Raw genomic sequence first — 62,735 nt, 5'->3', positions numbered from 1 at the left:
TAACCTTAAGAAGAAGAACTGCACTCTACAAAAGCAAATGCAAATAGATATTTTGTTCATTTGACTACAACGATCTTAAAGTCGAAAACAATGTCTGCAGCTTTTAATAAAAGTTAACAAAAAGGCTTTTGTGAAAAAGTTTGCAATCTAAATTAACAAAAGCCTCCCTTAATTTATGTTTTATTGTTTGACCATAAGAATATCGGTACATAATCATTAAGGAACTTGTTGGAATTCTTTACCTTATTTCCATGCATATCTTACACATACACCTACCCCTATATGTCGTATGTATATCATGACACTGTCGTTGAGCGGATATAAACTATGAGTTTAGAGACACTCTTCTCTATGCTATTTTCAAACCTATGATGTGACCAGGTGCGGACCCAGGATTGAATATTAGTGGGGTCAAAAAACTATAATGCATGATTGCTGGGCATCGAACCCCAGTTTCTGTGGGTTCAATAACAGTATTTTACCAACTCTCCTACTCATTTTTTAGCAATTTTGTATATAAAATAAAGATTTATTCTTATTTTTGTGGTGTCAAGTGACCCCGCACCTTTACAAGTAGATCCGCCTCTGGATGTGACTAAATAATCAAACCATATTTATTACAGCGTGAACTGAAAAGCGTGATACATAAAAATAGAGTTTGAGTGTATTATCCATGACGTAGAGATTGTGGACATCTCGATCTACTACACATGACTTGATCTCTTGTAAGAATCACATTCCCTCTTCTTAATCTTACAAATCTTTTCTCTTCCTTTCATTTCCACTAAGCTCGTACATAGCTCCTTCCTTGAGGAGGTGTTCAAATGTGTAAAGGATATGCACGGTTCCGAAACCTTAGATGAGCAGTGTTTGATCGAAGGAAGATGAATCAAGAGAAGTGTGAAGTTATAATAAGTTGCCGTTATAACAACTGAAAAATAGTAGCGACGGATGATAACTACAACTGCATTTACATCAACTATCAAGACAACATCTGCCATGCTTGGAAGCATAAAGCAGGAGAAAGGGGTTACCATTGTTTGGGATTCCGTTGCAGTGATGCTGTTAATCACAGAGAAGGAAAACATTTACAGAGGCATTGGTCGGAGGTTTGGAGATCCCAAGAGTCAAGGCGATTGAACCCACCAGTTGTGTTAACGATGATAAACCTAAATCCCAAGGCCCAGTTTGATAAGAGAATAATAGCCTAGTTAAAAAGCTCATCGTTTCAAAATCGAAAAAAGTAAAAGACACTGGGGATGGGGATGATTGGTTGAACTGTAGATGTAGGAATGTACTGTAGAATTTAGGCTGTAATTTTTATTGTTGTAGTTTTATATTTTTTGCCGTAAAAAAATACTACAGTTCCTAAACCACTTTAAGAGTTGCTTTAATAAAAAAAAAAGTAAAACATGAACCAAAAAAAGGTTGTAGATGCTGTAGTAAGGCTTTAACTTTAAAATTAAAGCTACATCATGATTGGTTAGGATTAGTGCTTTAAAATAAATAAAGCTAAAGTCTTAAGTTAAAACCCAACCAATCATCACTATTATCCCGTGGCGGTTTTTGCCCTATGGGTTTGACGCTGAGAAGAGAGTTAATTCTTTTATTATTATAGATATTTACCATAATAATTTGACAACATTTTTCTTACGTGTTAACCAAAATAATTTTACAAGTTTAAATAAAATTCATTCATTCATGACAAGAATTCAACAGGTTAATAATTTTTTTTATTTGTTTACAAAATCAGTTAGACGTGGACAACAAAATACCCGTTTGGGTACGTTTTTTTGGTTTAAAATTAAACTTTGTTCGGATATTATAAACTTTTGGATGGGATTCGGACTCGGATCCTTCCGGGTCCGGATAGATTTGTATGAACTTAAAAATATCCAAATAACTTATGTGTTTAGAAATTTTATTAAACAATTGATAAAAACGAGAAGATTAACACCCGCACGAGCATGCGGATTAAGCTAAAGTTAGTGTTAAAGCTAAAGTTATATATGCTCAGAAGTTAGGAAGTCTAATTTTCCTTTCTTAGTAGTTACTTATGCTCAAAAGAAAAGAACAAAGACGAGCGAGGAATAAAGAAAAGAAAAAAAGGAGAAAGATATTATATTTGATTATAAGCAAGGAATAACAAACCTGTAGTATAACATTATCGACACTTGGTGGTCTTTCTATGTCAAGACCACATATACTTGAAAAAAAAAAACTGTGGAAGAACGTTCACTAGCCTAGAACTGTCCCGTGTGAATTAAACTAGTTTCGGTTCACGTGAATCTCTGCGTCAACTGAAGGAGACAAGATGGGTGATATGTTTCCACCACGTTTGAAGAAGTTTTGGGACAAATGGAACATTCGTGGAGTCATAATGCTCAGTCTATTCCTCCAAACAATCCTTATCTTCTTTGCACCGAGCCGAAAACGCACAGCAAAGAAGCTCTTCCTCGTGCTCATATGGTCAGCTTATCTTCTTGCTGATTGGGCGGCCGATTACGCAGTGGGACAAATCTCAGACAGTCAAGAAGAAGCTGCTGACAAACGTGACAAGACCCGTGAGCTGTTAGCTTTTTGGTCACCTTTCCTTCTCTTGCACCTTGGAGGTCCAGACACCATTACAGCACTTGCCCTGGAGGATAATGAGCTTTGGAACAGACACTTGTTCAGCCTTGTCTGCCAAGCGGTCGCTACAGTCTACGTGATATTGTTGTCCACACCGAACAGGCTTCTGATTCCGACGGTTATCATGCTTTTCGGCGGAGTGATCAAGTATGTCGAGAGAACATCAGCCTTGTTCTCAGCGAGTCTTGACAAGTTCAAGGACTCTATGCTCGAGGATCCTGATCCTGGTGCTAACTACGCGAAGCTCATGGAGGAATATGCTAATAAAAGGGATATGAATATGCCAACCGAGGTCATTGTCGTGGAGGATCCAGAGAAAGGGCGTGAAGGCAATACACCCGCTAGACCCATCGCTGATCTCACCAACCTTCAAGTCGTTCAGTATGCTTTCAAGTACTTTAAAATCTTCAAAGGTCTTATTGTTGATCTTATCTTCACTAACAAGCAACGCGACGAGAGCAGGAAGTTCTTCGACTCTCTGAAGGCAGTAGATGCTCTAAAAATCATCGAAGTCGAGCTCAGCCTCATCTACGAAAGCCTCTTCACAAAAGCAGAGATTCTTCATAACAGGACCGGAGCTGTGTTCCGGGTTATAGCTCTAGCGTGCCTTGTCTCCTCCCTCTGTCTCTTCAGTCTTAAAAACGAAGCTCAGTACGAAGGATTCGATGTTGCTCTTACTTACGCGCTGCTCATATGTGGAATAGCTCTTGATTCCATCGCTCTTCTCATGTTCTGTGTCTCTGACTGGAGCATCGCTAGACTGAGGAATCTCAAGGAAGACCTGGACGAGAAAGACCCTTGGGCTTGGGTAGACACAGTTCTCAACTGGATCCTCGGTTTCAGGACGCTGAGGTGGAAAAGATCCATATGTTTCATGGATGGACATGAAGTTCTCGACAGGAACTTTATGTTTCGCAGATGGTCTGAGTATGTTCATGCTTACAACTTGATTGGTTACTGCTTGAAGATACGTCCCAAGAGAATCCATCCTACCAAGGGTATGATACACAGTTTCATTCAATCTTCCGGAACTCGCCAGTTTTGTAATTATTGGATTCACCGTACTTTAAGCAACTTGAGCAAGTGTAACTGCATCCTCCTTCCATTAAGCAACTTGAGCAAGTGTAACTGCATCCTCCTTCCAGTGTCTTTACTTCGTCACCAGCTTGCACGTTTGATCACCAAAGTCCTAGATTTTTTCGGTCTTACCGAGTTGGTTGAGGAGATAAGATTCACAACCAGTGATCGACTCACGAGAGAGCTGTGGGAGTTCATATTCAATCAGGTGCAACACAAACATCGTTTTGCTGAAGATACAGAGAGTGCCAAGAGTATATCTTCAGCTAGAGGAGACTGGACTTTAGTTGAAACATCAAGCAAAACGACAGAAGGAGGACCAGACCATGCGAAGCTTCTGAAATATGTGACTGAAAAGGATTATGATCAGAGCATCCTCATGTGGCACATCGCTACAGAACTCTTGTACCAACGCCCCGAAGAAGAAGAAGTCACAAACAAGGCAGAATACACTAACCGAGAGTTCAGCAAAATCCTTTCTGACTACATGATGTACCTCCTTATCATGCAGCCTGCACTCATGTCATCTGTGTCCGGAATCGCAAAGATACGTTTCCTTGACACATGCGCAGAGGCAAACGAGTTTTTCGAGAGGAGGCATATCAATAAAATAAGGCATAAGAAAGAGAACCTGGTGAAAGAAGCTAGCCGAGCTATTCTCTCTGTCAAAACATTTGTTGAGCCTATGGATGTGAAAGGAGACCGAAGCAAATCTGTGCTGTTTGATGGAAGCGTGCTTGCACAGGAGCTGATGAAGTTACAAAACGGAAGAGAGAGCATGTGGGAGGTAGTGAGCAAAGTGTGGGTTGAGTTGCTTTGCTTTGCAGCAACTCATTGTGACTCTCAAGAACATGCCTCTCAGCTCAGCAAAGGTGGTGAGCTTATTAACTTCGTCTGGTTGTTAATGGCTCATTTTGGACTCGGAGACCAGTTCCAAATCAACAGGGATGATGCTAGAGCCAAACTGATCGTGGCCAAGTGATTAGTCCAAAAAAGAAACTACACAAAAATCATCAATAAACTAGTTTCTTTGTGTGTGCGTGTGTGTTTTTTTTTTAATTTTCACTTCCTTGAATAATCTGCACTTGTAGTGTAGTCAACTTATTCGATGTTTATTGAATATGAAAATCATCTCTTTTGTTAGTTTATTATTACCATTGATAATGAACTTGCCATTTTTCGCGTGTGGTTTCTGAGGTCTATCTGTTTTCATATTAATATTTAGTGTATTTGAGATATGTATCATGCTGTTAGATATATTTTTACTAAATATTTTGAAATGGTAAGAAAAATAGAAATAAACTTTATTGTGAATATAAAACTAATAATACAGTGGTTTGTTGATACTTATATAAACACTATATATATTATTAATTTATTATTCTACTGGGGCGATATATTGAAAGAGAATTTTCTAAAAATATTATTTAATATTAGCAGAAAATTAGAAAATTAGCGTTTTTAGGAAAAGAAGATGATCCTCCTAGAGAAAATTGCTTCATTCAGTATTAATGCTATCTATTATAAATCCACAAGAATTATTGATGTTTTATATTTTTTATAATTTTTTTTAAAAAATATAAAGACTATTATAATTTAAAAATTAATTTATATATTTCAAATTAAAACTAAGACAATTCTTTTAAATATGCATTTTTAAGTTTTTGTTACCAAAATAGCTCCAAAATGATCGAGATAGTCCTTTGTATTTTAAAATTTTAATATTTATTTTTTAAAATTTAAAACTTCATCCTTTCACTTTACTAAATCTAGATTAGTTAAGCCTATATATAAATGTATAATTACTTTTTAATAAAACATTTTTTGGTTATTTTTCTTTAGAGATATATTTGCTATCAAAATCATTTGTATACGTGAAATTGTTCACAAGTGGCCAAAAAGTCGGTACTATTATTAGTCTTGTTATTATTAATTATTTCAGTGGTTACTTTCTATCACAGTACTAATATATTTTTATTTTATTCTTATTAGATTATTTCTGATTTTGTTTTAAGAATTTTTTTCACTTCGCTCGTAAAAGCTAAGCCAAAACTACGCGGTGGTGGGCTAGTGGTTTTGAGGGAGCAACAGCCCAATATGGACCCGACTTCGAAATCCCGTGTGGCCATCCGAGCTAGCGTTAAATCGCAAGAATACGTGGAGTGACCTCGTGGGACTAGTCGGTTGACCTCGGTCGCCGAATCCCACGGTTACCAAAAAAAAAGTTAAGTTGTTAGAGCATCTATAATGTATGTCTCTATATTTTCTTCTAAAATAAAGATCTGTATTATAAAAGTGGATTTGCTCAAATGTGTAACTTTATAATAGAGTTTCTCTATTTTATAGGAAAATATAGAGAAATGTTATTTTTTACCTGTATATGTAAAAGTAAAAAATAACATTTTTATATTTTTCTTTATAAATAGAAGAATTTTATTATAGAGATATATATTATGGCAAATCTACCTTTATAATAGAGATTCTCTATTTCAGAGAAAAATATAGAGCAGAAAATAGAAGTCCTTTGGAAATGGTGTTAGACTATGGTGTTAGACAGAAAAAAATTCCTGCACCATTATAAGTAACGTGTGTGCGAGACTAAAGTGTAAATTTCTTGATTTTATTATCAACAAGGAAAGAATATTTTATTCTGACACAAAAAAACAATGATTAAAGTTAGCGTGGAATATAAGAAAGGAATGCAAAAAGGGTGAAAATAATTCACGTGGTATTGAATAGCTTCATTTAAAATCTACAGTCAAATATTTAAATATTTACTAACAATTATTCTAATCCTCTAGTATAAATTATGTACCCTGAGTGAGAAACATGGAACTTAAATTTGATACTTAACGAGCTCAAGTATTTTCAGACAACAAAAAAAAGAAGTAAGAGCAGTATGCGAGTGATACCACCAGCAGTCAAAGAGATCTTAGACAAATGGAACATCAGGGGACTTGTAATATTGTCTCTGGTGTTCCAAACGTCTCTTATCTTCCTTGCACCGCTGCGAAAACGTACATCGAAGAAGCTGCTCGCTATGATTCTATGGACAGCGTATCTTTTAGCGGATTGGACAGCTAATTATGCAGTGGCTCAGATCACGAAGAACCAAGGAAAGGAACCAAAACCCGATGATCCTCCGAAGAACAAGAAGCTACTTGCTCTGTGGGCACCGTTCTTGTTGTTGCACCTTGGTGGTCCGGACACGATAACTGCGTTGGCCCTAGAGGATAATGCCTTATGGGCACGTCACTTGTTTGGTCTCGTATCTCAAGCACTTGCTGGTAAGTATGGTTGGATACGATTTGAATATCTGAATATGAAATTGTATATGTCCATTGCATATTGTATAACAGTAGTTACCAAGTAGACAACTAACAAATCACAAATGCAAAATAGGCGTACACAAATTTTTTTTTTTTATAATGCGTTACAGTTACATTAGTTATATATTCATGTAATAAATAGTGTAAGTATTGTGAGATTACACTTTTTAACTGATACCACTATGTAGAATCGTGATTTAGGTAAATTGATTAAGAAAATAAATAATATCACAAATCTGTAGTTAGTTTTTTAATGGAATCTTAAAGCATTATTATTCATAAGAACATCATTGGTAGTGTTTCCATTTTAAATGGTGACGCAGAAATGGTGACGCAAATAAAAAAATGCAGATCAAACATATCAAATGCAAATTAAACCGGTAATGCATATTAACTAAATTATACAAAACATATATTTATCAAATAAATTGACTAAATTATCATATTTGATAGAATGTTATAAAAAATAAAATAATTAAAATTAAAATCTAAACTAAAGTTACAAGTTCTTAAGTATAAATAAAAAATATAAATTACCAAATAACATAGGTGAATTTATTAAAATACGTTATATAATATATTTTGAAATAAAAAAAATAAATTAATTTATTTTTAGATTATATTACTTATTATAAAAAAAATTATAACATATTTGTTTCTCTATCAGTGTAAGTGTTATATATGATTTTGAGTGATGCAAAAATATATATTAGTTGATACAAAAAATAACATGTTTAATATATATAATTTTATGTATATAATATAGCCAAAAGTATATAAACTTATGGATATGTTAAATTTATATAATTTTATGTAAATTTATCTGAATATGAAATTGTATATGTCCATTGCATACTGTATAACAGTAGTTACCAAGTAGATATGTAACAAATCACAAATGCAAAATAGGCGTAGACAGATTTTTTTTTTAATGCGTTACAGTTACATTAGTTATACATTCATGTAATAGTTTAGGTATTGTGAGATTTCACTTTTTAACTGATACTATTCTGTAGAAACGTGATTTAGGTAAATTAATTAAGAAAATAAATAATATCACAAATCTGTACTTAGTTTTTTAGTGGAATCTTACAGCATTATTATTCATAAGAACATCATTAGTAGGGTAGTGTTTCCATTTTAAATGGTGACGCATAAATGGTGACGCAAATAAAAAAATGAAAATTAAACATATCAAATGCAAATCAAACCGATAATGCATATTAATTAAATTATACAAAACATATATTTATCAAATACATTGACTAAATTATCATATTTGATAGAATATTAAAAAAAAAATACTTAAAATTAAAATCTAAACTAAAGTTACATGTTCATAAGTATAAATAAAAATATAAATTACCAAATAACATAGGTGAATTTATTAAAATAAGTTATATAATATATTTTGAAAGTAAAAAAAATAAATTTATTTATTTTTAGATTATATTACTTATTATAAAAAAATTATAACATATTTGCTTCTCTATCAATGTAAATGTTATATATGATTTTGAGTGTCGCAAAAATATTAGATGATACAAAAATAACATGTTAAATATATATAAATTTATGTATATAATATAGCAAAAAGTATATAAAATTATGGATATGTTAAATTTATATAATTTTATGTAAATTTATATAATTTTATGTAAATTTATCTGAATATGAAATTTTATATGTCCATTGCATATTGTATAAGTAGTTATCAAGTAGACAAGTAACAAATCACAAATGCAAAATAGGCATACACAGATATTTATTTTAATGCGTTACAATTACATTAGTTATATATTCATGTAATAGTATATGTATTGTGAGATTTCACTTTTTAACTGATACTATTCTGTAGAATTGTGATTTAGGTAAATTGATTAAGAAAATAAATGATATCACAAATCTATAGTTAGTTTTTTAATGGAATCTTAAAGCATTCTTATTCATAAGAACACCGTTAGTAGGGTAGTGTTTCCATTTTAAATGGTGACGCAGAAATGGTGACGCAAATAAAAAAATGCAGATCAAACATATCAAATGCAAATCAAACCGATAATGCATATTAACTAAATTATACAAAACATATATTTATCAAATAAATTGACTAAATTATCATATTTGATAGAATGTTAGAAAAAATAAAATAATTAAAATTAAAATCTAAACTAAAGTTACAAATTTTTAAGTATAAATAAAATATAAATTATCAAATAACATATGTGAATTTATTAAAATAAATTATATAATATATTTTGAAATAAAAAATACATTAATTTTTTTTATATTATATTACTTATTATAAAAAAACTATAACATATTTGTTTCTCTATTAGTGTAAGTGTTATATATGATTTTGAGTGACACAAAAATATTAGGTGATACAAAAATAACATGTTAAATATATATAATATTATGTATATAATATAGCAAAAAGTATATAAAATTATGTATATGTTAAATTTATATAATTTTATGTAAATTTATCTGAATATGAAATTGTATATGTCCATTGCATATTATATAACAGTAGTTACCAAGTAGACAAGTAACAAATCACAAATGCAAAATAGGCGTACACAGATATTTACTTTAATGCGATATAATTACATTAGTTATATATTCATGTAATAGTGTAGGTATTGTGAGATTTCACTTTTTAACTGATACTATTCTGTAGAAACGTGATTTAGGTAGATTGATTAAGAAAATAAATGATATCACAAATCTGTAGTTAATTTTTTAATGGAATCTTAAAGCGTTATTATTCATAAGAACATCGTTAGTAGGGTAGTATTTCCATTTTAAATGGTGACCGTTAGTAGGGTAGTGTTTCCATTTTAAACGGTGACACAGAAATGGTGACGCAAATAAAAAAAATGAAGATCAAACATATCAAATGCAAATCAAACCGATAATGCATATTAACTAAATTATAGAGAATTTCCAACTAAATATTATATAATTGATTAGAGCGTTTGGTGATAAACTTTTTCACAAGAGATATTTTTTTCCTTTTTACCCTCTTTCACTTACTTTTTATTTTTAAATGTTTTCTTTAGAAGAGTAACTCATCTAGCCATCTAGGTATCTATACTATTAAAACAGAATCCTATTGTCCTTTTTACCTTAGTCTGCCCTTTTTTTACTAACATTGCATGTTTCATTAAGGGCAATCAAGTAATATTAATAACACATCTATATTGGGCATTTTTTCGGATCCAGCCCACTGTCCACATCAGATCTCTCTTGGGCCATTTGGGCCGATTAAGAAATCAGATCCAATTCTCACATTTTTTTCCCTTTGGGCCATTGAGTCCAAGTTCAAATAATTTTTTTCAACCATTCTTAATTATTATTTTTTTCTTTTCTTAATATAATTTAAGCATTCATAAAAAATGAATTTTTTCATTGAAAAGTATAAATATTTATTAAAAGTATATAATTTTTTTTATTAAAAATATTAATCACATAATAAAATTAATTTATCAGAGTTATATCAACTTAATTCATTAAAAAAATAAAGTTTAATTTTTTTAATATAAATAGTCATTTAAAATGAAACACGATAAAGAAAGATAAAAAGTTTAAGTCTTTTATAAAATAAAACACAAATATATGAAATATGAAATTTACTAAATATTTGTCAATTGAAAAAAAAAATAATAATAAATCCGCGCTTTGAAAGCGCGGGTCAAAATCTAGTTACTATTAATGCGGATGGCTTTAATTTCAAATGTAGAGCTCATTAGTCTTTAGAATTAGTAGTACTTTTGAGTACAAACAAATTTTAAATTTTATTTTAATTTGTGTTTTTTTTTAAACTAGCACTAAAATCCAATTGTTGAAAATACTGCAAATTTGTGGTTAATAAATGATTTGCATTAAATGACAAAAAAAAACAAATGAGTTGCATTAAATTATTATTATTATTATTATTATTATTATTGTTATTATTAGTAGTAGTATTATTATTCTAGTACAAAACTAAATTTATGTTCTATCGGTGAATTTTCAGTTTTTAATTATTTACCAAGAAAATTTTAATTGATTTCTGTACTCATATTTGAGAGATTTTATAATCCTTAAAATTATATATTAATATAATTTTGGATTGAGAGATAATTGGTGTTCTAAACTAAACTTAATAACTATATATGCAATAGTTATGAACGGTTACTAGATTTTTATTAGGACTTCTCTTACACGTTTGTGCAATTATTTGAGACATTTCAAAAAGATATTATTGTGGTATTTTGGTACTAAATTGACAAAATGATCCAAAGCTCGAGATTAATGGTGAGACATGTCACATGCAAGTTGCATGATGCAACTTCTATCTGAATTACTCACGTGGAAGCATCAGATAGTAATAAATTATCAAAACTCATGATAAAAATATGGATGATACTAAACAAACAATTGCTAAGCTATGTCTTATATATAAGTTTTCTTATTAATTATGTTTTATGATTTCATAGGTGCTTATGCGGTGGTGCAATCAATGGATAACCCTTTATGGCCACCAATAGCGCTACTATTCATCACCGCAGTGATAAAATACACGGAGAGGACACGTGCACTATACACAGCGAGTTTAGACAAGTTCAAAGACCAAATGCGTAAACCAGCAGACACTGGTCCTAACTACGCTAAGCTCATGGAAGAATACGATTCAAGAAAAGACTCCAACCTCCCAACGGACATCGTCCTCATCGACGAACCAGACAAGCACGATAGACCCCCGACACTTAAACCGGGACCAGATCCCTTAAACCATCTCAAAATCGTTCAGTACGGTTTCAGATTCTTCAACACTTTTAAAGGACTCGTTGTTGACCTAATTTTCAGCTTCCGTGAGCGAGACGAAAGCAGAGACTTCTTCAAAGAGTTGGCTCCCGAGGACGCTCTTAGGATAATTGAATCCGAGCTAGGGTTTCTATACGACTCCATGTATACCAAAACGGCGATTCTTCATACGCATAAGGGTACTGTGTTTCGCGTTATTGCGTTTGGATCGCTCCTTGCTTCCTTCCTTGTCTTCCATTTCAGACCTGAAAAATCAGTGGATTTCCATGGAGCGGACGTTGTGATTACTTACACTTTGTTCATCGTCGGTATCGCTCTTGAACTCTCCTCGCTTGCCATGTTCTTGCTCTCTGATTGGATGTTCGCGGTATCGAGCAAGCTTAATGATGATCAAGTGAAAGACGAGAGTTTTATCGACTCTTTTCTCAACCGTTTGCTCGCGTTTAGGAAGCCGCGTTGGACGCCGATGGATTCACGCAAGACGATGCATGCATGCAAAGGAAACCGTACGCGCGAGGTGCTTACGACGCCGTTTTTGTTGCGGAGATGGTCAGGTGTGATCTACGGTTTCAACTTCATCGGATATTGTCTGAAAGCTAAAGTCTCAAAAATCAACCGGAGGAGCGAGTTTGTGTCGGAGTTTGTGGTGTCCATGTTCGATTACGTAATCAGAATATTCCAGAGCTTGTCTGGATGGATCAAGGATCTTGAGAGTTCAGTCAGAACCTTCATCAGGAGATGGTCAAAGAAGAACCATATGATTTATTGCACTGTTTATCCGTTGTACCTCGTGTTCTTCTCGGTGATTCCTTGGGTGTTCAGAAAGCTTTGGGGTTACGTTGATCGAATCTTCAGTGTTAAATCTCATATAGACCAGATCAGATTCGTATCGAGCGAACCATTGACGAGGAATCAATGGGAGTTTATATTCAGTGAGCTGAAACGTAAGTCCGAGTTCGCGGAAACGCCTGAACGTGCAAAGAAAGTGTCTTCGGCGAGAGGAGAATGGGTTTTACAGGATAGCAAGTTGGAGGAAGTTGAGAGATTGATGCGTTATGTAGCGAATGTTGATTACGATCAAAGTCTTCTCCTTTGGCATATTGCTACTGAGCTATGTTTTCAAGAAGAAGAAGATAAGGAGGTGGAGAATGGGAGTGGAAAGAGTTGCGATGACCGCGAGTTCAGCAAGATTATTTCGGATTACATGATGTATCTGTTGATAATGCAACCTAAGTTGATGTCGGAAGTTGCGGGAATCGGGACTATAAGATTTAGAGACACTTTAGATGAAGCTAAGAGGTTTTTCAAAGGAAGACATTTCAAGAACCTGAGAGATATGAAACGAGGGAGCAAGATGGTTTTAGAGGTTAGTAACGATATTGAGCCGATGCATGTGAAGGGAGACCGAAGTAAATCGGTTCTTTTCGATGCGAGTATGTTGGCAAAAGAGCTTAAGAGACTGGACGGGAGTAGTAGTAGTGCTAGTCATGGAGATGGGAAATGGAGGGTGTTGAGCAAAGTGTGGGTTGAGTTGCTATCTTACGCAGCAAGTCACTGTAAAGCTACAGAGCAGGTGGCGCAACTTAGCAGAGGTGGAGAGCTTCTTAACTTTGTTTGGTTGTTGATGGCTCACTTCGGTTTAGCTGATCAGTTTCAGATCAATAAAGGAGATGCTAGAGCTAAACTCGTTGTAGGCGAGTGATTGCTTCTTTTTTCTAAATAAAGAATATGTGTGTGTGTGTGTTTGTTTGTAGTCTCGATTGCTCTATTTCAAATTTAAAGCAATGTTCTTTGATTTCTTTGGATTCAAACCTTGATTAAGACTTCAATTCGAAGAAAGGTGGATTGGCTGGTGAAGTGGATTGACTTCACTTTTCTAACACCAGAAGGAAAAACCTTTTTAATATATTTGAAATTTTGTTTGAAAAGTATTATATCCACTATAAAAACGAAACATCATTTTCGCAAAAGATTTTTTTTTGTCACCAACTTAAACAGATTCAATTAGGACTATGTAAAAAAATTGTAATTATATGTCCATATAAATGACGTAGGACAATTTGATTACTACCACTGCGTGCAAGACTGTCTGTCTTTGTATTATGCGTTCCGGAAACATACAGATTTCCATATGACTTAAACTTTCTTTCAGAATGTATGTTTTCCAAACAAAATGTTTTTATTTATATATAATTTTACATTTAATTCAAAAATGGTTCATAAAAATTCTTCTATCATTGCAGGTTTAGTTTCGGTTATAGAATTGTATAGGTGTTTGAGAAATAGGTATGAACCACAAACAAATTCTACTTCAATTTTGTTTCAAAACTTGGTTATGCTTTGACTTGATTAAAATGACAAAACTAAAGAAAAATAATTAGTGGAACCTCATTATTCGAGTAGTTGGGTTAAGTATTTATTATTCATATATCATATATTTGGGTTTTCGAGTCCAAAAAATATAATCTAGCATCATTTATACAATTTAATAGAGAAAAATTTATATAAGATTTTTCCAATATGGTGCAAGCAAAACCGCTTGATATATGGATCTTCGTTAGTCAACTAGTCTGGATTTTGAGCTATATGGTTTGTTTCATTCGGTTAAATAAAATCTGGTTTTTGATTTTAGTTCAGCTCCGTTAATTTGAAATAATAATTTCTTTTACGTTTGGGTTTGATAAGTTTGGAGGAAACCTTTGAAGTTTGAAGTATAATAGCTTCTCTTTTTATTAACTTAGCAAAGTACATAACTTGTTTAACAAATTCTTTATATAATAGAATATGGAATCTAACTTATAAATTGATGCTAACTTTCCTAATAGTTAAATGAAAATACCTCCTAGGTGATCTCGTAATCACCGAGATCTCCTAATAGGGTTACACATTTGGTTCAGTTTAAGGTTGATGAATTTCAGTTCAATTGTTTTTTCTCAGCCCATATCAAATGACCAGATTCCCTATTGCTTACCAGAGAGATGAGAGTCTGATTTGCGTGAACCTTAACCTACACGAGACAATCTAGGGTTTCATATTAACTTGGCTTAAAAAAAGTAGCTCGGGAGATTTTTATAAGCTTTTTGAAGAAATTGGTGAGAAGTCGATACGTCGATACGATAGATTAAAGTTTTTGTTTAACCATGCACGGGGCTATGTGAGGTAATTACAACCTTGTGTTTTTCATGGATATGGATACTTTGCTTCTTCCACATAATGAGGTTCTTCTGTTCCCTTTCTTGGAAACAAAGAACAACTGTATCGGATGCTTTCTTTATTGTTTCTTGTTTCAGCCTGCAAGCCAGCTTCGATGCCACGAAGTAGTAATATAAAGCAATATTTCTCTTTAGTTTTTTTATTCAGAAACAGAGGATCACTTCATAAGGTGTTGGATATACAGTCACACCTGAACGTCACCTTTTAGACAAAATACTTTGTAAGGTACATTGTTCTTTACCTTTCGCTTTTCTTTATTTTATTTTTACCAGATTAGAGATTGTATATTCTTTCACCTACAAACTATGGAGTACCAATTCGAGTTAATTGGTAGTTAAAAATGTATGAGACCCATAACCTAGGATATCATTTTCTTTACCTGCACAAATCTAGTTAAAATGCTTCGAGAAGTATTACAACATGTGATATATGTCATGCGTCATCCACAGAATGATTTTAGAGAAATATATTTAAACTACAAGAATCATAACAATTTATGTCATTATTTACCTAATGTGATTAATATATATATAAATTAATAATTTGAATAATAAAGATTTGATAACAATTTGTATATCATATTTTATTTTTTTATTTTCAATTAATAAAATAAATTAAACAACCACATATCATATAATAAAAATTATATTTTTCGCATATGATATATTTTGGATTTTGTAAAACGATCATAAATTAAGAAACCTGTCAAAAATCCTACATTGAAAATTTTGTGGTTAATGGTTTAAACTTTTGTTATAACAAGATACATGATAATAAAATCATATGATTAGGAAGTCTCATGCACTAGATATTCAAATTAAAATGATATGTATTTTAGTATCTTTTAAATTAAACTATATATCATATAAACAATACTTAAATATTTTAATTTGAGATTTTAAAAATAAATATCCTATTTGAACTGATAAAAATTAAATATTTTTATATTTTAATTTTATTAAATCATGAAAATATCGTTTACATATGTTTGGTTATTATTTACAATATTAATATAAATAATTTATTAAAAATTATTTTATAAAATCCCTTATATATTAATTGAGAAACATTAAAATATTTTGGGTAGCCACATGTCATCACTATGATCATTTTTAGAATCATTAGAAAAGTAAGTTAATCTAAACATATAATATATTTTTTAATTAAACTAACTATCAAATTGATTATTAGTGTACAAAATGATATTCTCCATCTTTCCTTAAATAAAAGCAACGGAATTACCGAATATGATTACTATATATAAGAAAACTAATGATTACGAATGATAAAGATTTGATAACAATTTTTGTCTTCTCGCTCTTTTTTGTTTAATTTTATATTATTTGAAAAAAATAAAACAATAGAGTAACCACATAATAAAAAATCAGATTTTTTTCTTATATGTTATATTTTGAATCTTTTAAAACGACTATAAATTATAAAAATATTAAAAGTCCCACATTGAAAATTTTGTTATTAATAGTTAATGTTTTTTTTATAACAAAATACAAATGATCACAAAAGTGTATGAATATGAAGATGAAGTCTCATTTATTAGATATTCATATTAAATATATATATATATATATATATATATATATATATATAATATCGTTTAAATTAAACTATATACCATATAAAATACATAAATATGTTAATTTCAATATTTTCATTGAAAAAGTATCGAGACCTTAATATTTTAATATTGAAATTTGCATTGAAAAAATTTCACATTAAAAATTTTATGATTAATGGTTTAAATTTCTTGTTACCTCAAATATACAAATGCTAATAAAATCATATGAGTAGAACGTCTCAATAATAAATATTTATATTAAACTATATTATATATTTGTGTCAATATATTTGAAATTTAACTCTATACCATATAAAATAAATAAATGATCTTTTGATTTATTTACCAAGAGGTATTTTCTTGATTTATTTGTTTATTATATTTAATTATATACATAATACGTAAATGAACACAAAATAACTAATAATAATAATAATATGTACAAATTATTTGTATCCATGATGTTCATCTCGTGCAAAACGCATATTTTAACTTAGAATCTCATTACTAGTTATTACATTGCGGTTATTACTAATAAAGCACATGCAAGACGCCAAAACTATCTTATGAAAAGTCAACAAACCCATGATCCATGTGTTTTAGGGTTGTAAGCAATTATAAGCGGTTGTTTAGGACATGATTATTGGGGTCTTTGCTTTTGGGTTTTTATGTATATATAAACGTGTATTAAGGAGCCAAGAGCAAAGACCCCAATAATCATGCGTTTAGAACCTGAAACACATGGGTTTGTGGATTTTTTAAGGTAGTTTTGGGCTTTTGTGTATGCTTTAATAAGTACGTATAGAAAGTCTTTTGCTTTCGCTTTCGCTTCATCGGTCTAGTTTGTTTTTTCAACAGTTTGTGCATATGCCTGACTGCCTGAGTGAGACACGAGTTTAGGTTATTTAAATACATGGCTCTCAAATGGAACTGTTACTGGAAATTTCGAAATAAACTTATAACTCCATTGTCTCTCTGTTTTTTTTTTTTTTTTTTTTTTACTTTGAAGAACAAGTACTAACATAGAAGGCTCTTTGAGCATATCATCAAACGCTGAATCATACACATCAAATTTTACATTCTTTCTAGTGAATTTGCAGGTGTTTGTTTGTTTCCCACCGCCATTGCCATTTTGACCATGGCGCAAAAATGTACTATCGATCAGATTAAAGACGTCCTATCTGACCTGCAGTCTCAGTTAGATGCGATAAAAGAATCCAAGAAAGATACCGTTCTTGACTTACAGTCTGAGCTAGATGCCCCAACCCAATCCGAGAAAGATAATGTTGTTGACAAGAATGAGGAACCGGTCGACAAACCAGTTGAAGAGAAGAGAACTCAATCATCATCTTGGTGGGGTCGGATCAGAGAAACAGTCAAAAAAGGTTTTAGAGTGAAGAAAGAGAGCTCAGCCTATGCAAGTGACAACGGCGAAGGCAGTCAAGGCCAAGATCAAGAAGAAGCAAACCTCGAGATCTTGAAACTGCAAAACGACATTCGTCAGATGAAGGCTGCGTTTGAGAAACTGGCTCATTTCCAAAGCAATATTAGCAAGTCGTTGGAGATTGAAGTGCCTTCAAATAAACTGAGAGCAATACTATTGAAGACTGATTCAGCCAAGTCCCGGGCTCGGGATCTCAAGGAAATCAGAAGAAAGGTTCTCAACTTGAAGGGTCAGATCCCATCATTACTCAAGAAACAATCATCCATAGGTTTAAGCGTTACAGATTCTCAAACCTCTGAGGAAAATGGTCAGATCGTTGAGACAGGGAGCGACATACTCTTGCCTGGCCTCCACGTTTCCGATGATTTCAAACATTCTTCAGCTTTTGAAGAAGTTGTGGAGACGTTTGAAGTACTTGAGTTCACATACATGCTATGTTTGCTGTCCTTCGCCGTGTTCCCGGAGAACAAAGAGGTTAAAAAGACAATGTTGATGTACTGGTGGATCGGAGAAGGTTTCATCAGCTACGAAGATTCCGAAAACACAGTAACGAGAATTCTTGATGAATTATCAAGAAAAGGGTTGGTGGAGCCGGCCGAAGATGAGAGGAAACTAAAAACAGGTGGTTATAAGATGGATCCTCATGTGCACGCTGCAGTTGTCTACCTAGCCAGCCGTAATGGGCTAGGGCTATTTGATCTCTACTCCGAAAGGAAGCTCAAGATGCAATGTTCAGAGAGTCATAACGTGTGCCTAGTAAAAAGGTCCTCGTTGCAACCAGAGGCTAAAGCATCCAAAATGCCACTGAAAGATATGAACTCGATTTTCAATTCCTCGGAAAGGTACCCTGATTTCACATTCAAGTGGTTTCCGGAGATGGATTCACTCAAGGTGCTTTATTTAGGAAGATGGGAACGCACTGCAAAGCGTCACATCGAAGTCGAGAGCACAGAGTTTCTCAAGGATATAAAGTCTCTCAAGAACCTCAGGCTGGCAAGTTTTCAAGGGATCTCGAGGATCGAAAACCTCAAAAAACTCCCCTGCTCGCTTCCGAGGCTAGTGATATTGGATCTAAGAGCATGCTACAATCTAGAGGGTCTTCCTGAAGACATAGGCTCGCTTGAGAGTCTGATCTACTTGGATGTATCAGAGTGCTATATGCTAGATCGCATGCCTCGAGAGATTTCACGTCTTAAGACACTACAAGTTCTTAAGGGCTTTGTGATTAGCCAGTCCGATAATGAAAAAGAGTGTGCAGTTAAACACCTTGCGAATCTAAGGAAGCTAAGCATTACAGTAAACAGATACCAATTCAAGGTGGAAGATTTCATGGAGTCGTTGAAAGACCTCAAGCAACTGGAGAGTCTGAAAATAGCATGGGGAGCTCGGTTCCGGTATGAAGAAGAATGGGGAAAAGGAGGACAATTGGAAGAAACAGATGAAGCAAAGGGGAGTACAGAAACAGCAAACGAGGAGAATCCTCCAAAGGAAGGAAACGATGAGAAGAAGGGACAGACAAACGAAGAGAGCTTGAAGGCTGATAAGGTCGTTGACGGAGACGAGGGGAATGCTGCTCAAGAGGAAGGAAAGAAGCAAGACAAGGTAGATGCAGAGAAATCAAGATCAGAAGATGGTGTTATAAAGGCGAGTCCATCCTCGGAATCAACAAACAAAAGCGACACGGTTAATCCAGAAGAAGGAATGAAGAGAGATGAGGTGAGCTCGAAACCAGACATGGTTACTGAAGGAGATGAGAAAGACACTGTAAAAAGCAAGCCAGATGATCACCAAAGTGGTGACAAACCAGAAGAGAAAAGAGATGGAGAAGAGGATAAAACGGAAGGAGAGAAGAAAGATGAGGTAAAAGCAGACGTTTCGGAAGTAGATAAGAAGACAAGTACACCACAAGAAGAATCCAAAGACACGATCCAGAGCAATCCGGATGATCATCAAAGAGGTGAGAAACAAGAAGAGAAAAGAGATGGAGAAGAGGATAAAACGGAAGGAGAGAAGAAAGATGAGGTGAAACCAGAGATTTCGGAAGTAGATAAGAAGACAAGTCCACCACAAGAAGAATCCAAAGAAACTGTCACGAGCAAGCCAGATGATCATCAAAGAGGTGAGAAACAAGAAGAGAAAAGAGATATAATAGAAAAAGCTAACACGAAAGGTGAGGTGAAAGCAGAGAACTCGAAACCAGACAAGGTAGATGAGAAGACAAGTCCAGCGCAAGAATCCAAAGACACGATGATCCAGAGCAAGGCAGATGATCATCAAAGAGGTGACAACCAAGAAGAGAAAAGAGATATAATAGAAGAAGCTAACACGAAAGATGAGGTGAAAGCAGAGAACTCGAAACCAGACAAGGTAGATGAGAAGACAAGTCCACCGCAAGAATCCAAAGACACGATGATCCAGAGCAAGCCAGATGATCATCAAAGAGGTGAGAAACAAGAAGAGAAAAGAGATATAATAGAAGAAGCTAACACGAAAGATGAGGTGAAAGCAGAGAACTCGAAACCAGACAAGGTAGATGAGAAGACAAGTCCAGCGCAAGAATCCAAAGACACGATGATCCAGAGCAAGGCAGATGATCATCAAAGAGGTGACAACCAAGAAGAGAAAAGAGATATAATAGAAGAAGAAGGAAAGAAGAAAGATGAGGTGAAAGCAGAGAACTCGAAACCAGACAAGGTAGATAAGAAGACAAGTCCAGCGCAAGAATCCAAAGACACGATGATCCAGAGCAAGGCAGATGATCATCAAAGAGGTGACAACCAAGAAGAGAAAAGAGATATAATAGAAGAAGAAGGAAAGAAGAAAGATGAGGTGAAAGCAGAGAACTCGAAACCAGACAAGGTAGATAAGAAGACAAGTCCAGCGCAAGAATCCAAAGACACGATGATCCAGAGCAAGCCAGATGATCATCAAAGAGGTGAGAAACAAGAAGAGAAAAGAGATATAATAGAAGAAGAAGGAAAGAAGAAAGATGAGGTAAAAGCAGAGATGTCAAAACCAGACAAGGTAGATAAGAAGACAAGTCCAGCGCAAGAATCCAAAGACGCGATGATCCAGAGCAAGGCAGATGATCACCAAGAAAACAGTAAAGATGGAGAAAAGATCAAGGCTGCCTTAAAGAAGCCTAATGATGAAGGAGAAGCAAAGACTCAGAAACTAGACAAGAACAAGCTTGGTAAGAAAGTAAGCTTTTCAGAAGAACCGAGAGCTCCCGTGCAGAAGAAGCAAGCTATCAAGGAATCTGGATCAAGAAAATCAAAACTGTTCAATATGACGAGAACCGAAACCAAGAAACATGGGAAAGGAAGGCAAGAAGATTCGGGGATAGGTACCTCTAAGCTTCCTTCTAGCTTGAGGAAGTTGGAGCTAGAATGCTACCCTGAAAAGAATCCTCCAGTTTGGTTAAACCCCAAAACACTTGACAAACTTGAAAAGCTCTCAATCAAAGGAGGAAGCCTTAGCCGTTTCAGCGACAAACCTTCAAATGCAGAAAACAAATGCAGCGTTCAGATTTTACGTTTGAAGTATTTACATGAATTCAAGGCTGAGTGGAAAGATTTGCAGGGTCTGTTTCCACAACTGAAACTGCTGGAGAAATTTAAATGCCCGGAAGTCGCATTCTGTCCCACAGATGGTAATGGAGTCTGGAGATCACAGCCATAGACATCGCCAAGTATTTGCTAATTTGATATAACACTCCTTGTTTCAATAAGGGCAAGAATAGCCTTTGTAACTTCATTAGAGCTTATGTATCTGTCTGTCCGACACTCTGAATAAATAAAACATTCCTACTTATTTAATCAAATGTTAACGTTAACTGACTTTTTAAACAAGACTGTTATACTAGTGTTTGAGAAAGCAAAACAATCATAGCAAAAAAGGTCCTGTGCACCTCCTAGACAGGAATAGAACATCATGCATGGGATTCTACTGCATAAAATATCATATAAAATAGCCTAAGCGACTGTCTAGAACGATTTTTAGAACACCGGAAAATATCTTACAAAATAAACAGAAAGAAGGCCGGTAAGATGATGTTTCAAAGCCGGTCTTTATTCAACAACACGCAACAGTTCAGACACACGCAGAAAAAGTACGTAAATCATTACAGGCAACAACGATCCAGATGCTTAGTGCAGAGCAAGTAGATCATGTTTGCTCCATCTACTTTGGTGATCTTTCACTCTTGTGGTGATATTTCAGGGGGCTCTACCATAACCCAGTCCTGCAAATACACAGCGTGTAAAATGCTAAGATGAACCTGAAAAGTGGCAAAAATGCTATATGCAAAACATAGAATGCAACTTATTTTTGACTATTTGGATTCGGAACTGTTCCTTTCCTGATGAATTTTGACATGTGCTACAACGGTAGGCATGAAAAAGATAGCTACAAAAGTACACTTCTCAGGAAAACGAAAAATGGGCAAGAGAGCATTGATGGTCATTGGTCCTAAATGCTCACTGGAGAGGTGATCAGAATAGAAAGGTGCAACTTACAGTTTCTTGCAACTTTGGGCAATTCTTGACTTGCAGTTTCAGGCTACTTGACAGTTCGACTCCTTCAACAACTTTCTCAAGCTTCTCACAATAGTTTATGTTTAGCTCCTCTAGGCTGCTAGGCATCTGTGATGCTTCCGGGAAAAGCGTTTTGATTTTTGGGCAGCAATCTATGCTTAGCGTCTTCAGATTCTTGAAGTTACCACCCCAGCAGATAGTCTCTAACAATGGAAAGTTTGAAATCGACAAAGTCACCAGTGATCCCAAACTTTCCTCATCCACTTCAACGAATAGGTCTTTTATATCCATGCACATCCTTAGTGAGCAGCTCGTCACCGATTTGGTCTCGTCAAAGAATGATTTGAGTTTTGCCGAGTCAATGTCCACAAAAGATACAAACTCAGCTTCACCTTTTAGGTCTTTAGATTCATGGATCTTCTTAACTTCCTGCTGACTTGCGGAATCAAAACGTGAGAATATCTCCTTATATATCTCCCTCTCAATGGGAACATGGAGAAGACGTTCCTTGATGACATCTCCCTTCTCAGTACCATCACTGGTGTGAGCTTTATTCTGCTGAATCGCTTCTCTTATTCCTTCTGACTTAACAACTGAGTCAGAGGAGCTGGCCTCGTCAGATCTCTTACTTTCAATCTCATCCCTTATCTTGCTCCATTCCTCACCTTCAAAACGCTTTCCATCTGCCAGAACAATATGCTTTAGACAACTGATTTTTGTCTCTTTTGGCAACTCTGGTGTCTTCACTTTGGTTCCAGAGAGATTCACTTCACACAGGTAAGACATATCCTCAAATGATCCCTCAATCGTATGCAACTTAGTACATCCGGAAACATCAATGACCTCGAGACTTGTGAGTTTTGTGATGTTTGGGAGAACCTCTAGGTTGGTGCAATCCTTCAGAAGCAGTTTGTTGAGACTAGACAGCTCCTCGATGGTCGTAGCCAGCTCGTTAAGATTGGTTCCCGAGAGATCAAGAGTTTTGAGTTCCTTCTTATCTTCAAAGCACACTTCAAGCATCTCCACTAAGCTTGTAGTACCCGAAAGATCGAGAATTTGCAGACCTGACAAGGGCTTCAAACTAGGCAACCTTCTCAGCTTGCTACAGTCGCGCAACAAGAGCCGCTTGACGGAGTGAAGCTTGTCGCCTACCGCAGAGTCCTGGAATATCGGCAGCCGCTCTATTTGGCTCTCTGAGAAGTCAAGGAGCTGAAGTCTTGTCAGATGATAGAAGTTCTTGTTCTTGCTTTTGTTTTTCTTCTTGCCTTTCGTGTTGTCGAAACAAGTCTGAAGCCCGCGAGCACCGGAAACATCAACAACCTCAAGCTTTACGAGTTCTTGTATATCTGGCAAATCTTCCAGCAAAGGGCAGTCCTTGATGATGAGACAGTGAAGCTCTTTCAGTTCGGAAATGCTCGAAGGGGAAGTTGTGATCTGAAGACCAGACAGGTGTAGACTTTGAAGTTTAGACAATGCTTTAAAGAAGTCATCAGAGATTTTCTTCAAGGAGCTAGCACCAGAGACTTCAAGAGCGTGCAGCTGTTTAAGAGCCTTAAGCTCTTCAATATCCGTCAGTAAATCACAGTCCCTGATTACAAGAACCCTGAGTTTGGGAAGAATCGAAAAGGCCGACACAAAAGGGTCCAGCGTGGGCTCGAACAGGCCTAGTACTTCAAGATCGCTCAGCTTCTTAAAATACTTTTCAGGAGTCTCACGACGAAGACGGTCTCCACTAACCAGAACGGTGGTAGCCTTGTCTCCTTTCTTCGCTTGCACTGTCTTGATCATATCATCTATCTGTGTGATTTTCCCTATACCTTTCTTCTTGTCACCGCGATAGACTCTAGAGAATCTAAGCCTTGATCTCCCAAGAAGCCCGCGGCGTCGAGGATCAATCAAACTGCTCATGGCCCTCTCTGGTACCACCACGTTGTTTTCTTGTATCTTGAGCATCCCGCGGTTTATAAGCTCCATCAAGATTAAGTGACCATCCTGGTACGCCTTTTCGACGGACCTGACGGGATCAAAGTAGCCTTCGAGTATCCATTGTGTGATCAGGTCACGGTAGTAAACGCAGCCAGAGTGCTCAAAGAAGTCCAAGCTATGCCAAAAACAGTCCAGGATGGCATCTTTCAATGAGAATCCAAATTCCAGTAGCTCATACGAAAGACACAGAAGTGGATTGATAGATGAAGAGCCTTTATCAGACCTTTCAGCAGCTGAAAGAACTTTATTTATCAGTTTTTCAATATTTTCTTTTCCTGGATTGGTACTGCTCTTAGTAATCTGCTTGAGGGAATTGGCTAGCACGGCAACTGCAGCAGGCGAGTCCTTGCTTTGTTTCACCATGTCAGATACCGTTTTCATACTGGTTATCCACTCTTCCGTGACAGTAGACGCAAATAAACCCATCGGGCTAGACTCATTGTTTGAGCCAAGCAAAGCCTTTGTCATATCGGTTTCATCACAAGGCTTTGTAGGAGGTGCCTGTAAGTCAGTAGTAGTTGGGACATTTTCCACATCAACCTCCTGAACCAGTGTTTTGTCCGTGGCTGGGGGCTCAATCCCCTCTTCAGTTATTTTGTCCACTGATGCACTATCATCGCCATCTTCCCCGGATTGTGACCCACTACCTTTTGTGTCTTTTGCAACATCAGTTATGTTGTCCTCTGATGCACTATCATCTTCATTTTTTAATTCATCTTCCCCGGATTGTGATCCACTACCCTTTGGGTCAGTTACTTTGTCCTCTGACGCTGACGCACTATCATCTTCCCTGGATTGTGACTCATTTCCCTTTGTGCCTGTTGCAGCATCAGTTATTTTGTCACCTGACGCATTCCCTTCATCTGACGCACTATCATCTTCCCCGGACTGTGATCCACTACCTTTTGGGTCTGTTGCAGCATCAGTTGTTTTGTCCTCTGAAGCATTCTCTCCATCTGACGCACTATCACCTTCCCCGGATTGTGACCCATCTTCTTTTACGTCGGTTGTTGCCACATCAGTATTTGCAGTAGGCTCCTCATCTTCTTTTCTTCTTGTAATGAGAATTTTAAGACGTGTGTGATCTTTAAGAATCTTATCTATGAGAAACCTCTCAAGCTTCAAATCCTTCATCACCACATCCTCTTTGGTCATGCTTCCTTCATCATCAAAAATCAACAGAAGATATCTCTCCTTCTCGTCTTTTTTCTCAGCCAGCTCTTTTTTTTCTGCCGCCACCTCCCTCTTTGCTATTTCTTTGATGATATTCTTCTGCAGTTCATCCAACAACTCTTTCGGCTTCTTCTCTTCCTCCTCATCCTCATCTCTATCATCCACTTCAGTCTCTTCGAAATCAGAGTGTACATATAGTTGGGAAGCTATGTTCTCATAAAGCGACAACTCATCCTCCTCCTCGAACTTGTTGTTGAGATGCAAGCAGAGGGTCAGAAAGCAATACCCATTGTTAGTGGCGTTCCCGCCCTCGTCTCTGTAGATGCCTGCGTACTCGCCTACCTTCTTTGCTAGCCTCGTCTTTCCGATTCCAGCTCTACCAGCCAGCAAAACTCTTTGAGACCCATCTTCTCTCAGAACGTTGAGTATCTTTTTACACAACTTCTCATCCTCCATATCTTGGCGAGCTTGTGCATTATTGGAATCTGGAAAAAGATACTGCGTTAGAGCTGCTTGTCATTCAAAGAAGACACAAACACACCATGTCTGAAACTTTTTGTAAATAATAATACTTCATCTGTCTCGACGAGATGGTAGAGGCAGCAAATAAGACACAGATTCAACCATGTCTGAATCTTTTTTTTGTTTAACTTGAAGCACTTCCAGATTTGTAAGAATCCAACAGAAAAATCAAATAATTTTTTGTTAGAAAGATTTGAAAAATCAAATACGATTTTGACTGTAAAACAGTTTTTTATTGTTGAAATTCAAAAATCAAATTAAGGTATATTATCAATCCGTACACGTCAAGCTCGATGAAATCACACACAAATCCATTAAAATACATCAATCAAATTAAAATATTGAAGTAACCTGGGCGACGACTCTCCGACATGATGAAGATGAGATTTCTTTGGTGGTGAGTTAGTGTTCGCTCTTGACCATTTTGCCTTCTTGACAAAGCCAAGTCAACATCTTCTCTCACGCACTCTCTCTCTCTTATAAGTTTGCAATACCTTAACATATTTTTTTTCTCTATTTAAAAACTGATGTTCTGATTTTTTTAACATGATTTTAAGAAACAATAAATATTTGTATTTGTTGTTTTTCAAATAATATTCAACCACTCATTTTTTTACATTTCAAGATATATGGGCTTTATCCAATATTCCCTCATGTCCAGGAATTTTCTCCACCTCGTCTCTTTTCACAAATATAGACTTTCTTCTGGCGGTTATCCAAGAAACCGGATTTGAGTTATTTTCCATGGATATTGTGGTATATTTGGAAGAATCGAAACGCTAAAGTTTTCAAGAATCAGACGAGGACCCATTTTGATATTCTCCGGACTGCAGAGATAGAAGGTGTTTTGTGGACTGAATCTCAAACTGACGAGTCTATAAATCGTGCATCTCTACATATTGCAGAGAACATTTTTTCACATGGCGTCAACAAGTGTTATATTGATGGAGCACGGAAGGAACAAGATCCTTACACGGGGCAAGGATGGGTGTACAGAAAAGATGGATCAACTGATACTATGATAGGTACAATTTCTATTCGTAGGAGTCTATCACCTTTATATGCTAAATGCTGAATGTGAAGCTTTGATATGGGTGATGGAATGCATGAAGACCCTACAAATCTCAGAGGTGGTGTTAGCAATTGACTGCTCTCAATTGGTGAAGATGGTGTCTACACCGACAGAATGGTCGGCGTTCACTACACACATGGAGGAGTTTATGAGATGTAAGGAATTCTTTCATAACTTTACTATCCAAGATATCCCAAGGGCGTAAAATACTCTTGCGGACAAGCTGGCACGAGGTGCTAGGAATTTGCCATCTATTATGATTTATGTTGATTCAATTCCTCCGTGGTGGCTCTCGGACCAGGAATCTTCTTAGTATCTTAGCCTTTTGTTGTAAAAAAAAAAGATATAAAAGATTTACATCTTTAAAAACAGAAAATTATTATTTTACAAATTTAATTTAATAGAAAAGTATAATTGTTTTTATGTTTTTATGTTTATAAAAGAAATTAAAATTTTATTGGGGATTTAAAAATTTGAAATATTTTGAAATATTGTTTCAATGTAAATAATAATTATCTAATTTCTATTACGATTTATTTATAATAATACGATAACTAGATAGAAGATACTATTTAATTTAAATTTTGACTTATTTTACAAATTATGCATATTTTCGACATTAAATGATTATTCTATTATTCAAAGTTAAAGTGGTATGTGCACCCAGGTTAAAATATAACAACTAACAAAAATTAAACTTTTATGAAAAACACGAGCTATCTTAGCTAAACCATATGTTGTCTGGTTATGCTTTTTGATATGTATCTGATTATAAATTCTGCCATGAATTTTTGATTATATATATATATATATATATATTAAATTTGTACAAATGAATTATTTATTTTAATCTATATTAGTGATGCATGATTTATTTGCTTTACTGTGGATAAATTTTATTTGAAAATTATATAAAGTATGAATATATAAATATGTTTGGAAAGATGGATCTCGAGAAACATAATTCATGGGTATAGAATAAATGAAAGGAAAGAAGAATATGTCTTGTATTCAGAGGTGGAAACGCTACGCTGGACAATAGACAGCATATTACATCATTCGATATGTCACCATTTTGGGACAAATTATAAGGATTTGATCGAGATGATAAAGAAACCTCAAGCATGGCTGATCCTTTCCACAGAGCTAAAGGAGATACAAGAATTGAAGAGAAGATTCAACGATTTCAGACTTTTTACATTCCCTGGAATAACATGAAACAACTAATTTTTTAGCTAGAACTACTCTGCTTTCCATAGGGCTTTTTATTTTTTTGGTTATTCTATTCTAGTATAGTTTCCCAGATCACCTCAAGTCTAAATGATAGAATAGTCTTTTTATGTGAAAAAGATATTTGATGTTAATTTATTGACCATAACATTTTATCTTATATACTCCCTCCGTTTCAAAATAATAGATGTTTTAGAATTTTCACGTTTATTAATAAAACATAACAAAACTTAGTTATTATGCATAGTTTTTTGTAATTTTATATTTTCTATATTTCTAAACCAATAAGACTTCAAGAAATGCAATTAATGTTCTTGAAGTTCACAATTTTTCATTATTAGTTGACAAAAAATGCATTGGAAATATAAAAGATACATCTTTTTGAAACATTTTTTTTTCTGGAATATGTAACTTTTTGAAACGGAGGGAGTACTATTTTTTAAATTTTATTTTAGTTTACATGAATATGATTTTTTGGGGGCAACATAGATTTATATTTATGAAATTACAAAAGACTATATCAATTTAATTTAATTTAATTTATATTTTATTATTCATGAGAAATTTCAATATATCATTTTCATTAATGTATTATATAATTAATTTTTAATTATTGTTAATTTAATAATTTTACTATACGTATAGAATATATATATATATATTTAAACATGTCATTATAATGTCATTTTCTGTTTTAATAAATATTAATTTAAAATAATATTTTGACTTTTAAGAATTTAATTTATTGATTATTAATTATTAACGAAAATTTTAAATTATTTAGAAAAATGGAAAGGTTTTGATAAGATTTATTATAACAAAAATAAATAACTAAACAAAAAATATCGGAAAATATTAGAAATTAATTACTATTTATTTTATGATAAATTTATTGACGTTATTATTATTATAAATTAAACTAAATTTATTTTCAAAAATAAGTCTATTTTTAATAAAATATATTTAAATATTTCTTTTGAAAAATACATTAGATTACAACATAATCTTTAAGTACTTGTAAAAAAAATCTAAAACATCTGAATTATATTTAGTTATCTAAATATGCTTAGTTTTTACATTTTGTAACTTGGGAAATTAGGCTGAATAACAAAAAAAATATTATAATTGAAAGTCTAACTAAAAAAAAATCTTCTAACAATAGACAATGTATATTATATACCCCTTTTATTTGTTTATTTCTACAAGTAAATTATAAAGCATTCCTTCAATTATCTTTCTCAACAACAATCTACCTCCGCGGTCACTTCCATGATCGCCACCACCTCCATAGTCATCCTCATGATCACTATAATAATTACAATAAACTCCGTAACAAAAGATCACCGTCTTGAAGCAAAAAACCATCACTACCGTAACAACTACCACCATAGTCATCACCACCGCGGTTACCACAACCATCACTACCAGATCTGTAATGTGTACAGTGTATTTCAAATTCATCTCCCCTTCCTTCATAATCATCACCAAACTCCATTATATTCACTTCTAGCGCCGTTGCGGTAACCACTATCACCATTATAACTTTTTGCTGCTTCTTCTGTAACCACAATCACATCCAAGTCTTGTGAATTAAAGTTAGTCTATACTATTTGTTAATTTGGATAGACGTAGTATAGTATATTAGATCATTTTCTAATTTTATCAATATGTACTACCATTTAATACGCTCTAGTTATTTATATTTTATATGTATGTTTTCATAAGATAAAATTTATGTTCAAATAAGCGCTCATAATGTTGGTTCCAAATTAGGATAAATTTGCCAAATATACAAGCGCTCTCAATAAATTTTAAGATTATAACATATATAATGTCATAGTTAACTTTGTAATATTTTACTTCATTTCCTTTTGGTTGTAATCTTGCGCATCGAATGTACATGATCAAACAATCAGTACAAGAAACACAGACACTTAACGACAACATATACCATCGCTATTTTATCGTTAATTATCTATTTCAAATCATACTTTTTAATCTAAAATAGTAAAAACATCACTTAATTTGGAGCAAAAAAATAATTTTACACATCAAATAATTAAAACAAAGAGAGTACAAAAAGTACAAGAAACCAAAAGATCAAAAAATAAAATTTCAAATCAAACCTCTTGAAGGAAAAACTTCTATTGGGGGCGGTTAAGCTAACATAAACCAAAATATCGTAACCACTGATATTAGAGATGGACATTCGGATGCCCATTCAAGTTCGGTTTGGATCTATTCGGGTTTAATTTTTTGCCTCATTCATGTATTTATAAACTTTGGTTCAGATTCAGTTCACGTCTTTGCAGGTTCGTTTCGGCTTCAGATAACCCGTTGAAATTATTTTAAAATTTTAAAATTAATACATACTTCAAATTTCTCAAAATCTAAAATTAAAAAAAAATAATATGTAACATATAAATGTGAATAATATATGCCAAAATACCTAAACTTAATATAAACATTGGTTTGACTTGAATATTTGGATGGATAATCAATAGACATTTTAAGTATTTTTGGTGTTTTGAATACTTTTAGCTATTTTAGATATTTGCTTTAAACTATTTGTAAATATATCTATAATATTATTTGAAAAATAAGTTTTTTACGTGTCACGCTCACGTTAATTTTAAAAGTAGTTAATATAAGACATTTTTGTAACTTTTTCATTTTTTGATATATTGTTAGTTAGATTTTTAATTTTAATTTTAACTTTTTTTCATATTGGTTTCCAAATAACACACACACACACACACACACACACATAATTTATAAAATTTAAAAACATGGATATAATCTATAAAATTTGATTTAAGAAATGGAAATTCAAAAATAAGATGTACATTTCTAAAAATAATAATTTTCCTTTAAAACAATATATCAAAATCAAAATATATGTTCCTTTTGGATATTTTGTCACTTAGATTTTAATTTTAACTTCTTTCTATTTATTCTGGTGTCAAAATTAAATATATAAAAAAGAAAATATTTATAAATTTAAAAATGATATATATGCACATATGAATTGATTTCATATAAAAGGAAATCCACCAAATAGCCTTGATATTTTAAAAATAAATAAATTTTCTTTTAAAACATAATTGCAAATATCAATAAATTTTAAAGATAAGCTTGATTTTTAATCAATATATTTTATAAAAATAAAAAAAATAACATAAACCAATAACCCTAATAAAATAAAAACTATTATACACAGTTTCAATAATTAAGATTTTCTGATATCTTTGTTTTACATAACCGAAATGCAATGTACAAAACTAGCACGATTGTATTGTAAATAGAACCAAAATAATTTTGATTCAGTTTAGATGAATAGATGTGTAACTCAATACTATATCCAAATTGTAATTACCGAACCAATCTAAATTTCTATAATCAAAATTAAACGCCTAACTAATATAGCTACATATTATTAACTATAATGTTATTATAACTATCTTATACAAATAAATGATGTAATGACTCAAACATATAAATAAATAAATAACAATAAACAATTATTACAATTAAGTTTCTCGTAGTGTTTTTATATGTCTATGAGCTTTCAAAAATTATTGTTTTGTTTATTGTAATGTAACTTTTAGTCGTTCACATTATAATAATAATAATTTTCTATTTTTCATAACAACATATATCAAATCATGTACAGTTTCACTAAAATATATTTTTAAATGTAAGAATATAAACCAAGATAAAATACAACTAAAAAAATTAATCAAAATTCTAACATGTTTAGAACGAGAAAGTATGGTTTAACATGGAGAATTATATGCAACTCAATATACTCGAATGATAACCAAACCAAACAAATATTTTATACACAGAATCATATGACTAATTAAATAATAAGATAAAATAGTTTTTTTTATATACACTACAAAAATCTGACATTAATCAATTATTATAATTTATTTAATTTGCAAATATTTATAATCGTGCAGGAGCACATAAGAATCATCTAGTTTTCAAGTATTTTGGACAACTTCAAAATATCTTATATATTTTGGATATATTATCAATGTTACAAAAAAAAATTATATACTTTCAGATATTTAATCTGAATTAATTAATATATTTAAGTATAAATCCATTTCGGATATATGCGGATACTTTTTGTTTCGGTGAGGTTTGGTTCATGTTCTCTAAATACAAAGTTTTGAACCCCTTTGCATATTTAATCAATTTCAGTTCAGATTCGTTATTACTTTTCAGATTCAGTTTGTTTTTCGTATTCGCTTCAGTATTTTGGATTATGTTCTGTCTTTCAGATTCCGGTTTTTTGTCCCGCGCTGAAATAGTTGAGCCACAAATTTCATATTTCTTTATCCATTTTTGATAGTTGACCTGAAGTTGCAAGGGACGTAGAGTCAGATATATGTTCCTAAAAATATTAGTATTTGTGATTTGATTTTTTACGGATATGACATATTAGTATTTGGTTTACTTCATAGAGTTACTGATATATGAATTTTTTGATTCAAATCGGAACGGATGACGAATCGAATCGAATCAAATCAAAATTTATGAATATTTTGTCTAGCCCTAACTAATGTTTATTGCTATTTCGCAGATTAGTCTTATACTTAAATGCTTTTAATTAGTTTGACTTGAACTGTTGAACAATTAGTATCAATGTTTAAGAAGTCATTAGTTGGTAACTATGCGCTCTATAGAAGGTTAGCGACTAGGCGTATTATACGGAGCTTTGGTGGGGTTTAGACATTAACAAATTATTTGTTTATTTTATATATATTTTACATTTATATAAAATATGTTAGTTTTTAGGCTTAATTATAAATTTATTTTGATAAATTATCAATATTAAATATACAAAACAAAAGAAATTAGACAAATTGGTGGATTTGTACTAATATTATTACTTAATTTAAAATGGTTTAAACCGATTTAAATCAATTTAAAATGGTTTAAACCGATTTAGATCAATTTAAAATGGTTTATATTGGAAAGATTTGTCGCCTATACCGATTTTTAGAACTGTGATTAGTATTTATGACCGTAAAGATATTTACTTCACAACTACCTACTTGTCTATTAAGTCAGCCAATGCTCCTCTAGTCAGACCATCGTAGTCAAGATGGTTAGAATTATATCACACACGCAAGATGGAAAACGTGATTTTTGTTTCCCGCAAAGACGTAGACATAACTACTGCTACTACAATACTTTCGTTACTAGATTAAGATCCGCGTCATGCACGAAATAAATATTATATATATAAATTATTTTATGTATTATATATTTTTATATATTATGAATTAATAAATATATATTGAATAATTAAAAATCAGTAACTATTACATATACTAGGTTCTTGTCCGCGCTACGCACAGATTATTGGTCTGTAAATTTTGAAAATGAAATTTGTTGTATGAAAAATTGAAATCAAGGAAACAATCTATAATACAAACTATTTTAGAGTTTGTCATAGTACAACATAAATACATTCACTATTTTATTGAAATAATTTTGAGTGTTGTTTAGATTCGATTATAATTTGTTTTTTAATTGTTTGATGTTAGCTTTCCAATAAGTTTGCACTGGTATTAATTTAATTTATATAAATAATTATGTTTTTTTGTGTATTATTTTATATTAATTTAATAGACATGATTCTTTGAATTAATACTTTTTTTAAAAAAAAGTTACATTCTATAAAACATTTTTTGTTGTTTAAGATTTTGTATTACTTTTAGAATAGTTATTATATATTTCATTTCAATTCTTTTATATTAAATATTATACATGTTAATTTTAAGTTGGCTTTTAACTTATATATATATATATATATAATAAGATGGATGTTTGTGACTAACATAATTTTGCTTTTCTATTTTGATGCTCAAGTATTGATGGGTGCACGTATGATTTACATATATTATATGTAATACTATATTGTGTATTATTTATATATTTTTAACTATTTTTTCCGTACAATAGTGTAGTAATGTAGTATGTGGTTGTAAACGTATATTCTCAAACCATTATAAATCTATATTTATAACAAAAACATATTATTGTATTTTTGGTGGAGTTACATTTTTGTGGTTTCAACTAATAATAATTTGTAATTATATTTATTTTGTATAGCAGTATTGACGTATTTATAAGTGAATGTACTTATTAGTTTCATTTTGATTTGTATTTAAAAAAAAAAATTCATTTTGATTAGAGAATGTATTCAGCGTAAGTGTCTTTGTAGCGGAAAATCAAATTTACAGTTGCTTTAATGCTGTAACACAAAATTTAGAATTTAGTTTTATATAGAAACAATTGGATTAAGAATTGGAACATTTCAAATTTCTCCATAAACATAAGATATGTTTGATTTCTTCGACCTTCTTAAGAAACACAGTTTTGTATTTATTGACATTTGTACCAAATATAGAAAAAAATAAAGTTTAATTTAAAAAAGGTAATGATGCGTGTATCTTTATAAAAAATGTTATTGTATTAATAAATATTTATTAGAAAAGTATTACGTTTTTGGTTTAGATTAGCAGCGTTTATATTCAGATATACATCTTCATATTGGTATGTCCTATGTATGATAGCGAAATGGGTACCATTTGGGAGCTTTTAATGCTCAAAACAGTAATTTAATTATTTCCAAAACAAATGGTTAGAATACAGTATATAAACTCTTTGATTTGAGAATTTTTGATGCGAGTCTTTCAGATTTTTTGAAACACTCCCAAAATAAATAGATGAGATAGAGAGTTTAGGTGAGAAATAATTGATGCAATATCCTTATTAATGCACACATAACATATCGTTTTGTATTATAAAATAAGGTAGAGAAAACCATAATTATTCTCTACTATTCTAAATATAGAAAATAATCCTTTTTGCTCTCATAACCCTTCTAGTAAATTCTCCAATAGAACTTTATCTTCGGAATTTGATTCCGAAATGATCTTACAAAGACTTTCAATGACAAATGCGATGTTTGGGTTTCTCTTTAGCCACTCTGCTAACCATAGCAAAAAAAATACTTGTTTCATAGATTCAAAGTCAACTATCATTCCAAAGCTTTATATAAGATATATAAACACAAAATAGTTTGATCCTTTCCAAAAGAATCTTTTCATTCACTTGAGTGTGTGAAGACCAGCAATAATCTTGTACATAACAATTCCAAAGATATTTACATCGATGTGGTTCCTGTGATGACGGGTTCTACGTGCTCCTGAGATGCATAGTCGTTTCTTCTGGTACTCTCTTGAGAGAATCATGAAAAACGGAAAATGTGAATTGGTTACTTGTTGACGAAGTAACTAATAATATTCTAAATTTGTAAGATAGATGGGAGACATGTTACTTACTGCAGTAACAAAATGAGTATTATCTCCAATACCTTTCTTTAGCAAGACCAACGCCTGATTATTTTGGATTAAAATCATCATCGAAAAAACATATTATGATTTGAAGTCTCCGTATATTACCTGGTCAAGAGACATGCATCTAGTTAATGCATAAAACAATGAAAATGGTATGTTGTAAAACCAGATTCTTTAATGATTTACCTGGAGTTCATGCAAATAAGCCAATCCTTGAGCTGCACGGAGCATGATCTCAAGCATTTGTTTCCATAGCAAAAAAACTCTTTGTGTCCTCTGAGCAATATCCTAAGAGCTGCACTAAGTTTAAGTCACTAACTACGCCCAATAACTAAATCAAGCCATTGCTTGTGCCCTTTTATTAGAAACAGATGATCAATAATATCAAACATAAACCTTTTTATTAGACAAAGTTCGAATACTACTGTTTTCATAACCAAGGCATAACCAATGACATACATACCTATTGACTTTATCGTTTGAATCTCTTAACAGCGACAACAAGTGGAACATAATGAGAATCTCCGCCAGTTGCAGTTGGATCGTTAATGATGGCTTTATAAACACTACCAAAACCACCTTCACTGATATGAAGAATTCTATCAAAACCACACATGGCGTCACTGATTTATTTGTATGAGAAAATAAGACAGTGTACCTTTGGAGAACTGCAAGTTATATTACACTTCAAGCCATTAATAATAATTTCTTACTCTTTAAGCTGCAACTGGGCCAATACTTTCCAGAAAGTTGCGCCTTACGTAATGCATAATACTGGACATGGATGGAGAGGATGACCATCAACCAACCTAAGGTGGCCAACAACATCTACAACAGAGACAGAGTTATAGTGCGAATTTGCAAGGAGAAGTAAGTTGATGGGGGATATGGGCTAAACTCACCATGAAGATCACCTCTGAGATCACAATTGGCTTTAAAATCTGTAAAGGAGTGCATTCTGAATCGGTCTGACAAAATTGGGGGGACTATTTTCTTCAGGCCCTGAAAGGACAGAGTCGTGTGTAAAGCAAATAACACGCTTCTGATCAGCTACACGGAACATAGCCTTGTTGTTGGAGTGTGTATATGGAGCCATGCTTGAGCCGACTTTCATATCACTCGAGACGGTTTTGAGCAATGAAACCTTGTGCCACAGTACCCTATAGATAAGATCAAAGTACTATTTTAGTCAATATATAGAAGAAGCATGCCTATTATATGGTGAACAAACAATAATAAGCGATGAATACTGGATTGATTTATATCAGAAAGCTAAACAGTATGTCTCCTTTGGCATGGTTGCAAGCTTCCAAGGAATGAAGAAACATCATCTTCGAAGTGGATGGTCCTGTGACAGCCACTTGACTGAAGAAGAGTGCAGAAGCATTGGCAGTGGTGTCTTACTGTCGAGTAGCCATGGTATTATTAGGAATGGGTCAATGAAATTTTGCGACTGAGAAGGAGATTGATGGGGATATAAATATTCTGATGAGGGGAACACAGAGAGTTGGACGTTTCTAATGAGTGAGTAATGATGGTTACTTGAAGAGCCATCGGAATCGTTGGTTAGGAGGGATGCACGAAGCTTCGTCTTGAAGGGTGATTAAGGAGCATTGAAGGTTGGGCTCGGTTTTTTCATTGATGAGGATACATGCGTTATTCCGGAGGAGGGAGATAGACAATCGATTTCGAGAGCTTGATGTCGAAGGAAGCGCCTAGGGTTCGCGAGGAAGAAGCTGCAAGATGACTACTGGACCTCAAGAAAAATAATAAGAATGGGCTTAAACCTTTGCTTGCTGCAAAATGAATGATGGACCGTGATGACATGGCAAAATGATTGGTGGAGAATTTTTTTGTCAATGTGGCACCCCTCTTTGGCTTTCAAATTAGCTCCTTTTATATAGTAGAGATAATTAAATTGGTACGGATATAGAAATAAATTTTATTAATCTAAACAATAATTTTTTATTTGATAGGATATATAATTAAATTTAAATGATATTAACATACATAGTATATTTTTAATATTAATGTCTGCTAAATAATGTTTTCTCCTCAATGTTTTTTTTTATCATTTGTATCTTTTATAGAAAAACTTTAAATTACTAATAACAAATTTTTTATTGTGGGATTAATCGTTTTAGTAATTTATATATTTTTTTTTAAATTAAGTTGTCAATGTTTGTTCAAAGCTTTTATCAAAAAAAAAAATTCAAAGTAAATTTCGAAACTAAAATATTTATGTATTTTATATTGTATATAGTTTAATTTAAAATGATATATATATATATATATATATATATATATATCTTCTAATCTAAATAATTAATTAAATTAGAATTTTTACTTATATAATTTTATAATCATTTGTATTTTGTCATAACAAAAATTTTAAACTATGGATCACAAAATTTTAATTTGAGATTTTAACAATTTTAGTAATTTATAGTGGTTTTTAAAAAATAAAAATATAACATATACAGAAAAATCTAATTTTTTATTATATGGTTAATGTATTTGTTTAATTTATTTTAATAGTTTAAAATTAAAAAAAATATGATAGAAAATAAACTAATTTTTATCAAATCTTTTTTATTCAAATCATTAATTGTCATATATACTTTAGCCACATTTGACAATTCTGTAACTTTTATTTAAGGAAATAATAAGGGATATTAATAATGAATTTATGGTTACTTCAATAAAAAACTTATTATATAATTAGATGGACCAATTTATTTCTCTAGTGATTTTAAAAATCATTCTAGTAATAACACTCCGCACCACATCTTGCAATTGGTGACAGGGTGTATAACAGTCAAGAAAAATCTGCATAAGCGAGGGATACCCGGAGACATTGTGTGTGCAAGATGTGGTGCGGAGGAGGAATCAATCAACCATGTGTTTTTTGAATGCCCTCCTGCACTTCAGACATGGGCTTTTTCAAAGATTCCAACAAATCCAAATATGTTTCCGACAAGTTCCCTCTTTGTGAACATGGATCATCTTTTTTGGAGAGTGCTTCCACAGATGGAGGATCATCAGTTTGCATGGATACTATGATATATTTGGAAGGGAAGAAATAATAAAGTCTTTAGTAATATGGATGTAGATCCGCTAGATACCCTTAAACTGGCGGATACGGAATCAAAGCTTTGGGCTGAGTCGCAAATTCTGACTGATGAAAAGAGAGTTCAACAGGTTGGTGCAATGGTTCTTCCGTCAATCCCAGGAAGATGGTGTTTTACGGATGGTTCCTGGAAAGACAATGATATTTTCTCAGGACAAGGATGGTATAGTACTCTAGAGGGATTTGCGGGTTTGATGGGTGCAAGGAATGTCCGGACGTCCCTTTCTCCACTTCATGCAGAAATGGAAGCTTTGTTATGGGCAATGGAATGTATGAAAAACTTACGACAATTTCAGGTTACGTTTGCAACGGACTGTTCTCAATTGGTGAAGATGGTTTCAACACCAGAGGATTGGCCAGCATTTGCAAGTTATTTGGAGGATATAAACAGCTTGAAGGAGAGTTTTTCCTGTGCAAAGATTATCTATGTCCCAAGAACGCAGAACAAGCAGGCGGATAGCTTAGTCCGTAGCGCTAGGAAAGAAACGTCTCTTGTAGTTCACATGGATCAATATCTCCCACTTTGGTTCACAGAGTCTATACGAGTGTGTAAAGTAGATGAAAAAAAAATAATAATAATAATATATAGGTGATTTAAAACAGGAGAGTCAGCCTCCGGCATTAAATTTCTGGCTCATGTATATGAAAGGGGGGGGGGGGGGGGGGACAAACATTATTAATACAATTTACAGCTCATCTCACTGGTCATTTCTATATTGGACTCACTAGTGTTCTCTAAAATGAAAAGTCACTTACTTTTGTTTTTATTCAGTAATTATCTTCCACATATATTCAATAAAATATGACCTGACAAGCTGTCACAAGAGTGAACCAGACTTTGTTAAAGAGTTTTCGTATGGAGTATTTTAAGTTTTTTTTTCTGTTACCTGCAAAACAGCAGGAAGCGGAAAGACCAGAAAATAAAAAATTCAAATAAAACCGCTTAAACCAAATACTTAAATTGGGCCCGGTTAAGGTAACTAAACCGAAAATCTCGTAGCCACTGAGATAGTTGAGCCCGGACATTTGGGTTCGGTTCAGATTTATTCGGGTTTCAGGTTTTGGGGGTCAAAGATTCTACTCCCATTCGAGTATTTCTAAATTTCGATTTGGATTATGTTCGGATCTTTACGGGTTCGGTTTGAGTTCGGATAACCCAATTAAATGATTTTAAAATTTTAAAATTCATTATACACTTTAAATTTTTCAAAATCTATAAATAAAATAATATATTGCATGTAAATTTGAATAACATATGTTAAAATACTTAAACTTAACATATAAATTGGTTTGATTTGAATATTTTGATAGAGAATCAATAAATTTTTTAAGTATTTTTGGTGTTTTGAATATATTTTAGCTATTTTAGATATTTACTTTTGACTATTTGTATATATTTTTGAGTATTTTAGACAGCTTAAAAATATCTTATATATTTTGGATGGTTTTTTATATACATTAAATCTAAAAATAATTAATATATTTAGATATATAAATCTATTTTGGATATATTCAGGTATCCGAAATACTTCGGTTCTACTAGTTTTTTGGATCGGATTCGGTTCGGTTCTTTTTATTCAGTTTTTTTTTCCAGTCTTAGTTGGGCCACAAAATTGATATTCCCTCAGTTCCTAAATGTAAGATGTTTTAGGTAAAACACGGTTATTAAAAAATCTATTTTTGTCTAAAATATATTATTAAAACTATAAATTAAAAATACCAAAACTAATTACAAAATAGAACTATTAAATTTGATTAGTTATACAGTTTTTTGATAAAGTTAATGTTATCGCTTTAGGTATTGGAATATAAAAAGGAGTGAATATTTCTTTATCGGTTTTTGACAGTTGACTTGAAGTTACAAGGGAGACGCAGAGTCGCTTCTTCTCCGGGGAAACAGGTAATAATCTGTTCCAAAGCTTTCTGCAGAAAATATTTCTCCTATCGATAACTGATTTGGTTATGGAATTGCTTCGATCTACAGACATTATGAAAAATCCATCACTGTTTTTTTTTGGTCAAATAAAAATCCGTCACGGTTTAACGCAACTTTTTCTCTCTTGATTTTGCTTCTTCGATTTAGTGTTTATAGCTTCACTTGACTTGATAAAGAAAGACATAGACAGAGAGAGAGAGAGAGAGACATAGTAGTTTGCGTTTAGACAGACCCTAATAAGAGAGAAGTAAGAGTCTGTAAAGTAAAAAAAAAAAAAGTCTGTAATCAGATATGAGTTCTTGAATATATTATATAACACGTTGTTTTTTTGGTTATTTCTCTGTTTGATTTAGCTGAGAAGAAAGGTCGTTGACCACTAAGTTCTCATGGCTTCTGAGGAACCCTCGAGGCAGCAGACAGAGAAGTTGCCAAAAGATGATCCAGCGCCAGCCATCAGAGACATCCTCGAAATCGTGGATAATTTGCATAAGAAGTTTGTCCCTCCATCCCAAAAGGAACAAGATCTAACAAAGTCTAGAAGCCAAGGTTTTAATCCCACCAACCCCTCACAAGCCCCTGAGAAGGAGAGGCTGGAGAAAACGAAAAGTCTCCCTGTACCTTCTTCAACCGAGCAGGATGACACCGAGCGTTATATCCCTAAGCTGAGACGTAACCTACGTCTGCTCAAGGAGGACGTGGTGAAGCTGCAAGACCTTCGCTGCGAAGTTGCGGATGAGGTCGGGACACATATCACTCCGCTTAAAAATCTGCTGGAAAAGGAAACATCCTCCACGGCTAAGTTGACCAAGGGTATGAAGAAAGATCTGGAGGATATCAACAAGAAGATCTTTAACTTGATGTGTCAGGTCCCTTTGTTGCCCAACAAACGCAGAAAGCCTGGTGGGTTGGACTCCGAGGGTGGCGAGGGAGAGAACAACGGCAAAGGTATTGAATGCTTGCCTGCTATCCACGTCAATGAAGAAGATCTCAAAAGACTCGCTGTTTTCAGAGATGTAAGAGACAAATTCAAGAACCTTAGTACTGACCACAAGAGGATCTGTCTGCTGAGCTTTGCTGTTTTCTCTGAGAATCAAGAGGTGAACAGAACAATGCTGATGTACTGGTGGATCGGGGAAGGAATTCTGCCTGATCAAGTCAAACCTGAAGATGCTGTGAAAGACATTCTCAAGGAGTTCATGGAGAAAAGGTTGATTGAGCCTGTTGAAAACAAACGCAAAGAGGAGCCGAACAGCTACAAGATGACCCCCTTTGTGCATTCTTCAGTGGTTCTCATCTCAACAGAGATAAAACTCTTTGATATTTATCATAAAGGGAAGAAGCCAAGCATGCACAAATCAGACCTGAACAAGGTCTGTCTTGTGGAAGGGTCATCAAGCCAACAGGAAGCAAAAGCTACAAAAATGCCAGACGTGAATCTCATCGAGACAGTGTTCAATGTCTCCGAGAGGTTTCCCGATTTCGCGTTCAAGTGGTTCTCTGAGGACCAACGATCAGCCAAGAAGAAGTTTGGTCCTATGTCAAAAACTGTGTTCAAGTCCCTCAAAGTGTTTTACTTGGGCAGGTGGGAGAGAACGGCTAAGCGACACATCGAGGTAGAGAATCCAGAGCTCATGAGACACTTGAAGCATATGACTAAACTAAGACTCTTGAGTTTTCAAGGGATCTCGAGAATTGAAAGGCTTGACGACGCTGTCTGTAAGCTCCGCGAGCTGATCATCTTGGACCTTAGAGCATGCTATAACTTGGAGAAGCTTCCGGAGAAGATAGATTCGCTCAAGGCGCTGACTTACTTGGACATCACGGATTGCTACATGATAGACCGCATGCCTAAGAGGTTGTCCTGGCTGAATAACTTGGTGGTTCTCAAGGGGTTTGTTGTGAGTGATGCTAATGATGAGGAGAAGGTCTGCACGCTGGCTGAGTTGGTGCACTTGGAGAAGCTGAGGAAGCTGAGCATTACGATAAACAAAGGTGATTTCAGTGTGAATGATCTGTTCTTGGCAGTTGAGGAGTTCAAAAGTCTTGAGAAGTTTAAAGTGGCGTGGGGAGGTATTAATGAACACAAGAAAGTTGAAGCTACTGGTGGAGTAAAAGAGTTCCTAAGAACGATTTCAAACGTTACAAAGGGCCAAGCTGCTGAAGCAAGAAAGCGTCGCAAGGTTCCAGAGCAGCTTCCTAAGAAGCTGGAGAAACTGGACCTGCAGTGTTTTCCTGATCCGGTTCTTCCCACATGGCTTCAGCCACATAAACTTGGTGGTCTGAAAAAACTCTACATTAAAGGAGGAACCGAACTTACTGGATTTGGAAAGTTTGAGACTGATGAGTCAAAGAAGTGCGAAGTCAAGGTCTTGCGTCTGAAATTTCTTCCTAGGTTTAAAGTGGAGTGGAGAGAGCTTGGGGAACTCTTTCCAAATCTGGAGTTCTTGGATAAGTATCAGTCCCCTCAAGTTAGTTTCTGCCCCTGCGATGGAATTGGAATCTGGCGCAAAAAACCTCAAGTCAAAGCTACTCTAAACTAAAAGCTTCCACCTGTCCCAAGCCTTCTTCTGCTATTGTGTTATGTTCCTTTTAATTCTCATTGTTGTTGTGTGTATTTGCTTCTCATTCTGTATTGATGGTTTGCTTTCAAGTGGTGTTGTTTGTGAACACTGTTGAATAAAGGAGCTTGGTTTGTTTGCTTTGCTTTTTTTTTTTTGTGATGCGCATTTTTAAATGCATTATAATTTAACTGAAATGATCTTACCATATCTCTATCCACATATGTTGAGAGGCTAATACTAAAGAACTCTCATAAACTGCAGATGCAAGCGTAGGTAGACAAGAACTATGTATCTCTCAAGGTTTTGTTCAGTTAAAAGATCAACACTTTCAGATACTAACTCAAGAAACATGGTTGACATTGAGAGAGTTCTACATAGATATTCTGGATTATTGATTCAACAAAAAGACAAACACGAAAATCAAGAAAACGAAAACAAGCTTGATAACACAATGAAAAAGAGCATTTCAATCTTCTCAAGTCTGCAGAGGTGGAGTAGTTCTATTCTCTTCTGAAGTGGTCTCGTTGGCTGAACCGTCATGTGCAGTACTTTCAGTGTCAAGAAACACAGGAAGAAGCGTGGCCATCAGTCTAATAGCTAGAGGAAGACCACGAGACTTGTTCATCTGCTCGTCTATACATTTCGTGTCGTCATCTTCCTCATTTTCTTTGCGTGCTGCTTCATATATATCCCAAACACTCTAAGGATCAGGCCAAAGACGACGGATCTCATGTTCCTCTGCAACTAACATCTTGATCAGATTCTTTTTCTCATTCCTTGTTGTGTATATGACTCTTCCACCAGAACCTTTAGGGAATCCATCTCAAAGATACTTCCCCATCTCTCATCCTCCTTGAGTTTCTCCTCATGGTCCTGAAGCTCCTCGTTCCATTTGTCCTCTTTTCGCACATCATCAAACACAATCAGATACTTCTTCAGCCTCAGATTCAAGTGAAGTAAAAAAGAGCAAAGCAGAGAGCTCCTTCTCTTCAGCCGTCTCTTTATCAACTGTTCCAGTGATGAATACTAAAATTCATTCAGAAATAAGGTTTATGAATAAGAAAACTTGATCAACAAGTAAACTAAAAATAGAGAAGCCTAGGCTATGATGAAAAGATATTCTCAAATGTCTCCTAAAAATGAATACTCCACTGAGGAGATTGGTTCACTGGTGAGTTTCTTTTGATCTGTCAGCATTGATTATTAGATAAAAAATTAATATCTACATAGTATTATATTTATAACATAAGAAACTTACTTCTTCAGCGGTTGTTCCTGTTATTTTTGAACCATCTTCATCAAATAAAAAAAAATTGCAGAATCATTTCCATCATCCACTATTACTTCAATTCTGAAACCGAAGAAATTTGATTTAAATTTAAAATTTAATAATAAATGAATATATATATATATATATATATACTATTTACTTTTATAACTAAAATATATAAAATAGTGAATAATACCTCAACACACCAACAGATTGTGATTTAACACATTTTTGGCAATAAAGTGACAGTTAGGATTTTCTCAATTTGGTTGAGCAACTTGAACATAATATATAATTCCAACCACTATGCGAGACAATGTTAGTAGTGGTTGCCATACACATCATTGTCTTTTTCTGCAGTTTATAAGGTTATAAGATATTAGAAATAATTTTATATCATAACAATTTAATTAGATATTTCATATGATGAAGAATTATTTATAAGATATAGTTATATTACCTGAGGAATATCAGATGAAATGAAATCCAAAATATCATTAATAGAATTTTGGACTTAGAAATCTCATTATTTATTGAAAGATTTTCAACCATGTAGCCAAGGTTAAACAAACAACCATCATCATAGTTAAATTGTTTTCAACTAATTAGGCTTAATTTTAATAAAATAAACATCCAAAGTAAATAGTACATTTTTCGAAAGTGAGCACCATAATCAAAATCATAATTCAAACATAATTTAGTTCCAGGAGATATTGACAAACAAATTACACCTTGGTATGTCTTGATCAAAACACTTGTGATTCTAAGAACAATATTATTATTTTTCACTTAGAATAGATACAACAAAAAGCTGAATATAACTTATTATTTTGCTTGTATTTTGCTTATTTTTTCTTGGATTTTGATTATGTATTTCTTTGTTTTCACTTATTTTAATCAGTTTATTGCCATCAGTTAATGTCATGTAAACTCGGAATAATATTTAATGAAATAAGTTGAAAAAAAGCAAACAAATGTCAAGGCCAAACTGCAAGAAATGAGCCTATGATTGAAGGATCATCTCGCCTTTTCAAAGGAAAAAGAGCGATCTCTTTCCAAATCATACCTGGTAGAATGGTATCACCAGGAAACTTGAAGCTTTCCGAACAAGTTCAATTGGAGGCATCTTTTAGAATGAAGTTGTCATTCTCTAATAGCTCTGCCACCATGAGCTTCAATTGGTTGTCTTGAGATAAAGTTTACAATTTTAAATAGTACATTTTTCGAAAGTGAGTAACAGAATCAAAATCATAATTCAAAAATAATTTAGTTCCATGAGATGCTGACAAACAAATTACACCTTGATATGTCTTGGTCAAAACACTTGTCATGATAAGAACAATATTATTACTTTTCATTTAGAATAGATACAACAAAAAGCTGAATATAACTTATTATTGTTTGTATTTTGTTTATTTTTTCTTGGATTTTGATTATGTATTTCTTTATTTTCACTTATTTTAATCAGTTTATTGCCATCAGTTAGATATCATGTAAACTCAGAATAATATTTAATGAAATAAGTTGAAAAAAAGCAAACAATTGAATATGTTTGTATATTAGTGAGCAGTTTGAACAACTGATATATATCCAACATTTGATGTTAAAAAGCATACATCCCATAGGGAACCAACATATACTAGATTATAGTTTTTTTATTATGGCGAATTTAGAGAAAAATTCACCATGGGTAAATGTCAAGGCCAAGATGAGCCTATGATTGAAGGATCATCTCGGCTTTTCAAAAAAAAAAATAGCGATCTTTTTCCAAATCATACCTGGTAGAATAGTATCACCAGGAAAATCAAAGCTTTCCGAACAAGTTCGATTATAGGCATCTTTTAGAATGAAGTTACCATTCTCTAATAGCTCTGCCACCACGAGCTTCAATTGGTTGTCTTGGGAAAAAGTTGACAACCAAACTTGCAAACTCCCTTCTGCCCCAAACAAAACCAACTTGTTTCCACCCATCTGAGTGTTCCATTCAAGCCAAAGAGAGGTGTGTCTCGGTTAGCCCATACATACTTCTGAAACTTTATATTCCTATACCTAATTACTAAGTACCATTTCTTCTTACCTAGTCTAAATAACCCTAATTCAAAACTCCCTAGATATGCTGATTTGATTAACCGTTATGTGTATAAATTATGTATGCTGAATTACTATATATTTAAGTAGGGGGGTTTCATGCGCCTTGAGCAGTTATAATAATTTTCAAGTAATATTTTTATTTTAATTGATATGAAATATAATTATTATTATTTTTTTTAATTTTATTGGTTTAAAAATTAAAACCATAAAACCAATTATTTTAGTTTGGTTTAACAATTTTGAATTTAAATTTATTTAGATTAGGTTAAATAAATTTTTATTTTCTACAACAATAACAATTATATTAAAACTATATGTATGCAATATATATATTCAATAAAATTTGATTTTTATTTATAAAACATTGATTAAAATCAATCTATTAAGTAATCATTTTACTTAGATAATTTATCGCAATTAAACATGAATAAATTTAAAATTTGGAAACTTAAATCAACTGTTTCTTTACATTGTTTAATATATTTTGGTTAAAAGTTCAAACATGTAACTATGTACAAAATTTTGACTTGATTAATAATATCTAGGTTTTATACTCCTTCCATTTCATAATAAGTGTATTTTAAGGTTTTTGTACATGATTTAAAAATTGTTAAACTTTTTATTTTAAATTTATTTAATAGTCTTCCTAAAAATAAATATTTATATAGAAATTTTACATTAGTGGTGATATATGAGTTAATAGTCATTGCCATATATAAAAATCATTACCAAAAAATGTTTATAAAGAAAATTGTACATGTCACAATTAGTTTGTTGTCATGTCATATTTTTCAAAAGCCATGTCATCTTTCTTTTGTTGATACTGAAAGTGGTGACGATACATAGACAAATCATTTTACAAATAATTTTAAGGGATTTTTGGCAAGACTATTAAAATATATTATTAAATAATAATTTATATATCACAACTAAATTAACATATATATCACATTAATAAAAATAAATTAATTATAATTATCAATAATTTTTTTACATCAACTTATATATCATATTTTGTATAAATAGACATATTTACCCAAATTAAATTGTAAGTGTGTATCAACAAATACAAAACTAAAGCAACATTAATCGAATAATGTTTTTGATAAAGCAAACTAAAACAACACTAATAAAAATATTGTTTTTATAACATGAAATTTCAACTCTATTGAAATGTAGATAAAATCAATTGAAATAGTTACATCAAATAAAAAGAAATAAGACTTCAAAAATACATTTATGATTTTTAAACCATTTCAGTTAAATACTAAAATAATAATGTCTAAATGTAAATTATTTTTTTTTTAAATAAAGAATACCATATTTATTATTTCTACACACAGTGAGGAAAAATCATAATGTTCCTTAAGTATCTAAAAAGATTTTTAGGGGTTATGATTTTGACAAAATTTCTTCTCATCTCTCTCCTATTTACTTTTTTCTAATTGTTTTTATTAACCATACATATATAAGAATCCAAACCATTTTTTTAAAAGAAGGTGCACTTCAAAGATAAATCTTTTCTCTGGATATTTAAATGAAGCTCAAAGCATGGTCTCATATTCGTGGAAGCCACACATATTTAGTATCGTGGAGTTGCTTCAAACTCGGATCACTTAAATCACCGGAATACGCCTACTAGTAGACCATCCATGTATAGTTTTTTTCTAATTGTTTCATTATTAAGATACTCACTTAGAACCTACTGATGGTCATGCTCTTATGCAGAGAATAGTGACAATTCACCATTCTTGCTCTTGCATCTTGAAGAAACAGACACAATCACAATTCATAGCTTTTGCGCTTGAAGATACGCTCACTGAGTCACACATCTCTTTGGGATAGTTTTTCATGCAAGTGCTGGTATTTATTTTTAACAAATGCTATAAAGATGAGTATATTCATTTTACGATTTAACAAGGTGATAATCCGCACCCTGCGCAGAGTGAATGGAGTACACAAAATTATAAATTTTAATCTATAGATATTGAAAAAATAAAAGAAAAAGTGACATATTATAATAGTATAGATTAGCAGAAGTAATGTTTGATATACAGATTGATGCAAAGAAACCAATTTGGGATTGGAAGTTTACTGAAGTTTTTTTGTCAAAAAAAGTTTACTGGAGTATCTGGGTAACGATAATATTATTATGGTTGAAAAACAGTAATTGTCTTATTATCGAAGTTTTATAGTTATATTTTATGGTTGAGAATGTTTTTAGTGTTGTCACCTAAGTAATGGTAATTTGGTTAATAACACATGAGTTCAAGGTTAATTTATAATAATGTTCCTCCTTTAATATAAAAGGATGAATACTATTTTTTGTGTATGCTATTTGAGGATATAAACGTGTTTTTAGTGCTATTTAAAGATATTTCTATTTTATTTGTATAAAGTCAAATACATAATCTATAAACACTAAACTAACCAGTTCTATTATTTTCAGTTATAATACCAAAATGTCATAAGTTATGATAAACTAATTCATTTTGTTTTATATTCAAATAAGATTAGAAAACAAAATATTTTTTTTTTGGAGAATTCTTTATGTTGTTATTCTATTACACTTAGCCGCTAAGTCGTCTCGTCTGTCCCCCATGCAAAAGTCATTGAGATTAGGCCTGGGCAAAATAACCGGAACCGAAGAACTGAACCGGAACCGAACCGAAATACCCGAAACCGGAACCGGACCAATACCCTCAAATACCCGTACGGTTCCATTATTTTTATATCCGAAATAACCGAACCGAACCGAACCGGAACCGAACTGAGAACCGAACGGGTACCCGAATATATAAAAATATTAATTATATATACATATAACATCACTAAATATATATTTTTAATTTAAAATTCTATTAAAAGTATCTGAAAAAGTTGATGATAACTAAATTATTGTAAAGTATCCAAACTACCCGAAAGTATCCGAAAATATCCGGATAGTTTTATCCAAAATATCCAAAGTAATCCGAAATGTCCAAATTTTTTATCTAAATCATCCTAATTATTTGATATTTTACCTTAAATACCCGATATTTTATCCAAATTATCCGAACTACCCGAACTATCTGAACCCGAACCGGATCCAAATGAGAACCGAACTTTTTCCGGATATTTTTCGGATCCTACATTTACTATCCGAACCGAACCGAACCCGAAATTATCCGAACCGAACCGAACCGAAAATAAGTCAAGTACTAAATGGATCCTCTAACCCCTATCCAAACTACCCGAAACCCGAAATACCCGAACCGAACCGAACCGATACCCGAAATGCCCAGGCCTAATTGAGATAATCCAATTTACTGTATCGAATTTCGACATAGCATTAGAAAATTTTAACAAAAGCATTGAATTTACTGAACTTTAATAAGCTTATTAAACTCTTGAGTCTTTGTTTATTCCATCTCTTGTCTCATTTGCAATTGACTGATGTTGCAGGTGAGATCCGGTCTCACTTTTTTTTTGAAGTATACATGGGTATACTGGTCACATAGAAATGGTCCAGACTAGTTACGTGTTGCCATGTGTCGGTCTTTTGTCTCTGGCGATGCCGAAATGTTAATTCCCGCTTTTCACTTTTTTAACGAGTGGGAAAACAGAAAACAAGTAAGAAAAACAACGCTTCTTTGACAAATGTGTCTTTCTTTAGTCGTTTTGCGAGAGGTACGTAAAAGCTTTCTAGGTAGGGAAAATATAAAACCTTTCTTACCAATTACCTCAAGTTCACAAGTTGATTACTGATGTGGTTTATGTTATGGAATATCTTCAAAAAACTTGATCTAGACATTTTTTTTTTTTGCAAATTGGGTCTTGTGTGTGTTTTAGGTTTCTTCTGGGAGCTGAGAAGAAAGGGTTTTCATGGTTTCCAAGGAGTTATCACCAGAGGTGCCAAAGAAAAAAGATGATCCAAAGACTGCAATCCAAGAGATCCTCAAGATCGTGAACCAACTACATACAAAGCTTCTTCCATATCAGAGGCAAGATATAATAAAGACGTCTGGAAGCACTGCTGCTGGACTCAATAAGCAAACATGATCATAGACCAATAACCAAAACAAGAGACTTGAATCAGTGACAAGTTCACCTGATGTTTTAGTTGGCCAAGAAGATTCTGAGGATGTGGTTCCCAAGCTGCAACTTAATCTACGTAAGTTGAACAGTGATCTGATTAAGCTACAAGAACGTAACGAAGACGTTGGATATGAGGTGAGGAAACATTTTACTCCACTTAACAGCCTGCTGAAGAAAGTGGAGTCTTCAAAACATGAGTTTACCAAAGGCATGAAGAAAGAATTGGGGGATATCAACACGAAGATGTTTAACTTGATGACGAAAGTCCCCATGTTGCCCAACAAAGGGTAAGAAACCCAAAGGATCAGATTCTCATGCTGGCTGAGGTGGACAACTACGGGAAATGCATTGCTTGCTTGCTTGCCTGGCATTCATGCAAATGATGAAGATCTCAGAAGACTAGTTGTGTACAGAGATGTAAAAAACAAGTTCAAAGAGCTTATGGGCTTAAAAGAAGTCAAGGGCGAGACATACATGTGGGAAGTGTGGGTTGAGTTCCTTTCTTATGCAGCAACTTAGTGTGGCGCTATCGAACACGCGGCTCAGCTAAGCAAAGGTGGAGAACTCATAGCTTTGTTTGGTTATTGATGGCTCATTTTGGATTAGGAGACCAGTTCCAGATCAACCAAGGAGGTGCCATAACCAAACTTATTATAAGCAAAGTGATGTTCGAATGACGGCAGAAGTAGCAATTAGTTCCTCAATTTGCTTCTGTTGTGTTCGTTTGTCGTATAATTACCAGATATAGAATCATCTGCATTTTAGTTCTCATGACCTTCATGTTTATCTTGTGCCTTGATTTATGTGAGCTTGATTGTCCTACTAGCCAAAACAGAACTCTCCACTAAATGATGTTCCTTTTTATCCTACATACAATCAGTTAACAAAAAAAAGCTCTTTATATGTGTTAAATTTGAACTTCACTAGAAGATTCTGTGACAGGACACGTCACCACTGTCCGTAACGACTCCATAACAGTTTTGATGTTATCATTATCTGTTTGGTTTTATGATTTACATTCACATTAGGATTCCTATTTGATTTGGCTTTATCTAGTAGTTGGTTTTCCTATATATGTAAGCCTCACGGCATATTTAGCTTATTGTTATAAAAAGAACTGGAATTTATTTGTATCGCAGGAATTTATATAAGGGCAAAATTTTATACCCGTAGAAAATTATAACACTGAAAGAAAGTGTTTATCTGAGAGAGAAGGGAAGATTGAAGTGTGTATTTGAAACGATCGAACTTGATCGTATATATAAAGAAAAAAATCTACTGTGTAAATAGTGCAGCGGGCCCCACATCATTTATAATTTCAACTTATGCGGCGCTGTGTTCTCTGACTTTCATAACACTCCCCCTTGGGGGCCGGTGACACTATCCGCCCCCGCTTAACGTCTTTGTTGCCTCGTTAAAAACCTTTCCAGGAAAACCCAATGGGAAAAACCATAGTAAGGTAAAAAGAGTACAACCACGTAAGCTCCCCCTCGAATAAGCAGTCATAGATCCTTTTGATGACGCATTCCAATGTTATGGATGTGTTTTTTGAATACCGAGGTAGGGAGTGATTTTGTGAAGAGGTCGGCTGCATTGTCGCATGATTGGACATATCTTACTTCAATCTCTTTCTTCTTCACGAGCTCTTGAGTGTATGAGAAGAACTTCGGATGAATATGCTTCGTTCTATCGCTTTTGATATATCCGTCCTTTGTTTGAGCAACACATGCTGCATTATCTTCATATAAAATAGTTGGCTCCGTATTTTCGCCAATCCCGCTGCTTGAACAGATGTGTCGGCTCATTGATCTCAGCCATACACATTCTCTACTTGCTTCATGGAGTGCAATGATCTCAGCATGATTTGAAGAAGTAGCCACGAGCGTTTGTTTCTGGGAACGCCAAGATATAGCAGTGCCTCCGATCGTAAAAACGTATCCTGTTTGCGATCGGGCTTTGTGTGGATCTGAAAGATATCCTGCATCTGCAAAACCAACCATTTGACCTTTTGAACTTTTAGGATAAAATAAGCCTAAATCAATGGTCCCTTGGAGGTAACGAAAAACATGTTTGATCCCATTCCAATGTCTTCGGGTTGGAGATGAGCTGAATCTTGCCAAAAGATTCACAGCAAATGATATATCAGGCCGTGTACAATTTGCAAGGTACATCAGCGCTCCAATTGCACTTAGATATGGTACTTCCGGACCAAGTATCTCTTCTTTCTCCTCAGGTGGTCGAAATGGATCACTTTCAATATTAAGTGACCTAACGACCATCGGGGTGCTAAGAGGAGTTGATTTATCCATGTTAAATCGTTTCAACACTCTTTTAGTGTATGTGGATTGATGCACAAATATACCATTTTGTGAATGTTCTATTTGTAGGCCAAGACAGTACTGTGTCTGTCCTAGATCTTTCATCTCAAATTCTCCTTTGAGATAGTCTGATGCCTTTTGTATTTCCTTTTGAGTTCCGATAATGTTAAGATCATCAACATATACCGCGATTATTACAAATCCGGATATTGTTTTCTTGATGAAAACACATGGACATATAGGATCATTCACATATCCTTCTTTTGTTAAATGTTCACTGAGACGATTGTACCACATACGTCCAGATTGTTTTAACCCATATAATGATCTTTGCAATTTTATTGCACATAACTCTTTAGGTTTGGAACTTAATGCTTCTGGCATTTTAAATCCATCAGGGATTTTCATGTAGATATCAGTATCTAATGATCCGTATAGATAAGCTGTAACAACATCCATGAGACGCATCTCTAGATTTTTATCAGCTGCTAGACTCATCAGGAATCTAAATGTAATGGCATCCATAACTGGAGAATACGTTTCTTCATAATCGATTCCAGGTCTTTGAGAAAAACCTTGAGCCACTAGACGAGCTTTGTATCTCGTAATCTCATTTTTCTCATTTCGCTTTCGAACGAAAACCCATTTGTACCCAACTGGTCTCACATCTGCAGGTGTGAGCACAATAGATCCAAATACTTTTCGTTTATTAAGCGAATCAAGTTCAGCTTGTATTGCATTTTTCCATTGTTCCCAATCATGTCTCTTTTGACATTCATAGACAGATTTTGGTTCTGGATCATCGATTTCTTCATTTATTTCACTTGACACAATATATGAGAAAGCATCATCAAGGTCATTTTGTTCATTTCTATTCCATATCCTTTTATTATGGATGTAATTAATAGAAATCTCATGATTATCTTTCGATTCATGATGCTCTGATTCATGATGCTCTGATTCATCAGAATCCTTATCATTTATTTCCTCCAAAATATTTTCTGCTATTTTGGGTGCATCATATATTTCAGCTTTCTTCTGTTTCCTAGGATTCTTATCCTTAGAACCAACAGGTCTACCACGCTTCAGGCGTGTTTTTGGCTCTCGTGTGTCATCCTCCTTTTCTTGTTCATTTGGCATTTTGATACGAGCAGGAGCATTTGCAGCTGGTATATGAGATTTAGTTACCGTCTTGGTATCTACAAATGCATCAGGTAGCTGGTTAGCTATACTCTGTAAATGCATAATTCGTCGAACTTCTAGTTCTGACTCTTTAGTGGGAGGATCAAGATATAACAATGATGGTACACTCCATTTTATATCACTTCCAACATTTTTGTTTTCTCCCCCTAGAACTGGGAATACATTTTCGTCAAAATGACAATCAGCAAAACGTGCTGTAAAGACGTCACCAGTCTGTGGTTCTAGGTATCTTATAATCGATGGAGAGTCACAACCAACATATATTCCCAACCTTCTTTGTGGTCCCATCTTTGTTCGTTGTGGTGGTGCTACAGGCACATATACTGCACAACCAAAGATTCTTAAATGGGAAATATTTGGTTCTCGACCAAACGCTAATTGTAGTGGGGAATACTTGTGGTATGCACTCGGTCTGATTCGAATGAGTGCTTCTGCATGCAAAATAGCATGTCCCCATACAGAGGTTGGAAGTTTTGATTTCATGATCAATGGTCTTGCAATCAGTTGCAGACGCTTAATTAACGATTCAGCCAAACCATTTTGCGTATGAACATGAGCCACAGAATGTTCAACTTCAATTCCCGTTACCATACAATAATCATTGAATGCTTGGGATGTGAATTCACCAGCGTTGTCTAATCTAACCCTTTTAATATTATAATCAGGGAACTGTGTCCGCAGTTTGATTATCTGAGTTAGAAATCTCGCAAATGCCATGTTTCGAGATGATAATAGACAAACGTGTGACCATCTACTGGATGCGTCAATTAATACCATAAAATAGTGGAATGGTCCACATGGTGGATGTATCGGTCCACATATATCACCTTGAATTCTTTCAAGGAACTTTGGTGATTCTTTATCGATTTTGGTTGGCGATGGTCTTACGATCAATTTTCCTAGAGAACATGCAACACATGTCATTTTATTCCCTTGAGAAATCTCCTGGATTTTCAGTGAATGACCATGTGAACTTTCTATGATTTTACGCATCATTGTAGTGCCTGGATGGCCAAGGCGATCATGCCATAATGTGAACTCTTCTGGGTTCTGTTTTACTAAAAGATTTGATTCGATCTCATCGATATAAGTATGATGTAACCCCGAAGGAAGTTCTGGAAACTTTTCCAATATGTGTTTTCTGCCACATTTCTCAGAAGTTACATACATGTATTTCTTTCCATCCTCAGTTGCAGACTGAGTATCATATCCGTGAAGATATATATCTTTAAAACTCAATAAATTCCTTTTAGAACTTGGAGAATATAGAGCATTATTTATGGAAAATTTTGTTCCATTCGGTAAAGTAAAATTTGCTTTACCAGTTCCTTCAATCACGTCTGCAGGACCTGATATTGTATTGACGACAATTCTTGTCGGTTTTATATCAGAGAAATATCTCTTTTGTCTCAGAATAGTGTGTGTTGTTCCACTATCTGGTATGCATATTTCACGAATCCGTTTCTTGGATTTTGCTTCATTATCATTCTGATCCATTTCTGAAATTGTCATAAATATTAATAAAAGAGAAACATAAAATTCATTCATATAAGGAAACACATAATTATACAATAAGATGACGTTAAAAACATCATTTTTTTTTTTTTTTTTTTTTTAAAACATGAAATATAATAATTATACAAGGTAATACTAAAAACTATTCAATACTCTTATCATAGGCATTTCGATTCTCTTCAGGAGTAATCTAGTCCAGCTCATTAGCGAAGTCGGAGGATTCAAGGTATGAGGTCCTTCAACATTTTCCGTGAGGTTCACCTCTTTAGCCTTTCCTTTTATGGACTCTTGATATAACTTGCACAAATGTGGGGGAGTACGACAGGTACGGGACCAATGTCCTTTACATCCACATCTGTAACATACAGTCTCACTTTTCTTTGTGGTATCCTCTTCGGTTTCTTTTCCTTTAGGAGGTTGTTCAGATCTAACCCATTTGTTAGATCTAATACTTTTAGGATAGTAAGGCTTTCCACGTTTGTTGTTGAAACGCCGACCACGACCTCGGTTGGTCTGGTTTCTCCTTCCCGAATATTCTACCGCCGTAGCATTCACTTCGGGAAATGCCTTGGCTCCCGTAGGTCGGGAATTATGGTTTTTGATTAGTAACTCATCGTTCTTTTCAGCCAACATGAGTGTTACCATCAATTCAGAAAATTTGGTGTACCCACATTTTCTGTAAATTCGGGATAAGACGTTGTGTTCTTTGTGGAAAGTATTGTATGTCTTGTCAAGCATTTCTGCTTCGGTGACAGGGTTACCACAATATTTTAATTGTGCAACTATCCTTAAGATAGTGGAATTGTAATCTCTAACCCTTTGGAAATCCTGAAACCTGAGGGTTTTCCACTCTTCAAGAGCGTGAGGGAGATTGATTTCCTTTTGATTATCGAATCTGTCTTTCAAGGCTTGCCATAGTACGGCTGGGTCCTCAACGTCTCCATAGTCGTGAGTTAGATTCTCATCTAAGTGCTTCTTCAGGAAGATTATCGCTTCGGCTATATGCTCGGGTGGCGATTTGTTACCGACTTTTATCGCTTCGGTTATCTTTTTTATTACAAGATAGGGTTTCACATTTGTGACCCATCTGACATAGTTTTCGCCGGTTACTTTCAGAGCCGGGAACTGGAGTTTCTCGATGTTTGCCATTTGTATTTCTAAAACACAAAATAATAATTTTATTAGAACTTCATAATTTAAAAACCGTTTACATTAATCATACATGCAATTACAAAGAGAAGCGATGTAAAGAAAAGTAAACCGATATTCATCCTAAATTCTCTTGGAGTAAATTCTCCAACGGATAAACCATAAATAGAAACACAAATAAAAATGGCACATAAAAACAAAAGTGCGCGAATCATCTTTCTTGAAATAAAAAAAATCGGAGGAGAGCGATTTGAAATTTTTGAGAGAAGATGAAATGTTTTGGATGAGAAATGGAGTGAAAATGAGTTGTATTTATAGATGAAAATTACTGTTCATGACCGTTGGAGAAAGGGAAAATTTGAAAAAAAAAATCTTTGTGACCGTTGGGTTAAATCGAGTGCACTAAAAATCAGTCTGAAAATATCGTATTAAACAGTCAATCAAATCTATAAAATTTCATAAAAGTAAAAATTATAGCAATGAAATATTTATGATATGACAACAAATCATGCGACGGCTCAGCCGATCAATGCAGAGTAATAAATAAATTATACGGCGGCTCGGCCGACCAATTAATAACAAACACAATATAAGGCGGCTCGGCCGACCAATAAATAATAAACAGAATATAAGGCGGCTCGGCCGACCAATAAATAAATTAATTTAATAGTAAATAATATAGGCGGTATTCCGGCCATTATAACATGATATAAATAATAGTAGAGGCGGTATACCGACCATTATAACAGGGTATAAATGATACAAATAAATTTTACCGAATCGCAGAGTGATCGTGCTGATAACGTGTTATAAAAAGAACTGGAATTTATTTGTATCGCAGGAATTTATATAAGGGCAAAATTTTATACCCGTAGAAAATTATAACACTGAAAGAAAGTGTTTATCTGAGAGAGACGGGAAGATTGAAGTGTGTATTTGAAACGATCGAACTTGATCGTATATATAAAGAAAAAAATCTACTGTGCAAATAGTGCAGTGGGCCCCACATCATTTATAATTTCAACTTATGCGGCGCTGTGTTCTCTGACTTTCATAACACTTATCAATAATAATAATATTCCTTAATCACAAACTCTCTCTGAATCTATCTCGTGCTCAAGTTCATACAGAACTTAGCATATCGAGCTCAGTCCTTCTTCTTCAGAGGTCAATTGGTCATCTTCTAGGTTTGTAGGTTTGTGTATCCCCCTTTCTTCGAATCCGCAAGTAGGATTTCTAGTTGGGGAATCTATCTATCCGTTTCCCGTCTCAGTGGTATCAGAGCAATCGACTACCTCATGACCAGTCAAGGAATCGAAACCCGTCAGGCTACCGCTCTAAGCGACATGAACAAGCAAATCGAGGAACTTCTTTTGTCACAAAACCAGCAAACAGAGGCAATCCGCAAGGAACTAAGCGGAGAAATCTCTGAACTCAGAAACATGATGGAAAAATACTTCGCCAACACCCCACCACCTTCGACTAACTAACAAGGCACAAGTCAAGACAACTCAACTGCTGTTATTTCCAACTCTGGAATGACCCGACAAGAAGAACTGCCAGAAAACTTTGGATGGCAGCACGACAAAAACATTGCAACACAATCCTGATACTGATCATAATCCCAACCCAACTCTACCTAATGGACTAGCTTCAAGATTGACTAAAATTGGATTCCGATGTTCAATGGGTCAGTTCTTAGAGAATGGATATATCATTGCGAACAATTATTCTCCATAGACAGCACACTGCCTGAACTGAAGGTCCACATTGCTTCTCTTCACATGACATGCAAAGCCTTACAGTGGCACCACTCTTACATCGCTAATCACTACAACATCTTTCCACTCTGGCCGGAATATGTTGCAGCTGTATTAGCACGCATTGGAGAGCTATATGATGACCCTCTATCCGAATTAGTCAGCTTAAAGCAAGGTAACGGCACCATTGAAATCTATCTAGAGAAGCTCGATTGTGCTGTGAACAGAATTACGCTTGCTCCGGGCCATGCTCTGAGTATCTTCTTGACAAACATGAACCAACATCTGGCTCTTCATGTACGTCAATTCAAACGTCACAACCGTTCCAGAAGCTACAAGGATCGCAAAGCTCCATGAACTATCTCTTCAACACACTTCCGGTTAGAACACTTCCTCCCACCTTCAACTCATCAAGATCAAATTTCTCACAACCCAACAAGAACCAATTCAGCACCTCAACACCAACGCTGTTGGAAATCAAAACAATAAACCTAGAAGAGATGCAGTAAGGGTTTATGCACGTTTTGTGAGGAACCGTTTACACCAGGTCATCAACTTAAGCATCGGCGTGCTGAGTTATTGTTCTTGGAAGCTGATACAGAGTTTGACGAAGAAATTGCGCTGGAAGAACAAATACGTGAAACAACTCTCGATGAAGACAACAAGGTCGCCATTATCTCTGTCCACGCCTTAAATGGAACCCCGATATTTAACTGTAAAATTGAAGTTGCATATCTTACTCGACTCTGGCAGCACTCATAACTTTCTCGATGTACAGATCGCTAAAAGCTTAGGGTGCACTTTGATACCAACCAAACCAACACTAGTCGTCGCAGCAAGTAGAGAACTGATTACTAAGTACAAATGTAGTGTGTTTTCTTGGAAGATGCAGGGATACATGTTTAGTTCTGAAATACGAACCTTGCCCTTGGGTTGCAGAAATCACAGGAAACATGTTCACCAAACGGTCCCAAGGAAATCACAGGAAACAGTCTCAACAAACTCATGTTACAAGGACCTCAGATTGCTTTACTTCATCTTTGGGAACTGGACAGTACGCTAGAGACACAGCAAACCTTCAACCTTGACACTGTTTGTTACCACACTCATAATGTCTTTTCTGAGAATCAGTTAAAGCTCTGTCCAAATCCACCTCCATCACATTCGATTTTGCCTCAATATTTCTGCAAAGATAAAGAACCATAGAGGATGCTTGAGAAAAAGATGGTAAGTCGCCAAAACAGAGCAGTGACAAAGGTATATTAGTTCGGCGGAAGGGATACCCTGATTTTCATACTTGAGGCCAAGTATGCTATGGAAGCGGGAGTATTGTGACAGGACACATCACCACTAACGACTCCATAACTGTTTTGGTGGTATCATTGGTTTTATGATTTACGTTCACATTAGGATTCCTATTTGATTTAGCTTTATCTAGTAGTTGGTTTTCTTATGTATGTAAGCCTCACGGCATATCTAGTTTATCAATAATAATAACATTCCTCAATCACAAACTCTCTCTGAATCTATCGTGCCCAAGTTCATACAGAACTTAGCATATCGAGCTCAGTCTTTGGAGATGATCCTTCTTCTTCAGTGGTCATCTTCTAGGTCTGTGTATCCCCTTTCTTCGAATCTGCAAGTAGGATTTCTAGTTCGGGAATCTATCTATCCGTTTTCCGTCTCAGATTCCAAGAGAGTGATGACACAAACGTTAAAATGATCCAAACATCTCAGACTACATGATGTACCTCATGATCTTGCATGCAACCTGGTCTGGTGTCGGAGGTTGCTGGAATAGGGAAAGATCATATTCAGAGACACACTGGCTGAAACTGGCAAGTTCTGCCGAAGGAGGCACATAGAGGAGGTCATTGTGCTCCTACCGCACACGTGGAGCAACCCAGCAGAGGCGGTGAGCTCAATTAGTGGCGCACTTTGGACTAACAAATCACTTCAAGATGCCTCATAATAGGCACGAGACTGATGAGCTCCCCAGCCGCTTGTGATGGAAATTTTTCTCGTCTGTTGCACCGTTTGCCACATATCATTCAAGTCACATGTTGCAAAACGTTTATATACATGGCCGAGTCGAGATTACATTTACTGTCCATCGAAGTTGATGAAAACAGGGTTTGGTCCAACGTCTGTGAGCTTTGTTGCGAAAAGAAAAGAAAATATACAGAGCAAAACCATGACCGAAACATTAAAACCAGTACAGGCTCAAGAAGAAGCTCCATGCACAAGCAAGAGAGTTTTTAGAAAAGGAAATCAAACATAGCTGTGTCTTGAAATGATCATGGACCCTCGGGTAGTAGAAGATGATGATAACTTAAAAGAGTGAGTCATCTTTTCGGTTTTAACCAGCGATTCTCCTAGAGTAGGGATTTGGAGGCTGTATAGGTCTGAGGAACATGTCACCACTTTCTCCCACCCACCCTGCCTTCATCGCCGGCCTCCATCTTCCACCAACCACCGCTGCATTTGCCACTGCAGTCTCTGATGGCCCACGAGGAAAGACCCAATTCTTGTTCATCGATGCTGCAAATGTGCACCATTTGATTTCCCCTTCAGATGAGTAATCAAACTATGCCAACAAAAGAACAAAATTTTGATGTGATTTTTGTTACTTACAAGGACTCTTCCTTCCAGGCGGTGGTATATACCTAGCATCTCTGACATGATAACTTCCGACAGCTTTCTTGTTCCATGTTGTGTCCTGGTTAATCTTATTAGACATCTCCAGCTTCCGCTGGGTCTGACAAGCACCAAATGGAGGAGCGTTCACCTTTGAAGTAGCATAACTGTTGAATGGCGCCTTATTATTGGTCTTGAGGGATTGCTGCTGATGCTCAAGAGGCCCTCTCTGTCCAACAGACTGTTTGGAACGGAGAGATGGTGGAACATAGTAACAACTATGGAAGAACGGATGCTGCAAAGCCTCTGCAGCCGTCGGCCTATTGCTGGGATCCCACGAGCAGAGGCGCTCAACAAGGTTAACCGCCTCTGCACTAGCATACGGCATCAAGTTTGAAAGGTGTACACCAGGAAGCTGGAAGATAACAAATAGATCCTTACTAGTATCGAAAGATTAAAAAAATAAGTGTCTCTTTTTTCTCTAGCAACATTGAAAATTTCAACAAGAATATACCTGAGGGAATTGGTAATTGATAACGCTAGCAAGGTTAAGCCCCTTCAACCATGTCTCTTCAGTTGGGCTGCCTATCACACTGCAGATTTTATATATCTCATCTGCTTCACTGCATACATAAAAAAAGAGGTTTTGGTAGCTTAACATCACATCCGCAGCATTGTTTTATTAAGGAAAACTGTAATGCCAAATACCTAGCTCCAGGAAAAAGAGGGCGAAGAGACAACAGCTCAGCCAGAATAGCGCCCATAGCCCACATATCTGTAACACAAAAAAAGTACACATTGTTAACAAATGGACCAATACAATGTAGAAAGACTTCTTTTATTGATATATTGGGAACACTAACCAACTTTTGACGTGTATACATATGACCGTAGCAGTACTTCAGGTGCCCTATACCTGTTAGAAACACAAACTTTTTAGCACATATATATCATTGAACTACAAACAGATTGATTTACTTAGAAAAGCATTTCAACAGAGCAAGGAAGTGAATCTCACCAGCGTGTAGAGACATACTCTGTATAAGGTGGACTTGAGTTAATCTCCCGGGCCAGGCCAAGATCAGCAATCTTTATAACATCTTTAGAGA

At 34.2% G+C, this 62,735-nt stretch overlaps 6 protein-coding genes and 1 pseudogene across 7 annotated transcripts in view; 4 read left to right on the top strand and 3 right to left on the bottom strand.

Moving 5' to 3' along the window:
• Positions 1-2,089: 2,089 nt before the first annotated feature.
• Positions 2,090-4,899, top strand: LOC111207496. The gene has a single exon (XM_022705608.2). It carries the CDS (start codon positions 2,315-2,317, stop codon positions 4,688-4,690), a length of 2,376 nt encoding a protein of 791 aa, XP_022561329.1. The 5' UTR covers positions 2,090-2,314; the 3' UTR covers positions 4,691-4,899.
• A 1,615-nt stretch (positions 4,900-6,514) lies between these two features.
• On the top strand, positions 6,515-13,641 carry LOC106375378. The gene is made up of 2 exons (XM_013815269.3): positions 6,515-6,995; positions 11,519-13,641. The coding sequence occupies exons 1-2, from the start codon at positions 6,608-6,610 to the stop codon at positions 13,546-13,548; spliced, it is 2,418 nt and encodes an 805-aa protein (XP_013670723.1). The 5' UTR covers positions 6,515-6,607; the 3' UTR covers positions 13,549-13,641.
• Positions 13,642-15,140: 1,499 nt separating this feature from the next.
• On the top strand, positions 15,141-21,902 carry LOC106375380. The gene is made up of 2 exons (XM_048762361.1): positions 15,141-15,284; positions 17,736-21,902. Exon 2 carries the CDS (start codon positions 17,774-17,776, stop codon positions 21,758-21,760), a length of 3,987 nt encoding a protein of 1,328 aa, XP_048618318.1. The 5' UTR covers positions 15,141-15,284; positions 17,736-17,773; the 3' UTR covers positions 21,761-21,902.
• A 160-nt stretch (positions 21,903-22,062) lies between these two features.
• Positions 22,063-26,950, bottom strand: LOC106375379 (probable disease resistance protein At5g45510). Its single transcript, XM_048762362.1, has 3 exons — positions 26,647-26,950; positions 22,597-26,258; positions 22,063-22,322 (listed from the first exon to the last, which is right to left on the bottom strand). The coding sequence occupies exons 1-3, from the start codon at positions 26,795-26,797 to the stop codon at positions 22,278-22,280; spliced, it is 3,858 nt and encodes a 1,285-aa protein (XP_048618319.1). The 5' UTR covers positions 26,798-26,950; the 3' UTR covers positions 22,063-22,277.
• Positions 26,951-40,900: 13,950 nt separating this feature from the next.
• LOC106375381 lies at positions 40,901-43,744 on the top strand. Its single transcript, XM_013815272.3, has 2 exons — positions 40,901-41,009; positions 41,399-43,744. Exon 2 carries the CDS (start codon positions 41,432-41,434, stop codon positions 43,583-43,585), a length of 2,154 nt encoding a protein of 717 aa, XP_013670726.1. The 5' UTR covers positions 40,901-41,009; positions 41,399-41,431; the 3' UTR covers positions 43,586-43,744.
• Positions 43,745-56,131: 12,387 nt separating this feature from the next.
• Positions 56,132-57,229, bottom strand: LOC125589820 (annotated as a pseudogene).
• Positions 57,230-61,050: 3,821 nt separating this feature from the next.
• LOC106375382 (cyclin-dependent kinase F-4) overlaps positions 61,051-62,735 on the bottom strand; it is a 4,002-nt gene continuing 2,317 nt past the window's right edge. For both annotated transcript variants that reach the window (XM_013815273.3, XM_022705807.2), the window contains exons 8-13: positions 62,645-62,735; positions 62,490-62,542; positions 62,335-62,401; positions 62,141-62,249; positions 61,624-62,041; positions 61,051-61,530 (exon numbers count right to left, since the gene is read on the bottom strand). The exon at positions 62,645-62,735 is cut by the window's right edge and continues 12 nt beyond it. In XM_013815273.3, coding sequence (XP_013670727.1) covers positions 61,349-61,530; positions 61,624-62,041; positions 62,141-62,249; positions 62,335-62,401; positions 62,490-62,542; positions 62,645-62,735 — 920 coding nt within the window. In that variant the 3' untranslated portion in view covers positions 61,051-61,348. The remainder of the gene's footprint in view (positions 61,531-61,623; positions 62,042-62,140; positions 62,250-62,334; positions 62,402-62,489; positions 62,543-62,644) is intronic.

This window comes from Brassica napus, chromosome C7 (assembly GCF_020379485.1).
Source record: "Brassica napus cultivar Da-Ae chromosome C7, Da-Ae, whole genome shotgun sequence".
Lineage (NCBI taxonomy): Eukaryota > Viridiplantae > Streptophyta > Magnoliopsida > Brassicales > Brassicaceae > Brassica > Brassica napus.
The sequence above is the reverse complement of the archived record's forward strand: the minus strand, read 5'-3'. Positions and strand labels throughout refer to the sequence as shown.

Bases quoted from the DNA above. Each gene is read 5' to 3' on its own strand.
- LOC111207496 (XM_022705608.2), top strand. From the start codon at position 2,315: ATGGGTGATATGTTTCCACCACGTTTGAAGAAGTTTTGGGACAAATGG.
- LOC106375378 (XM_013815269.3), top strand. From the start codon at position 6,608: ATGCGAGTGATACCACCAGCAGTCAAAGAGATCTTAGACAAATGGAAC. The intron at 6,996-11,518 runs GTAAGTATGGTT...ATGATTTCATAG, and splicing joins CGTATCTCAAGCACTTGCTG to GTGCTTATGCGGTGGTGCAA.
- LOC106375380 (XM_048762361.1), top strand. From the start codon at position 17,774: ATGGCGCAAAAATGTACTATCGATCAGATTAAAGACGTCCTATCTGAC.
- LOC106375379 (XM_048762362.1), bottom strand. From the start codon at position 26,797: ATGTTAAGGTATTGCAAACTTATAAGAGAGAGAGAGTGCGTGAGAGAA. The intron at 26,259-26,646 runs GTTACTTCAATA...ATCTTTTTCCAG, and splicing joins GTCGGAGAGTCGTCGCCCAG to ATTCCAATAATGCACAAGCT. The intron at 22,323-22,596 runs GTAAGTTGCACC...GTGTATTTGCAG, and splicing joins GCCCAAAGTTGCAAGAAACT to GACTGGGTTATGGTAGAGCC.
- LOC106375381 (XM_013815272.3), top strand. From the start codon at position 41,432: ATGGCTTCTGAGGAACCCTCGAGGCAGCAGACAGAGAAGTTGCCAAAA.